Source organism: Salmo salar, chromosome ssa13, assembly GCF_905237065.1.
Source record: "Salmo salar chromosome ssa13, Ssal_v3.1, whole genome shotgun sequence".
Lineage (NCBI taxonomy): Eukaryota > Metazoa > Chordata > Actinopteri > Salmoniformes > Salmonidae > Salmo > Salmo salar.
The window spans coordinates 16,871,117-16,943,014 of record NC_059454.1 but is presented as its reverse complement, the minus strand read 5'-3'; the positions used below and the strand labels follow the sequence as shown (position 1 = coordinate 16,943,014).

Here is a 71,898-nt window from a genome sequence, read left to right as displayed (position 1 = left end):
TTTGTATCCAAATCCGGCTTTAAACTTCTCCACAACAGTATCTCGGACCTGCCTGGTGTGTTCCTTGTTCTTCATGATGCTCTCTGCGCTTTAAACGGACCTCTGAGACTATCAGTGAGCAGGTGCATTTATACGGAGACTTGATTACACACAGGTGGATTCTATTTATCATCATTAGTCATTTAGGTCAACATTGGATCATTCAGAGATCCTCACTGAACTTCTGGAGAGAGTTTGCTGCACTGAAAGTAAAGGGGCTGAATAATTTTGCACGGCCAATTTTTCTGTTTTTTATTTGTTAAAAAAGTTTGAAATATCCAATAAATTTCGTTCCACTTCATAATTGTGTCCCACTTGTTGTTGATTCTTCATAAAAAATTACAGTTTTATATATTTATGTTTGAAGCCTGAAATGTGGCAAAAGGTCGAAAAGTTCAAGGGGGCTGAATACTTTCGCAAGGCACTGTATGTGTTATTTGGCCCAGGCACAACACCTGTGTTTGTACAGAGGGTGGGAACGAACATGTCCCAGTTAAGATTACTGACAAACCTTTCATTATTTTTTTCAATGTCAACACTCAACATGTAATTCCTAATAAGTCCTTTACTTTGGTCACATGTGCCCTGACCTCATCCTTTATAAACAAGTCCTTGGAACTACCCAACTCCACAGACGCTTGCAGGTCCAGATGAAGACAATGATGAAGAAGACGATGCTTCCTCTCCAGCTGATTGTGATCGTTTGTCTGTCTTATGGACAGGCAGATGATTCCACCAATAAGCACTCCATCTCTGATTACAGCTGTGGCCCTCTCTTTAGCCATTTCTCTTGCCTGTCTGCCAAGGTGGGGAACCTGAGGAGGGAGGTTGAGGACTTGAGAAAGTCACGCAACTGTAAGTCTCTTTGGATTTTTATATATTCTTTCTTAATATAATAGTAACTAGATGCGCCATATATAAATGATATACATGCACAGAAAATGAACAATGACACAACAATGGCCAATAATGAATTATCTGATATGACTGAATAAGTTGATTTGAATTTAAAGGGGAAGTTAAGTATTTTCAAAATGAATGTTAAATGGTTACTCAACTTGAAAGATGTCTATATATGGGTGAAGACAAACTTTAATACATGGGTTGGTTTTCTTTATAACGCCACTACAAACATCAGCTAACTTTAGCCACTCACACTTAATGGAGAGTCTGGATGTTTCATCTGTAGATGCTCGACAGATAGTCATACTATCAACAAATCTGTTGATAAGCAACTGCTTGCTAAGGATAAGGTTAGGGTTAGGTTTAGAATAAGGTTAAAGGTTAAGTTTAGGGTTAGGGTAGGGGTTAAGGTTAGAGCTAGGGTTAGGGTTAGCAGATAGTTTGTTGAAATGCTACTGATATTTCTGTAAAGCATGGACTATCCAAATAAAGTGTTACTCTTTAGCCACTGCTAGTTAAACATGTATGCAGGTGATGGGGCAAAAAAACGTAAATGTCAAATCTACCGAAATCAACTCATTTATATGTTTTGTTATACTCAGCTGTGGGTGTGGCCTTCTCAGCTGCCCTGAGACCTCCTACCCAGGACAAGCAGGGCTTCGGCAACACCGGGCCCTTCCAGGCAGACACCAACCTGGTCCACACTCACGTCATCACCAACGTTGGTAACGCCTTCAGCCCCAGGACAGGTCAGCCGCTGAAATATTATTGCAATTTACATAGACAACTCCCACTGCATCTGCATTTTCACATATAATTCTTACTTTGTCTGGCTGAAACATTCCCAGATAACATATTGGCTTCATAAGAACGACATATCAATGGGTCACAAATCATCTTAAACTGTATTTCATGCTCTATAAAGGATTAATAAAGATACACTACGAATAAAGCGGGACCTTTAGGGTTGGATAACTTGCCATTATAAATGGTTTAATAATGCTTTATAAATCAGAAATTCTTATGAATTTCCTTGTCGACCCATACAGGAGCATTCACAGCACCAGTAAATGGAGTCTACTACTTCACTTTCACTTCCTATGCCTGGATAAAGGAGGCCAACATCGGAGTGGCCCTTTACAAGAACCATGAGCAGGTAGTTCTGGTCGATGAGTATCAGGACAAGGGGGACAACGAAGACTTTGCGTCCAACGGGGCCACCCTGCAGCTGGCCAAAGGAGACACGGTTTCCCTGGTCCTACCGTCTGGTTTCCAGGTGACCAGTAACGCTTTCAAAAACTTCAGCACCTTCAGTGGCTTCCTGCTCTTCCACGTTGAAGGAGGACAGTGAGAGACTGAGGGGGTCAGGGTTTAAGTTGGGAGGGTTCTCCACTTAATTTCCACACATTATATTCTCTTTTGCTGTCATTTACATGTGTGTGAGGCAATAAAAGCAATATTAAAGCAGCAATCGTTTCTTTAGTGAATTCATGGTTTGCAGCAATGACTTTGGTATTGCTCCTTTTGATCATGTTATCAATTTAGATGAATTTAATTTAGATTAGATTAAACCGGGATATGGCAGCAGGTGATTTAAATATATTTGTAGTAAATCAGATTAAGATTAGGAACCCGGATCCACCTAAAGCCCTTGTGACACTAATGATCTCCAATACACATGGAGAAGTCTCTGTCTAAATATCATGGACTATAATTTTATTAGTATTCTTGAAACAGTTACAACCAAATATTGCACATCAAACTATATTTTATAACAACAACTTTACATTGTACAAGAAATAGAACGTTGCTGTCATTGGGGTGAGACTCGTGGGTTCTTGCTGACGGAGGACAGGGCGGTATCAGCTTCAGAGCCCTCTGGTTCTGAGGCCCAGGGGTTCAGACCACACAGCAAGAAAGGAACAGCACAGTCCCGGAACTGGACAGAGATAGACAGATACACAACACACTCAGAGGAACAACATGGACCCGGTGGTGGAAAAAGTACCGTATTGTCATACTTGAGTAAAAGATAAAATACCTTAATTTAAAATGACTCAAGTAAAAGTGAAAGTCACCCAGTAAAGTAGTACTTGAGTAAAAGGATAAAAGTATTTGGTTTTGAATATACTTAAGTATCAAAAGTAAAAGTATAAATCATTTTAAAATCATTATATTGAGCAAACCGGATGACACAATTTTTTTGTTTTTAGAATATTTTTACAAATGAAGCATGTGTGTTTAGTAAATCCACCAAATCAGAGGCAGTAGGGATGACCAGGGATGTTTTCTTAATAAATGCATAAATTGGAAAACATTTCTGTCCTGCTAAGCATTCAAAATGTAACGAGTACTTTTGGGTGTCAAGGAAAATGTATGGAGTAAAGAGTACCTTATTTTCTTTAGGAATGTAGTGAAATAAAATTAAAAGTTGTCAAAAATATAAATAGTAAAATAAAGTACAGATACCCCAAAAACCTACTTAGGTAGAACTTTCAAGTATTTTTACTTTAGTACTTTACACCACTGCATGTACTACACTAGCTAGATAATACTCAGAAAACACATTAACAACATGTACTAAACTAGCTAGATAATACTCTCAGAAAACACATTAACAACATGTACTACACCAGCTAGTTAACACTCTCAGAAAACACATTAACAACATGGACTACACCAGCTAGATAATACTCTCAGAAAACACAGTAACAACATGTACTACACCAGCTAGATAATACTCTCAGAAAACACATTAACAACATGTACTACACCAGCTAGTTAACACTCTCAGAAAACACAGTAACAACATGTACTACACCAGCTAGTTAACACTCTCAGAAAACACAGTAACAACATGGACTACACCAGCTAGATAATACTCTCAGAAAACACATTAACAACATGGACTCCACTAGTTAGATAATACTCATTTTTAAACAGTACATAACAAAATGCATATTTCATCTTTCAAATTACGATTCTATGATGTATCTCTTATTTTTTTATAGAGTACACAATCATACCTATGCTCATGAATATGAAGACAACAGGGTTGTGTGTTTGTATGTATGTGTGTCTGTACTTGTTATACACAACTCTCAGCCTACGTGGATGTCAATAGGCAGCCCCCCCCCCTAACTCTCTGATTCAGAGGGGTTGGGTTAAATACGAAATACACTTTTCGGTTGAATCCATTCAGTTGTGCAACTGACTAGGTATCCTCTTTCCTTGTGTACTGTATGTGTTGTCCCTCACCTGTCTGTTCATGAACACGTATATGATGGGGTTGTAGACAGTGCTGCTCTTGGCCAGGTACATGGGCACTGTGGCAATGAGCGGGTTGATGTGGAGGCTGGGGTCAAGGATCACAGAGAGGGCGAAGGCCGCATAGGGCAACCAGCTGAGCAGGAAGGCCATCACCATGACTACCACCATACGCACAACCTGTATCTCCACGCGGGTGGTGCTGTCGCCCTCCAACACCTTCAGCTTGGACACCTGGGACACACACACAAATGAGTACACACACACACAGACAGATGTATAAACACACACACACACATCCCATGCCCACCTGGTGTAGTGTGAAGAGGATGCGAGCGTAGGAGACCATGATGATGGAGAAAGGAGTGGCGAAGCAGAGCAGGAAGTAAAGGATGATGTAAGACATGTTTCCTGGTTCCCTGCTGTACCAGTTTGGGGAGCAGGAGGTCCTAACCCCCTCCAGTTCAAAGCTGCCCCAGCCAAACAGAGGCGGGGTGTTCCATATAAACGACCACACCCAGGACAGGACCACCCCTCCGACTGCGTGCCTGTGTTACAGTGCGAATACATTACAGTTATCTCCATCACACATTCATCCTTACTTCTACGCAACTGCTATCTTTCCATCTGTATATGCACAGTTACCAGAGTTAAACGGAATACTTGACCTGGTCTGGAACATGACCGCCCCCATTGGTCGACACACCACCACATAACGGTCCACAGCTATCACGGCCACTGAACACAGACCTGCAATACCTGGGAAGACAACATCAAACATGTACACTACATGTACATGCAATAACCCAGCAAACACATCCATTCAACTGACATCAATAGGCCTAGTAGATTTGACAAATCTAACTCTGCATAGCCAGACACTAATTGAATTTATTTGGGTGAAAACATATACAACTAGATGTACAATGTATTCCCAGAGGATAGGATTTAAAAGTATTTATTAAAACACTTGTTTCCAAAGTGGTCCTCGATGGTAACTCACCAAAGAAAGCCACAGCGAAACCCTCCAGCACGCAGCCCAGCCGCCCCATGCTGAAGTAGCCCATAGCGTTGGTGACCATAGTGGGCAGTCCCCCGAACAGAGCACAGCCCAGGTCTGCCACTGCCAGGTTGACTAGGGCGTAGTTCAGAGGCTGGCGCAGCTTCCTGTGTCTCACCGTCACCACGATGACCAGGACGTTCATACAGACCCCGGCCACCGAGAACACACCAATGATCACCGCCAGGATGGTGTAGCCCGTCCTGGAGAGCAGCGCTTCACTGACCGAGCCCGGGGAGGAGGAGATGTTTCCATGGAGATTGGGGAGAAGCTGTCGGTGGTCCATTCTGTTCTGTTTGGGGCAGTGGAGTTGAGTGGTGAGAACTACCTACCTGGCCAGACACCTGTGTTATAATATCTAAGAAACACACTGGAAGGGCATAGAGTCGGCTTTTAGTCCGATGGTATTCCTAATCTATAATAGATACAGCAGTCCAGTAGCAGATCTATAATATATAAAGCAGTCCAGTAGCAGATCTATAATAGATAAAGCAGTCCAGTAGCAGATCTATAATATATAAAGCAGTCCAGTAGGAGATCTATAATAGATAAAGCAGTCCAGTAGCAGATCTATAATAGATAAAGCAGTCCAATAGCAGATCTATAATATATAAAGCAGTCCAGTAGCAGTTCTATAATAGATAAAGCAGTCCAATAGCAGATCTATAATATATAAAGCAGTCCAGTAGCAGATCTATAATATATAAAGCAGTCCAGTAGCAGATCTATAATATATAAAGCAGTCCAGTAGAAGATATATATATATATAAAGCAGTTCAATAGCAGATCTATAATATATAAAGCAGTCAAGTAGCAGATCTAGAATATATAAATCAGTCCAGTAGCAGATCTATAATATATAAAGCAGTCCAGTAGCAGATCTATAATATATAAAGCAGTCCAGTAGCAGATCTATAATAGATAAAGCAGTCAAGTAGAGGATATATATATATATATAAAGCAGTTCAATAGCAGATCTATAATAGATCCAGCAGTCCAATCGAGGCACTATAGCTGTGTAGTGTAGTAGCCAGGTAATGGCTCTATGGATTCAGAGACTCAGAATTTGGACCACTCTGTCCTTATAAAGCTACTCAGCAGAGAGAGGCTGTAGATGATAAGAGATAAGACCAACTAAATCCCTAGATCCGGATTGAGGGGTCAATAATTCAGGGGGGCTCAATTCCTGAGGGACCTCTGATTGCACTTTCCTTGATTCTGAGGGGCTAATTTCCCATGGAATCTTTTATTGCAATTTCCTTGACAGCTTTGCTGCATGATCCACTGCTAACTAGAGGAGTGGGAGAGGGTCTGCTGTTCCCAGGGACCACTTGTCAGTCAAACTGGCTTTGTCAAATCAAATCAAATTGTATTTGTCACATACACATGGTTAGCAGGTGTTAATGCGAGTGTAGCGAAATGCTTGTGCTTCTAGTTCCGACCATGCAGTAATATCTAACAATTTCACAACAACTACCTTATACACACAAGGGTAAAGGAATGAATACGAATATGTACATATAAATATATGAATGAGCGATGGCCAAACGGCATAGGCAAGATGCAGTAGATGGTATAGAGTACAGTATATACATATGAGATGAGCAATGCAGGTTATGGAAACATTTTATGAAGTGACATTGTTTAAAGTGACTAGTGATAGATTTATTTCATACATTTTTAATTATTAAAGTGGCTAGAGAGTGAGTCAGTATGTTGGCAGCAGCCACTCAATGTTAGTGATGGCTGTTTAACAGTCTGATGGCCTTGAGATAGAAGCTGTTTTTCAGGTCTCTCGGTCCCCGCTTTGATGCACATGTACTGACCTCGCCTTCTGGATGATAGCGTGGTGAACAGGCAGTGGCTCGGGTGGTTGTTGTCCTTGATGATCTTTTTGGCCTTCCTGTGACATCGGGTGGTGTAGGTGTCCTGGAGGGAAGATAGTTTGCCCTCGGTGATGCGTTGTGCAGACCTCACTACCCTCTGGAGAGCCTTGCGGTTATGGGCGGAGCAGTTGCCGTACCAGGCAGTGGTATAGCCCGACAGGATGCTCTCGATTGTGCATCTGTAAAAGTTTGTGAGTGTTTTTGGTGACAAGCCAAATTTCTTCAGCCTCCTGAGGTTGAAGAGGCGCTGTTGCGCCTTCTTCACCACGCTGTCTGTGTGGTTGGACCATTTCAGTTTGTCCATGATGTGTACGCCGAGGAACTTAAAACTTTCCACCTTCTCCACTACTGTCCCGTCGATGTGGATAGAGGGGTGCTCCCTCTGCTGTTTCCTGAAGTCCACGATCATCTCCTTTGTTTTGTTGACATTGAGTGTGAGGTTATTTTCCTGACACCACACTCCGAGGGCCCTCACCTCCTCCCTGTAGGCCGTCTCGTCGTTGTTGGTAATCAAGCCTACCACTGTAGTGTCGTCTGCAAACTTAATGATTGAGTTGGAGGCGTGCATGGCCACGCAGTCATGGGTGAACAGGAAGTACAGGAGAGGGCTGAGAACGCACCCTTGTGGGGCCCCAGTGTTGAGGATCAGCGGGGTGGAGATGTTGTTTCCTACCCTCACCACCTGGGGCGGCCCGTCAGGAAGTCCAGGACACAGTTGCACAGGGCAGGGTTGAGACCCAGGGTCTCGAGCTTAATGACGAGTTTGGAGGGTACTATGGTGTTAAATGCTGAGCTGAAGTCGATGAACAGCATTCTTACATAGGTATTCCTCTTGTCCAGATGGATGTAACACACTTTGTGTCACACACTGTCCTTATGTGACATAAGAGGAACTTTAGATAACAATGGGACATTGGGATTGACAAGATATCCTGGGGTAATCTACAGTCCTTTCTACTGACTGAACGATGTTATGTCCCTTCATGGGTGAGTGGGGTTTTATCAAGGGCTTTATGATGTCACAGTAACTGAAACAATGATAGGTTATAGACTTTTCCTAATGTTAACCTGTGGTATCCAGAAAGAGGCAAAAGGGTTCTAGGAATTGACTGTGTATGTGTGTGTGTGTGTACACAGTGTATGTGTACAGCTGACCTTTAACCCCATATTCCTAACAGATGCAAGAAGCTCCAGGTAATTCACACATGTTTATTGGATTAAAATGTGTTGCACTCTACAGACATACATTAACGGTGTTATTGACTACAAGCTAGCTAACAGAGGCACGGTCCAAGGCCACAAAACTATACGCCAAATGCCATTCAGGCATCCCAAGTTGATTGTGATACATACTGCCAGTGTTAAAACAACCAGACAAAATCTAAATGTGGTAAAATTAAAACCAACAAAGAACAGATTACATTTTCATTCAACAATAGTAACAGGTGAGTCAGACAATGATACTCTCCATCACAGTGTTTTCTCCCTCAGTGAGAATCTTAATGAAGGACATCAGTGAGTGTTACTGACTAATTTACATCATGTTAGTCCCTGATTCAGACAGAGACAGTATCCAATGATACAGACACCTTACCTGGTAACACTCTCAGAGGGTGGAGAAAACATAGATTCCTGATGTATGGAAAGACTCTCTCAGTGAAAGTGTGTGTGAATGTGTGTAGATGTGTGTTATTGACAGGGTCAGAGAATGACAGCTTTCCTCCTTCCCAGTCGAGCTGCACTCTGATCCTCTTGGGATTCTGTCTCACTGTGAAGGGAGTGAGTGGCTTATTTGGTACATGTGTGTTATAATCACCACCACCAAATAACACACCCCAGGATCCATGCCAATAACCATTGTATTCCTTCCTCTGGACAGACTCTGTGATCACACCCAGGTCCCAGCATTTATTCTTCCTAACATCAATGTCCCAGCTGTGTGTTCCTGAGTTAAAACCCTCAGAGACCAGGACCATTCTATGGCTCTCAAACCTCTCTGGGTTGTCTGGAAGCTGCTGTTCCTCATCACTGTATCTCACACTGGTCAGATCATCAGACAGGATGAGTTCTGGGTGGGCAGTGTTGGGGTCCAGAGTCAATGGAGCTGGACAGAGAGAACACAAACACACTAGATGAATTCAAATGTAGGGGTAATACGTTACTGCATATGATATATAATGCTATGTGTTGTTACATACATCACCGTTCAAAAGATTGGGGTCACTTAGAAATGTCCTTGTTTTTGAAAGAAAAGCAATTTTTTTTACCATTAAAATAACATCAAATATATCAGAAATACAGTGTAGACATTGTTAATGACTATTGTAGCTGGAAACGGCTGATTTTTAATGGAATATCTACATAGGTGTACAGAGGCCCATTATCAGCAACCATCACTCCTGTGTTCCAATGGCACGTTGTGTTAACTAATCCAAGTTTATCATTTTAAAAGGCTAATTGATCATTAGAAAACCCTTTTGCAATTATGATAGAACAGCTGAAAACTGTGGTGCTGATTAAAGAAAAGCCATATCTCAGACTGGCCAATAAAAATAAAAGATTAAGATGGGCAAAAGAACACAGACACTGGACAGAGGAACTCTGCCTAGAAGGCCAGCATCCCGGAGTCGCCTCTTCACTGTTGACGTTGTTTCTCAAACTAGACACTCTAATTTACTTGTCTTCTTGCTCAGTTGTGCACTGGGGCCTCCCACTCCTCTTTCTATTCTGGTTAGAGACAGTTTGAGCTGTTCTGTGAAGGGATACAGAATTGTACGAGATCTTCAGTTTCTTGGCAATTTCTCGCATGGCATGGCCTTCATTTCTCAGAACAAGAATCGACTGACGAGTTTCAGAAGAAAGTTCTTGATTTCTGGCCATTTTGAGCCTGTAATCGAACCCACAAATGCTGACGCTCCAGATACTCATCTAGTGTATAGAAGGCCGGTTTTATTGCTTCATTAGCACAACAGTTTTCAGCTGTGCCAACATATTTGCAAAAGGGGTTTCTAATGATCAATTAGCCTTTTAAAATGATCAACTTGGATTAGCTAGCACAATGTCCAATGGAACACAGGAGTGATGGTTGCTGATAATGGGCCTCTGTAAGATAATGGGAATCTGTACGACTATGTAGATATTCCATTAAAAATCTGCCGTTTCCAGCTACAATAGTCATTTACAACATTAACAATGTCTACACTGTATTTCTGATTTGATGTTATTTTAATGGACAAAATATTTAGGTTTTCTTTCAAAAACAAGGACATTTCTAAGTGACCCCAAACTTTTGAACGGTAGTGTATGTGCACATGATAAGCATTTCGCTACAGTCGCAATAACATCTGCTAACCATGTGTATGTGACCAATACTATTTGATTTGATTACTTATTGTAAGATCCTCTGTAAACATACAAAACAAATTTACAGTATGTACGTAATTCTAAATATCATTCACTGTCTATTTTTTCAGTATTGGAGAGTTTTAGAAGTGGTCCAAATACACAGTGTACAAAACATTAAGAACACCTTCCTAATATTTTTTGCAATCAGAACAGGCTCAATTCGTCAGGAAATGGACTCTAGAAAGTGTCGGAAGCATTCTACAGGGATGCTGGCCCATCTTAACTCCAATGCGTCCCAAAGTTCTTTCAAGCTGGCTGGATGTCCTTTGTGTGGTGGCTCATACTTGATACTCACAGGAAACTGTTGAGCATGAAATCCCCATCCGTGTTGCAGCAGTTCTTGACAAAAACCGGTGCGCCTGGCACCAACTCCCACACCACGTTCAAAGGTAATTAAATATTTTGTCTTGCCTATTCACCCTCTGAATAGCACACAATCCACGTTTCAACTGTCTCAAGGATTTAAAATCCTTCTTAAACTTGTCTCCTCCCCTTTACCTACACTGATTGAAGTGGATTTAACAAGTGACATCAATTACGAATCATGGCTTCACCTGGTCAGTCTATATCATTGAAAGAGCAGGTGTTCTTAATGTTTTGTACACTCAGTGTTTAATACCCATTATATCTAAAAGACCTACTCACTGTAGTGAAGTACTCCCTGCATCTTCTCCCAGACTCTGAACTGCAGGTTTCCCAGGTGATTTACCACGTCTATCAGCGCTCCTGAAACCCTCTCTGGATCTGGCAGTGTGCACTGGGCTCTGGAAGAACATTCTGGAGTCAGTACCTCTGTGGCCTTACTTTTGATATGACTTTTATTTTGGCGTAATATATTGAGGCACTGTTATTTTGTACCATGGGGACTTTTATTTTGAAAGCAATAGTATTCCCAGGGGCACCTGCTCGCGTCGGGAGAGAGTGGAAGAAAAAAAGACCAGAGTGAATCTTCATGACTGATTGGCTGCATCTTCTGGTCCAGGAGACATTACACTACAAGTAATAGTTTTCAGTTGTGTTTTGGAGGTGGAGATAGTGTTCAATACCTACAACATGAATTAAGGGTTACACTAGTGTGGGGTTGGATACAGAACCACAGAGAAGAGAGAGACATAATAAAGTCCCCTTACCTTTTCACTGTATCCTTGTAGTTCTGTAGGGAAACAACATAACACATTAATAGATGTATTGATCATAGCAAATCAATCTAAAACATATCAATTGATTACTACAATATTTATTTCATAATTGATAGGGCTGTTGATTTATCGGCGGTAGATAAGTCCTTACCTGCAGGAATGAGATGTCCTCAGCTCCCAGCTCGTCCTCTATGGTTCTGATTGTGTCTGAAAGTGATGATATCTCTCTGCTCATCTTCTCAATCTTCTTCTTCATCATCTGACTCTTCTGCTCCTCTTCCTCCTTCAGTGCAGCTATCCTGGTTCTCTCTTCTTGATATAGAAACTGATGAAACTTCTTAAACTCCATCTTAATCAGCCTCTCTGTGTGCTGGCCCTGGCTCTGGACACAGCAGAGAGGAATGTCAAAGATATCATCAATATCTATAATTCCACAGGGTAGTGATAAATCTTCACAGTATCATTGTATCTCAGCTTCACTCTGTAGTCTTACCTTGATGTGGTTGGCTGTTTGATCACATGTCAGTTTAACTTCTCTAAAGACCTTCAGTTTCTCCTGTAAGGGCTCCAGTGCAGTTTTGAGTTCCTCCTGGAATGAAACAACATTATAAAGAGGTGCTGTGTGTAAAAGGAGTGGATTGGAACACAGATCTGAATTCACATTGACTGTATGCACATACAAAAACATAATTAGGTGGGTGCTTATATTCTAACATATACAAGTGTGTATTAATACACATGTGAATTGGAAGGGTGGTTTGTGTTTCTCCACCTCCAGCTGTGAGGAGAGGATGGTAAAGGTCTGCCATTATCAACAGCACAATTAGGCTTAAGTGCACATCAACCGGTTTTTCACCGTGTCAGTTCATGAATTCAAACTAGCAACCTTTTAGTTACTGGCCCAAAACTCTAACCGCTAGGCTACCTGCCACCCACATAGTAGAAGTCAAATCAAATCCAACTTTATTTGTCACATGCCCCGAATACAACAAGTGTAGACTTTACCATGAAATGCTTACTTGACAAGCTCTTAACCAACAGTGCTGTTCAACAAGAGTTAAGAAAATATATAGCAAGTAGACTAAAATAAAAAGTAATAATAAAAAAGTAACACATTAAGAATAACAATAATGAGGTTATATACAGGTGGCACTGAGTCAGTGTGTGGGGGTACAGGTTAGTTGAGGTCATTTGTACATGTAGGTGGGGGTGAAGTGACTATGCATAGATATTAAACAGCGAGTAGCAGCAGTGTACAAAAAGGGGGGGGTCAATGTATATTGTCCAGTGGCGATTTTATTAATTGTAATGATAAATACATCTCCTACCTTATGATCCAGTACAGCTTCATCTATTGGGCAGCAGTCATGGGTTTTATGCTTTTTTGAAGTTTGACACACAAAACAGATGGGCTGTTTATCCTCCAGACAGAAGAGCTTGAGTTTCTCACTGTGCAGACTGCAGAGCACCTCAGCCCCTGCTGAAGCTCTCTGGCTTCTGTCCTGTAGGTAGGACTCACACAGGTTCTTTAAAACCAGGTTACAGGGGGGGAATTCCATTAATGATTTTTTTCTGCAGACTGGACATTCCCAAGATGTCTTCTGTTTCCAGTATTCCTCCAGACAGGCTTTACAGAAGCTATGGCTACACAACAGGACCACTGGATCATTGAAGATGTTATGACACACAGGACAGGAGAAATCAACCTCGGAGAGGGAAGTTTTAGAGGCCATTGCTCACTGCTTATCTCTGTTATGAAGGTTTACTTTCACTTCTGACAACTCTTTTGACTAAGGTTCACTTTTGAAAACTCATCTGAACTTAGAAATCTGTGTTTTCCTGCCGGTGTTCCTTAGTCTTCAGTTGTTGTTTTGATTCTTGGTTGTTTACAAAGAATTGTAAATAGCTGAATGTTACAGCGCTGTTCTGTTGTGAGCTTTTCTCCTTCCTGTTAAACAAGAGTAGGGTGGAGCTCTCTGCTGAGTTGTCATTTATATCAGTTTCAGTCTGTGCAGGACACTTCCACTAGATGTCAGTGTTTACTTAAATAGAACTGGATTTTATTGCTTCAAAATGCCAGGTTTATGAAATTTACCAAATAAACTGATCTAAGGTTTCTCCTCATCTGACTTGACTGTTAGCTGAATTCTGACTATCTATGACTCTGGTCAATTCAGCACCATGGACAGCAACTGTATGGAAGTGCCAAGCAGTCAACTTCAGCAGCTGAAACTTCTACATTGGATTAGCTTTTACATTCAGTCTGCCCAGTGGCGGATTTAGGTATAGGTGACATGGGCATAGTGATGCCTACCACTGTTGACCAATCTCTGTTAACACACAACTAAAATCTTTCCTAATTCGTTCAGTTGTTAGAGATTATTGTCTGACAGGTGAAAGTCTAAGATAAATAGTATTAATAATGGTTATTGTAATATTAAAAGTGATTATTGTAATATCAATAGTGATTATTGTAATATGAATAGTGATTATTGTAATATCAATAGTGGTTATTGTAATATTAATAGTGGTTATTGTAATATTTATAGTGGTTATTGTAATATTAATAGTGATAATTGTAATATTAATAGTGAATATTGTAATGTTAATAGTGATTATTGTAATATTAATAGTGAATATTGTAATATTAATAGTTATTATTGTAATATTAATAGTGAATATTGTATTATTAATAGTGGTTATTGTAATATTAATATTGATTATTGTAATATTAATAGTGAATATTGTAATGTTAATAGTGATTATTGTAATATTAATAGTGAATATTGTAATATTAATAGTTATTATTGTAATATTAATAGTGAATATTGTAATATTAATATAGATTATTTTAATAATGGTTATTCTAATATTAATAGTGGTTATTGTAATACTAATAGTGATTATTGTAATATTAATAGAGATTATTGTAATATTAATAGTGATTATTGTATTATTAATAGTGATTATTGTAATATTAATATTGATTATTGTAATATGAATAACGACTATTTTAATATTAACAGTGATTATTGTGATAGAGTATTATAATAGTGACAATTTTCTGACAGGTGAAAGTGTTTCAGCAGGAGTGTTAATGGAGGAAGGTCCGGACCGACTCTGCGGTCACACCCAGGCACCAGAATGTATTCTCCCCAGCATCAATGTCCCAGCTGTGTGCTCCTGAGTTAATGGACGAAGGTCCCCTCTACTACATCACAGTGTGTTCTCCCTCAGAAAGAATCTTAATGAAGGATATCAGTGAGTGTTACTGACTAATTTACATCATGTTAGTCCCTGATTCAGACAGAGACAGTATCCAATGATACAGACACCTTACCTGGTGACACTCTCAGAGGGTGGAGAAAACAGAGATTCCTGATGTATGGAAAGACTCTCAGTGAAAGTGTGTGTGAATGCGTGTAGATGTGTGTTATTGACAGGGTCAGAGAATGACAGCTTTCCTCCTTCCCAGTCTAGCTGCACTCTGATCCTCTGGGGATTCTGTCTCACTGTGAAGGGAGTGAGTGGCTTATTTGGTACATGTGTGTTATAATCACCACCACCAAACAACACACCCCAGGATCCATGCCAATAACCATTGTATTCCTTCCTCTGGACAGACTCTGTGATCACACCCAGGTCCCAGCCTTTATTCTTCCTAACATCAACCCCATTATCCAAACACAGATGCAAGACCCTCAAAATAATTAATCATGTTTATTGGGTGAAAATGTGTTACATTCCATAGACATGTGTTGGTGTTAACAGGCTAGTTATCTGAGTCACGGTCCAAGGCCACAACACTGTACAGCAAATGTATGCTTACCAGACTTTTCTCAAATCCTTCAATTCTGTATTAATTCCTACATCCTCAGTTGAAAAAATATATATTGTATGAAAAATTTCTCACCAATCCTGAATTCTGCCTATGATAAAAAGTATAAGAACAAATGTACCCATCTACTTCTGATATCCCCAAAATATATTTTACTAGCAACTCCTCAAACTATAAAAAGTAAACTTAGAAAGGAATCAATCAACTGTTGTTGAAAAATGAAAGGGTTCTACAGCTATCCCATCTAATCAAATCAAATCAAATCAATCAAATTTATTTTTATATAGCCCTTCGTACATCAGCTGATATCTCAAAGTGCTGTACAGAAACCCAGCCTAAAACCCCAAACAGCAAGCAAAGCATGTGAAAGAAGCACGGTGGCTAGGAAAAACTCCCTAGGAAAAACTCCCTAGAAAGGCCAAAAACCTAGGAAGAAACCTAGAGAGGAACCAGGCTATGAGGGGTGGCCAGTCCTCTTCTGGCTGTGCAGGGTGGATATTATAACAGAACATGGTCAAGATGTTAAAATGTTAAAATGTTCATAAATGACCAGCATGGTCAAATAATAATAATCATAGTAGTTGTCGAGGGTGCAACAAGCACGTCCGGTGAACAGGTCAGGGTTCCATAGCCGCAGGCAGAACAGTTGAAACTGGAGCAGCAGCACGGCCAGGTGGACTGGGGACAGCAAGGAGTCATCATACCAGGTAGTCCTGAGGCATGGTCCTAGGGCTCAGGTCCTCCGAGAGAAAGACAGAAAGAGAGAAAGAGAGAATTAGAGAGAGCATATTTAAATTCACACAGGACACCGGATAAGACAAGAGAAATACTCCAGATGTAACAGACTGACCCTAGCCCCCCGACACATAAACTACTGCAGCATAAATACTGGAGGCTGAGACAGGAGGGATCAGAAGACACTGTGGCCCCATCCGATGATACCCCGGACAGGGCCAAACAGGCAGGATATAACCCCACCCACTTTGCCAAAGCACAGCCCCCACACCACTAGAGGGATGTCTCCAACCACCAACTTACCGTCCTAAGACAAGGCCGAGTATAGCCCACAACGATCTCCGCCATGGCACAACCCAAGGGGGGGCGCCAACCCAGACAGGAAGACCACGTCAGTGACTCAACCCACTCAAGTGACGCACCCCTCGCATGGACGGCATGGAAGAACACCAGTAAGCCAGTGACTCAGCCCCTGTAAAAGGGTTAGAGGCAGAGAATCCCAGTGGAAAGAGGGGAACCGGCAAGGCAGAGACAGCAAGGGCGGTTCGTTGCTCCAGCCTTTCCGTTCACCTTCACACTCCTGGGCCAGACTATACTTAATCATAGGACCTACTGAAGAGATAAGTCTTCAGTAAAGACTTAAAGGTTGAGACTGAGTCTGCGTCTCTCACATTGGTAGGCAGACCATTCCATAAAAATTGAGCTCTATAGGAGAAAGCCCTACCTCCAGCCGTTTGCTTAGAAATTCTAGGGACAATTAGGAGGCCTGCGTCTTGTGACCATAGCATACGTGTAGGTATGTACGGCAGGACCAAATCGGAAAGATAGGTAGGAGCAAGCCCATGTAATGCTTTGTAGGTTAGCAGTAAAACCTTGAAATCAGCCCTTGCCTTAAAAGGAAGCCAGTGTAGGGAGGCTAGCACTGGAGTAATATGATCATATTTGTTGGTTCTAGTCAGGATTCTAGCAGCCGTATTTAGCACTAACTGAAGTTTATTTAGTGCTTTATCCGGGTAGCCGGAAAGTAGATTTAATGTTTGGAAGAAGACCTATAATGATCTTGATGTTATCTCATTTGAATTTATTAACTTTTTTGTGAATGTGGGTTTTTCTCTGTCAAAGAAAATCTGAGAATTGTATGTAAATCCCTTGGACAACATGAAGGGACATTTCCCTTCTCTGCTAGTAATAGGGCTTCAGTGTCTTCCTTGATGATTGAGTCTCAAACATGCTGTATATCTTCACCAAATCAATGCAAACTGGTATTGTTCCTAAAGATTTTAAAATGTTCAAAGTTCTAAATCTCGGAATGCAAGATATTTTACACATTATCACCCAATATCTGTAGTATCATGCTGTTGTAAAATACTAGAGAAACTGGTGTATCAAATCATTTTTTAACATTTAAACCACTTTATTTTATATGAACAACAAAATGTTTTTTGTGAAAACAACTCCACAGATGTGACTCTTTTGCAACTTGTGGACAAAATCTTAACAGCCCTGAACAGTAATGAATATGCTCTTGGCATCTTTCTACATTTATCAAAAGCTTTTGACATGGTTGATCATGAAATGTTACTTATTAAATTGCATTATTATGGTTTCCATGATTGTACATATGAATGGCTTTATAATTATGTTTATGACAGAAACAATTTCTATATGCAAATGATTGTTTATCTACCAGGGCCAATATATCCTGTGGTGTTCCACAGGGTTCGATCCTGGGACCGTTGTTATTTCTAATCTATATCAATGACCTTGCTGCTGTGTCTTCTACCATACTTCCAATTATTTTTGCTGATGATACCAACTTGATTTTATCACACAAGAATTTTGATTCACTAATCAATGAAGCTAACTCAGGCATGGCCAAATCTGAATGGTTCCATATAAACAAATCATCTTTAAATGTAAAATTCAACTACATTGCATTCACTTGTAGGAATTAGAAATAAATATATATATAAAAAAAGCCAGAATCTCAATTGGTGGGAATTAAATGGACCAGGTTTCATTAAATAAAAATATAAAACATTTTATTTGTCACATGCGCCGGTTACAACTGGTGTAGACTTCACCGTTAAATGTTTGCTTACGAGCCCGTCCCAATGATGCAGAGTAATAAAAGAAGAGGAATAAAATAAAATACACAAGATGGAGTTATATACAGGGAGTACCAGTACCAGATCAATGTGCAGAGGTCTGAGGTATTGGAGGTAGATATGTAGGGTAATGTGACTAGGCATCAGGATAAATAATAATAAGAGTAAAATAAAGAACAGAGTATCAGCAGCAAATTATGAGAAGAAAAAGTGTGTGTGAGTGTGTAATGAGTATATACAGTTGAAGTTGGAAGTGTACATACACTTAGGTTGGAGTCATTAAAACTCGTTATTCAACCACTCCACAAATTTCTTGTTAATACACTCTTTTTCAGTTCTTCCCACAACGTTTCTATAGGCTTGAGGTCAGGGTTTTGTGATGGACACTCCAATACCTTGACTTTGTTGTCCTTAAGCCATTTTGCCACAACTTTGGAGGTATGCTTGGGGTCATTGTCCATTTGGAAGACCCATTTGCGACCAAGCTTTAACTTCCTGACTGATATCTTGAGATGTTGCTTCAATATATCCACATAATTTTCCTTCCTCATGATGCCATATATTTTGTGAAGTGCACCAGTCCCTCCTGCAGCAAAGCACGACCACAACATGATGCTGCCACCCCCGTGCTTCACGGTTGGGATGGTGTTCTTTGACTTGCAAGCCTCCCCCTTTTTCCTCCAAATGTAACGATGGTCATTATGGCCAAGCAGTTCTATTTTTGTTTCATCAGACCAGAGGGCATTTCTCCAAAAAGTACGATCTTTGTCCCCATGTGCAGTTGCAAACCGTAGTCTGGCTTTTTTATGGTGGTTTTGGAGCAGTGGCTTCTTCACTGCTGAGCGGCCTTTCAGGTTATGTCGACATAGGACTCTTTTTACTGTGGATATAGACAGTTTTGTACCTGTTTCCTCCAGCATCTTCACAAGGCCCTTTGCTGTTGTTCTGTGATTGATTTGCACTTGATGGCTGCGTGGTCCCATGGGGTTTATACTTGCATACTATTGTTTGTACAGATGAACGTGGTACCTTCAGGTGTTTTAAAATTGCTCCCAAGGATGAACCAGACTTGTGGAGGTCGAGAATTTTTTTCTGAGGTCTTGGCTGATTTTCTTTAATTTTCCCATGATGTCAAGGAAAGAGGCACTGAGTTTTAAGGTAGGCCTTGAAATATATCCACAGTTAAACCTCCAATGGACTCAAAATATGTCAATTAGCCAATCAGAAGCTTCTAAAGCCATGATATCATTTTCTGGAATTTTCCAAGCTGTTTAAAGGCACAGTCAACTTAGTGTATGTAAACTTCTGACCCACTGGAAATATGATACAGTGAATTATAAGTGAAATTATCTGTCTGTAAACAATTGTTGGAAAAATAACTTGTATTATGCACAAAGTAGATGTCCTAACCGACTTGCCAAAACTATAGTTTGTTAACAAGACATTTGTGGAGTGGTGAAAAACAAGTTTTAATGACTCCAACCTAAGTGTATGCAAACTTCCGACTTCAACTGTATATAGTTCAGTGAGTGTGTGTATATGGTGTGTATATATAGTTCAGTGAGTGTTTTTACTGTAGGGTAAGTTCAAGACAGTGTTAAGGCTGTGTAAGGGAGGCGAAGTCAGGTCCAGGAGAGCAGAGTAGAGTAAACAGGCGCACTTTTATTCCGTTCAACAATAGGCACAAATAATGACATAAGTGCCCAAAAACACGGAACATAAACTATAAAAGAATTGCGCGTGAACATACACCATTAACAATGAACAATTACACACAAAGACATGATGGGGAACAGAGGACTAAATACATGTAGATTGATTGGAGAATGTAAACCAGGTGTGTATGGAACAAGACAAAACAAATGAACATATGAAAAATGGAGCAGCGATGGCTAGAAAGCCGGTGACATCGATCGCCGAACGCCGTCTGAACAAGGAGAGGAGCCGACTTCGGTGGAAGTCGTGACAGACAGAGTCAGTGCAGATAGTTTAGGTACCATTCATTTACTATTTAGCAGTCTGGCTATTTAACAGTCTTATGGCTTAGGGGTAGAAGCTGTCCTGGAGCCTGTTGGTCCAAGAGCAGATGCTCCAGTACCGTTTGTCAGACGGTAGCAGAGTGAACAGTCAATGGCTTGGAAGGCTGGTGGCTGGAGTCTATGGCAGTTTTTGGGCCTTCTTCTGACATCGCCTGATATAGAGGTCCTGTATGGCAGGGAGCTCTGCCACAGTGATGTACTGGGCTTCCTGCACCCCCCTCTGTAATGCTTTTTGCGGTCAAGGGTGGGGCCTGTTGCGGTCATGAAATTTTGTCAGACGGTTTTTGTCATGCAAAACACATTTAGCATCTCCAGGCATTCAAGCTGCTGATGCACGCCTTTGGAACATCTACATTTTAAAAAGTCAAATAAATCAATTGAATATACATCACACAACATCCATTATTTATTTGAGGCAGGTCTAAAGAAACATTATTATATGAAGAAAATGTATTTTAGAATAGAATATGAGTTGGCACACTGTATGTTATCTGGCTATGCACCAAATCAAATCAAATTGTATTTGTCACATGTGCTGAATACAGCAGGTGTAGACCTTACCGTGAAAATATTACTTACAAGCCCTTAACCAACAATGCAGTTGAAGAAATATAGTTAAGAAAATATTTACTAAATAACCTGATGTGGATGGGGGGCAGTATTTTCATGGCCGGATAAAAAACGTACCCGATTTAAACTGGTTACTACTCTTGCCCAGAAATGAAAATATGCACATTACTATTAGATTTGGATGGAAAACACTCTAAAGTTTCTAAAATTGTTTGAATGGTGTCTGTGAATATAACAGAACTCATATGACAGGCAAAAACCTGAGAAAAAGTCAACCAGGAAGTGTAGGATCTGAGAAATTTAGTTCTTCTTTCTCGTCCCTTTCGAAACTACATTATCTTTGCTGTTATGTTGCACTTTCTAAGGCTTCCATTGGCTGTCTAAAGCCTTCAGAAAGTGGATTGAGCCTTCTCCTGTCTCTGGGCAGAGTATAGGAGCTCAGTTACTGAGTGGTCTGCCTGAGGACAAAGAGATTGGATATGCGCGTTTGTCTGATTAGCTAGCCGTGATGGCGAGCTATGTACTCAGAATATTGAAAAATGTGCTTTCGCCGAAAAGCTATTTTACAATCTGACACAGCGATTGCATGAAGGAGTTCTGTATCTATAATTCTTAAAATAATTGTTATGTATTTTGTCAACGTTTATGATGAGTATTTTTGTAAATTTACCGGAAGTTTTTGGTGGGAATACATTTTCTGAACATCACGCGCCAATGTAAAAAGCTGTTTTTGGATATAAATATGAACTTGATTGAACAAAACATACATGTATTGTATAACATAATGTCCTAGGAGTGTCATCTGATGAAGATCATCAAAGGTTAGTGCTTCACTTAGCTGTGTTTTGGGTTTTATTGACATATATGCTTGCTTGGAAAATGGCTGTGTGGTTTTTCTTGTTTAGGCGCTGTCCTAACATAATCTAATGTTTTGCTTTCGCTGTAAAGCCTTTTTGAAATCGGATAATGTGGTTAGATTAACGAGAGTCTTATCTTTAAAATGGTGTAAAATAGTTGATTGTTTGAGAAAATTGAATTGTGGTATTTTAGTAGTTTTTGTATTTCGCGCCATGCGATCCCATTGGCTGTTGGCTAGGGGAACGCCTAGATGCAAGAGGATAAACTAAAGTAAAAACCGAAATAGTAAGTAACACAGTAAAATTAAAAATAACGAGTTTATATACAGGGGGTACTGGTACCGAGTCAATGTGCGGGGGTACAGGTTAGTTTAAGTAATTTGTAGGTAGGGGTAATGTGACTGCATAAGCAAGGAGTAGCAGCAGCGTAAGAACAAATGGGGGGGGGGGGTCAATGTAAATAGTCTGGGTGGCCATTTGATTAATTGTTCAGTGGTCTCATCGCTTGGGGTTAGAAAGAACAGTCTATGACTTGGGTGACTGGAGTCTTCGACAATTTTTTGGGCCTTCCTCCGACACCTAGTATATAGCTCCAGGATGGCAGGAAGCTTGGCCCCAGTGATGCACTGGGCCGTACGCACTACCCTCTGTTGCGCCTAATGGTCGGATGCAGAGCAGTTGCCATACCAGGCAGTGATGCTCTCGATGGTGGGAGCAATCGGTCAGGATGCTCTCGATGGTGCAGCTGTAGAACTTTTTGAGAATCTTTTCAGTCTCCAGAGGGGGAGAAGGTGTTGTCGTGCCCTCTTCACGACTGTCTTGGTGTGTTTGGACTATGATATTTTGTTGGTAATGTGGACACCAAGGAACTTGAAACTCTAGACCCGCTCCACTACAGTCCCGTCGATGCCATGGGCTGTAGGGTTGTTCATTAAGCAGACAAGATATGCCAACACAATCTCACACTCAATCATATACTTATAAGGCCTGTGTCATTATTTTATGTTGTATGATTTTAAAGTAAGAATAATAGAATTGAAAATATAAAGGATATTTTTCCCATTCTGGAGCTAGAGTGCGCATGTGAAGTAGCTCTGTTGAGCGTAAAAGTGATATATAGGCTGCATGATGCTACTATAGGCTCTTGAGGATTTGAGAAAGTCGCAAAAAGCTTGTGCTCTGTTCCTTGCCTCAGGCTGCATGATGCTACTATAGGCTTTTGAGGATTTGAGAAAGCTTGTGCTTTGTTCCTTGCCTCAGGCTGCATGATGCTACTATAGGCTTTTGAGGATTTGAGAAAGCTTGTGCTTTGTTCCTTGCCTCAGGCTGCATGATGCTACTATAGGCTTTTGAGGATTTGAGAAAGCTTGTGCTTTGTTCCTTGCCTCAGGCTGCATGATGCTACTATAGGCTTTTGAGGATTTGAGAAAGCTTGTGCTCTGTTCCTTGCCTCATGCTGTATACACTGTTCTCTCCAGCTCTTATCAAGTGATCATTATTTACAATATTCTCAATTTAATCTTGTCTTTACTAATATGTAACATTTGTTTAGATTAGGAATGGCCCATTATCAAATGGGCAGGAACAGGGGCAAGAGGAAAAATACATGTCACCCGTATGCAGTCCAATAGCTAATGGAGGCCACTTTTATTTCACTGTGAACGGTTATTTCACTGTGCAACATGTGATATTCCGCCCAAACTCCAACCCCGTTCCTGCAGCTACCCGGTGCTTCATTTGGGGAACCAAGTGAAATCTGTTCAGGAACATTGATAGTAACACGTATTCACAACGAAACATATTTAATTACACTGTTGACAGCCCCTCTTTCTGTGTGCTGGAGAAAGGAATGAAGAAGAGAGGGGAGGAGATGGAAACGCAAGGTGGTGAGATATTCGGTAGTTAATTATGACAATATAAAAACACCCCAATTAGTAGGCTATTCAAAATCATTATAATGTAGGATAACTCTACCAATTATGTTCCAAAGATATCTGAAATCAGAATATTAATGTTTTTCCGCCTTGTGTAATAAGTGGTAGGCTATGTATTGTATAACGGCACAATCATTATTTTAATTCAGGTTGTTTTTTTCTGGCTTTTACAGTATATAGGCCTCTGGTTATGCAAAGCTCTGACATGTATATGGGATGTTTTGAATGAATCATCACCTTGAAAAGCGCTGTCCATTTAGTTGTGTAAGGCTTTGAAACAACATCCACAATGAGCATGTTTTTCATTCAGTTTCAACCTGTTGTTGAACTTCTGTCGTGTCTTTGGCTATGCCGGATTAAGTGATATGACATGCTAACTTATAAAATGATTTCTCTGTAATGAATATTATCTGATTAAGCTAATCATGTAAATGTAATTAACTAGAAAGTCGGGGCACCACGGAAGAACGTTTATAGAGCTGTTATCTTCCGAATAAACTCTTAAAATACTTAGTAATATTTTACATCGATAGCAGTCAATATTAACCCTTATCTTATTTTCAGTCTCATAATGAAAGTTGTAAATTCTTGGCTATCTTCACGAACCCTGGCTAACAAGTTGAATCAGCAATACAAAATTGGGTTTAATTATTTATTTACTAAATACCTAACTAATCACACATAATTACAAATACACAGAATACAATGATGTCATACAGAATTCACCCCTGGTGAACGGAACCTGTATGAAAGCTGGTTACACAAAGGAAAGGGGGTTGGGCTTAAATGAAAGAGCGGGAAGATTTAGGAACACAGAAACAGCAGCTATGCTATCGTAAATACATTATCTTATGCATTCTAAATTATCGCCCATTTGGAAAAGGAAAATGCAATAAATATTTACTCTGAGCTGCGCTTCGGTAGATTGGTCGTAGATGCTGGCCGGGTTGGCCAACAGATCTCCCTGTTTTCGGAAGAATGTCAATGGTGGTCAATTGGATACGTGGTGGTATCTTCGTCTGGTTGTTAGACTGGATCCGTCGTCCGTCCTTTCCTAGCCCACGTTAGCAGCGGCCGCTGCTAACTCAACGGCTAGGAAGTATCACTTCTGTAGTGAATAAGCTCAAAGTTCATACCAGTTCATACCATAGCTCACGCCGAGGTTGGCTTAGTTCTGTACTTGACATGTGTGTCCTTCTAACGTAGAGGCTGCAGACCTCCCGTACTGGAACAACCTGGTTATCTTTTCGTCAAAGGCTTATATAGTGGAGAGGGGGAGGGATGTGTTTCATCGTTTATAACCCCTGTCTCTTCACAGGGGTGGGCCACTGATCAAGCAGGGCACTTTCCTTATGAAAACCCAATTCTCTCATTTGGAAGCTAAAATTACATTTAATCTCCTAACAAACAATTCCAATATCAAACATTTCAATTGCATAACAATTCCATGTGACTTTCATAACTAGAGGGTGTATACTTTCTCAGATACAGTTTATGTCGTCCTGTCATCAATCATAATGTCCCAGATAACAACGAACTGACATACATACTCATTACGTTATCAAGCATATTTCCAACTGGTTTTATTACCAAAATATGGTTCCTTTCCCCATTTGTTTGATGTTCCCAGACTCTCTATATTTAACAGGACAGCAGTCCTTCAGTAGGGTCAGTAAGAGAGGGGAAGGGAGAAAGGTATTTATGGGGGGGGTCATAAACCTTACCCACAGGCCAACGTCATGACACTTCTTTCTTTAAATTGATCAATCACAGTCAGAGCTTTAAATGTTTTGATGATAAGTGTTTGATGTGGTTTTTGATCGCATTTGCATTGATGTCAGAGTGGTTAGAGGGACAATAGAGCCCTGAGTACCATGCCATTAACGACCTGATGATCGTTAGCAAGTTGGGTACTACTAACACATGTCCAGAGTGCATAAGAGGAGATTACTACGACTCAACAGTCATATAGAATTTTTTACTGTGGTTATGACTCATGATTGCCTGTGTGTAATGCGATCACTGCGACAGCTTTAGTCGAGAGCCGTGCATTTGCCATACCAAGCGGCGATACAGCCAGTCAAGATGCTCTTGATGGTGCAGCTGTAGAACTTTTTGATAATCCGAGGGCCCATGCCAAATCTTTTCAGCCTCTTGAGGGGAAGAGGCGCTGCCGTGCCCTCTTCACAACTGTGCGGATGTGTGTGGACCATGTTAAATACTTAGTGATGTGGACGCCAAGGAACTTGAAGTTCTTGACCCTCTCCACAACAGCCCCGTAGATGTGGATGGACGGGTGCTGTCCTCTCTTTCTGCTAGTCCATGATCAGATCCATCTTACTGACTGTGCCGTCCCATTAGCTTTTAGGTGTCGTGGCAATGAGGTGACGTGCTCGAATTCCCCTTCTGCAGAACATTTCCGGACCTCAAAGCAGGAGAATTGGGGTCCATTATCTGAGATGACCCTATCCGGCCATAGCGGGCTAACTGAGCCTTGCAACGTTTGATCGTTGTCTCTGCTGAGAGGTTTGAGAGGAGGTCAATCTCCCAGAAGTCTGAGTAATGATTGACTACCAGAAGATAGTCTTTGCCACTGTGCTGGAAGAGATCTAGACTTACTTTCTGCCAGGGGCGCATGGGTAGCTCGTGGGATATCATTGTCTCTCTCTGTTGCTCAATGGCGTATTCATTGCAGATTGTGCATTTATTGATATAGTCTTTTATTTCACTCTGCATTCCTGGCCAATACAGTGTGTCACGTGCTTGTCTGTAACAGGCCTCACGTCCAACGTAACTTGAGTGCACATGCGCCAGCATCTCAGGGCGCAGAGACCGGGGAATAACGACTCGTGAATATTACTTCGTTTTGGACACTGAACTCCTCTTTGACTGGCCAAAGCATTTTTATTTATTTTTTTCCTTGCAGTCTGGCCAGCCAATCAGAATCACAGACCTCAATGCCTGGAGGTGCTCGTCCCTGTCTGTGTGCTGTATGATTTGTATAATGCGCTGGTCAGTAACATTGAGGTAGTCTGCCTGGTTGATGTGTTCAGCATCCACTTGCTCTGTTTGTAAGCTGCACACTGCGTGTTGTTCATGCATGGAGCATGTGTGTGATACTGATGCAGTAGCCCTGCTGAGCGTGTCACTCAAATACATCTCCGTCCCTGGCTTATACACCACCTTGAGGTTGTAGCTTTGTAGAGCCAGTAGCATGCTCAGCAGTCATTTTGGGGCGTTCAGGAGAGGCTTGCTGAATATAGCAATAAGAGATTGGGATCTGTATGTGCGGTAATGTTTATTTATTTATAATTTTAAAAAAAGTGTTGTTGTGCCCGTACATATAGTGTTGCAAGCGTTGGCATGCAACCACAATGCTGAGGCACTCCTCTATCTGGGCATAGTTCGGCTCTGTTGGAGTGATTGCCCTAGAGGTGAATACCACAGGCTGGCCCTCCTGCATGAGGCAACAGCCAAGTCCATACTGGCTCGAGTCACTCTGAATGGTGACAGGTTTTGACACATCGTTGTATCGCAGTACAGGTGTCCGAGTGACCAGCTGCTTTTCTCCCCCTCACGACAGCGTTGTGTTTTCAGAGCCAATGCCAGATGGCGTCCTTTTCCATGACGGGGGGGTCTCAGGATCCAGTGGAGGACAAGATGTGCCCATGAATGTGGAAAGAGGCACTTTGAACTGAAGCTTTTTTTTAGCATTAGCTTGACCTGTCTGCATCTGTCCATCAGGGCCAGCAGCGTGGCATCATGGTGCATTTTACCCTCGTTTCTCTTGCTTTTCATGCAGACCCTTGCGAAGTGAATAGCTGTACCACAGAATTTGCACATTTTCCAATAGGCTGGGCAGTGCTCTTTTCCACGTCCATGAGATAGGCCACAATATCTGCACATATTGGGGCTGTCTATTGCAGAGTTGGCTGTAGCATTAGCTGTGGGAAAGGGGAATTTCTTTACTGGCTGCCTAAATGTAGCATTGACATTGTCCATATGTTGCTTTTCTATCTCTATGGACCTTATCCGTATATCAGTAAGCTCTGCTGCACGGCATGTCTCCACTGCCAAGACCAGCGTCAGGTCACGTTCTCTCGGCAAACGTCTGCAGGTGCCCTCATCAGTTATGCCAAGCACTATCTTATCTCTGATCAGTTCATCTCTTAAAGCACCGTATTCACATGTAGCTGCCTTTTCCCTTAGCCTAGTGACAAAGCTGTCAATGGACTCCCCGTCCTCCTGTTTGCAACAGCTGAAAACATAACGCTTGTGGGTAACATTCTTTGCTTGCTTAAAGTAATGTTCAAGTGCATCAAGAATAGCTGTTGCGTTACCTTGCTGAGCTGCTGTTAGGTTCAGGTTGTGTTTGTATAAATGTCGGCATTCAGCTCCCATTATAGTCCTCAACGTGGCAGCCACAACACCATCATCCTTTTCCAGAAGTCCCGTGGCTAGTGCGTAGTCCTCCCATTCACCACTAAACGTATCCCAGTTCGTGCTCCAATCTCCGCTGAGCTTCATAAGGGCGGGAGGGGGAATGTTCGCTGCCATGTCTATCCGATGCTAACAACACTGAATCTAACTGCTAACTAGTAAACTCACTGTAGCTAAGGTGAATTCTGGCAAAATTGTACTCATGGAAGCATTTTTTTGTAAACGAGAACTGTTCGCTCTAATTTGCAGAAATCATGGATAGTTATCCCGATATTGACACCATGTTTGGATGTTAAATGACGAGACAGTCATTGATGCGAGTTACCAGTCTTGTTCAGTTGCAATACATCAAAGTATATCAAGCACACCGGTAAAAACAATGGTGTTGTATTAATTAACATTTACCAACAGATGGCATCATCGTGCCATCTTACACCCATAACAACGTTTCAGTAAGACATAATATTGCAGCTTTTCAAGTCTCTCTGATAAGAGACTCTCTCTCGAGTGACTGGACATTTGCCAATAGAACAGAGGGGAGCACCATTCGCTTTTCTCTTCAATTCAATGGAGGTTTGTGACTGTCGATCTGATGTCCAGAAGTGCATGGCGGTCAAATGTGATAAAGTATGAACTTTCTGTACAAAAAAGTAAAGGTTAACATGATAAAAGTCACTAAATAGCAAAGTTGGGTTGGAACTTGTAAAATGTCACCATTCTCCGTCATCACCATCTTTGTCATTCCACTACATCCCTAGGTGTTGTAGTTGATGAAAAGTTGCCCTGGAAAGATCATATTCACTTTGTCTGCATCAAAGTGGTGAAGTCTGTTGCTATCATCAGAAAGATTAGTGGTTTGGTTCATCAGGCTTGCTTCCTAACACTACACTACAGCTTCATTTACCTATATCTCATTTACTGTAATACAATGAGTATCATTATCTGGCAGGTGAGAGTTTTACAGAAAGTATTGGTAGGTATTGATAGGACCGTTTCATCCTCATCAAACCTCTCTGGTTGTCTGGAAGCTGCTGTTTCTCATCACTGTATCTAACACTGGTCAGATCATCAGATAGGATGAGTTCTGGGTGGGCAGTGTTGGGGTCCAGAGTCACTGGAGCTGGACAGAGAGAACACAAACACACTAGGTGAATTCAAATGAAGGGGGAATACATTATGATATATGATGCTATGTACTGTATGATATGTGTTCTATATGTGCACATTACTTATTGGAAGATCTGAAAACTTACAAAGCTAGTGTACAGTATGTAAGTAATTCTAAATATCACTGTTTATTTTTTGTAGTATTGGAGAGTTATAGTAGTGGTCCAATATATATATACTCTACAAGGTCTCGAAAGCATTCCACAGGAATACTGGCCCTTCTTCACTATTCAGACCCCTTTACTTTTTCAACATTTTGTTATGTTACAGCCTCTTAAAATTGATCAAATTCCCTCATCAATCTACACACAATACCACATAATCACAAATCAGACATTTTTGTATAAAAAAAAGAAATATATAATTTACATAAGTATTCAAACCCTTTACTCAGTACTTTGTTGAAGAACCTTTGGAAGCGATACAACCTTGAGCCTTCTTTTTCTGTATGAAGCTAAAAGCTTAGCATTGCAGTATTTGGGGAGTTTCTCCCATTCTTCTCCGCGGATCCTCTCAAGCTCTGTCAGGTTGGATAGGATCGTTGCTGCACAGCTATTTTCAGGTCTCTCCAGAGATGTTCAATAAGTACGGGCTCTGGCTGGCCACTCAAGGACATTCAGGTCCTGAGTGCTCTGGAGCAGGTTTTCATCAAGATCTCTCTGTACTTTGCTCTGCTCTTCTTTGCCTCGATCCTGACTAGTCTCCCAGGCCATGCTGCTGAAAAACATCCCCACAGCATGATGCTGCCACCAGCATGCTTTTCTGTAGGGATGGTGCCAGGTTTCCTCCAGACGTGACGCTTGCTTCAATCTTGGTTTCATCAGACTGCAGAATCCTGTTTCTCTATGTCTGAGAGTCTTTAGGTGCCTTTTGGCAAACTCCAAATGGGCTGTCATGTGCCTTTTACTGAGGAGTGGCTTACATCTGGCCACTCTATGATAAAGGCCTGATTGGTGGAGTGCTGCAGAAATGGTTGTCATTCGGGAAGGTTCTCCCATCTCCACAGAGGAACTCTAGAGCTCTGTCAGATTGACCATCGGGTTCTTGGTCAACTCCCTGACCAAGGCCCTTCTCCCCGATTTCTCAGTTTGGTGGGGCGGCCAGCTCTAGGAAGAGTCTTGGTGGTTTCAAAATTCTTTCATGATGGAGGCCAGAGTGTTGTTGAGGACCTTTAAAACTGCAGACATTTTTTGGTACCCTTCCCCAAGATCTGTGCCTCGACACTATCCTGTCTCGGAGCTCTACAGACAATTGCTTCGACTTCATGGCTTGGTTTTTGCTCTGACATGCACTGTCAGTGTTTGGACCTTATATAAACAGGTGGGTACCTTTCCAAATCATGTCCAATCAATTATATTTACTACAGGTTGACTCCAATCAAGTTGTAGAAACATCTCAAGGATGATCAATGGAAACAGGATGCACCTGAGCTCAATTTTGAGTCTCATAGCAAAGGGTCTGAAAACATATGTAAATAAGGTATTTCTGTTTTTTATTCCTTATAAATTTACAAACATTACAATGGCAAAGTCACAATAATCACAAGAATGGCTTCAGATCAAAGTCTACGTTGAGACCGAAGGGAGAAAGGGTCTTTAAATTAAAGATCCAGGCAGCCTCTCGTTTTAACAATAAATTGTCGAGGTCTTCTCCTCTCCTAGGGAGGGTGACATGTTCGATGCCAATAAAACGTAAGGAAGAAATTGAATGGTTTGCTTCCAAGAAGTGGGCCGCAACTGGGTAAGTCCAGTTTTTGCACCTAATGGTGCTACGATGCTCCGAGATTCGTACTTTTAATTTGCGCATTGTTTTACCCACATAATTGTTTTACCACAAGGACAAGTTCTAAGATAAATAACATACTCCGAGTCCTTTTAGAAGCAAGAGTTATTTTATGCCTCCAGCCAATCGCAATCACTCTATTGAGACATATTGCAGACTTGTTGAAAAAGATGTTGTTCATCTCCTTAAGAACAAACAGGAGTCCAAATCTTTCCATAATTTACCTAGGGATGAAAAACAAGCTTTGCTTGATTTACAATCTGATACGTCAGTCCTTATTCGTCCTGCTGATAAGGGTGGGTCGGTTGTACTCATGGATAGGACAGCTTATGTAAATGAGTGTCATAGACAGCTGCTCGACAACACCTTTTACAAGAAACTCAGAAGTGACCCTACTTCCCTATTTCAGAATACTATCTTTACTGTCCTAGATGGGTATTTAAGTTCTGGTCAGATAACCAAAAAATAACATGACTTTCTGGCTATTCAACACCCTAAAATTGCCACTTTCTATACTTTGCCGAAATTACATAAGAATGTTACAAAACCTCCAGGGCACCCTATTGTAGCGGGCATTGATGCAGTAACGGCCCCTCTATCTACTTTTGTTGACTTTTTTATTAGACCACTCGCAGAACAGCTCCCCTCCTTTGTAAAGGACACCAGCAGTATGATCTCTATCATTGAATCTCTTAATCCTCTTCCTGAGAATACCTTGTTAGTTACTTCTGATGTTGAGTCGTTATACACAAATATTCCACAGGAGGGCGGTATTGAAGCTATGGAACATTTTCTCCTGCAACGTGACCCTAATGAACTACCTTACATTGTCTGCATTATAACATTGTCTGAAATAGTACTCACACATAACTATTTCATGTTTGTAAATGATTTCTTTATTCAGACGAAGTGTACTGCTATGGGATCCCCCATGGCTCCTAACTATGCTAATTTGTATGTGGGTTACATGGAGAAACAGTCTATTTTCAATCCTCTCAAAAATCTTTTCTTGCCTAACATCATTATTTGGAAACGGTATATTGATGATATTTTTGTTCTATGGAGGGGTGATGCAGAACAGCTCCAGGCATTCCATGCTTTTCTTAACTCCTGTTCTGTGACATCTGAGATTTACTATGCAATCTGATACACGTCAAATCAGTTTTCTTGATCTTCTGATCTTGTGTGAAAATAATGTTCTATACACTGATCTTTACAGGAAACCTACTGATCGTAACAGTTTGTTGAGGGCTGACAGTTGTCACCCACTTCCCTTGAAAAATAGTTTGCCCTACAGCCAATTCTGTCGAATCATAATAATTTGCAAAAAAAACAATCTGATTTCGACAGAAATATGCCTGAGACGCACAGAAAGTTCAAGGAGAGGGGGTACAAAAATGATCAGATTAATATTGCCATTGAGAAAATTCAAAATAAAACGAGACATGACCTTTTTCAAGGTCAGTCTCGCAAAAAGACGCATTCTTGCATTCTAACTACCCGCTATTCAAAGTGCTCTGAACAAACTAAGGGAATCGTTCACAAACATTGGCACATTCTAAGATCTGATGACAGTATCAGTAATGTGTTTTCATACCTTCCCTTCGTCGTATTCTCGCGGGGCAGAAATCTCAGAGACCAATTGATACACTCTGATTTACCACCCCAAGATATTCCTGAACAATGTCTATTTGCACCACTACTGGATGGAAATTACAAGTGTAATGGCAGTGCTCAATGCAATGGCACTTATAAATGTAGATCCTTCAAACATCCTCAAACAGGGAAATCGATCCCAATCAAAGGTATTATTACGTGCTCCACTAAGGCAGTTATTTATCTTATAACTTGTCCTTGTGGTAAAAATTATGTGGGTAAAACAAAGCGTGAATTAAAAGTACGTATCTCAGAGCATCGTAGCACCATTAGGTGCAAAAACTTGACTTACCCAGTTGCGGCCCACTTTTTGGAAGCAAACCACTCAATTTCGTCTCTGCGTTATATTGGCATCGAACATGTCACCCTCCCTAGGAGAGGAGAAGACCTTGACAATTTATTGTTAAAACGAGAGGCTGCCTGGATCTTTAACTTAAAGACCCTTTCTCCCTTCGGTCTCAACGTAGACTTTGATCTGAAGCCATTCTTGTGATTATTGTGACTTTGCCATTGTAATTGTTTGTAAGCTTGTGTAGTCTAAAATGAATCTATGATCGTATGCTATCCATTTGTTTTTTTGTATGTTCTTTGTATGCCATTTTTATATTTCAGAGTTAACCAATGATATTAGGCCACACTTGGCCATGATTACAGACACCTGTGTGTCTTTTGACACTATATAAACGAGTCATCTCACAGTGTTTGTGATCATACCCTGATGAAGACAGCTTGGCTGTCGAAACGTTGGACATTACATTTTTGCATCTGAGCTCCTAGGGTGTGCGGCTCTCCCTTATTTTCAAGTTTTCTACTCCGCTAGCCAGCACCTCGCTTTAATAGGTGTGCGTTTCTTTTTCTTCTAAGATAAATAACTGCCTTAGCTAATTCATGGAATTGCTCCGCTGTCACCTTGAACCCCTGGTCGTGGTGTTCCACTAGAGATCAGAAACCCTCCATCAGGTTCTGGGAGGGAGACAGCGTGACGGAGCTGGTCCAAGTCTGCTAGGTCAGTCATGGCCAGTTCGTACTATAACAGCACAAGGCGAGACCCAGATGCAGACATGGGAGGCAGATGGTTTGAGCGCTGATATTTATTATAGTCCAAGGGGTAGGCAAAAGGCAGGTCGGGGACAGGCAAGAGTTCATAACCAGGTCAGAGTCCAAAACGGTACAGGGCGGCAGGCAGGCTCGAGGTCAGGAGCAGGCAGAGTGGTCAGGCAGGCGGGCTCAGAGTCAGGACAGGCAAGGGTCAGAACCTGGAGGACGAGAAAAACAGAGACTGGGAAAAACAGGAGCTAGGAGACTTGGCAAACAAGACGAACTGGCACAGACATACACAGGTTGATGGGCGATGTGTATTTATACACAGTTATAAATACACATGGGATAATGGGGAAGATGGGCGACACATGAAAACACTACAGCCGAAATGGGAGCCACTTAGACAAACTACAAAATTCTAGCTCATTTTTCCAAAAACAAGCCTTGAACGCTTTCTAAAGACTGACATCTAGTGGAAGCCCTAGGAACTGCAATCTGGGAGGACTTCGCCTCATAATTAACATGACAGCCATTGGAAACAGTGGTAGGCTGAATTGTAATTTTTTTTAATGGTTTGTCCTCGGGGTTTCGCCTGCCAATTCAGTTCTGTTATACTCACAGACATTATTTTAACCGTTTTAGAAACTTTAGAGTGTTTTCTGTCCAAATCTACCAATTCTGTGCATATCCTAGCTTCTGGGCCTGAGTAACAGGCAGTTTACTTTGGGCACACTTTTCATCCGGACTTCAAAATACTGCCCCCTAGCCCAAAGAGGTTTAAGCCATGCAACGGTGATTTGTCTGACTTCCCTGACTTCCCAGTGTCACCTCAGGCCAGTGAGACATAGACTCACTCCCACCTCATTGTCCAGGACTATGTCTTACCGCCCACCAGCTGTACAGTCAAAAGCCTTGCAAGTTAAAGGACTTTGTTACTTAGAATGATTAGGCTCAGCCCTTCTACTGTTTTTTTCTGTCAGGTTGACAAGGTGTTCTCAAGTTGTTATGTACAGAACCAAAGAGAAGAGAGAGACATAATAAAGTCCCCTTACCTTTTCACTGTATCCTTGTAGTTCTGTAGGGAAACAACATAACACATTAATAGACCTATTGATCATAGCAAATCAATGTAAAACATATCAATTGATTACTAAAATGTTTATTCATAATTGACAGGGCAGTTGATTTATCAGAGGTAGATTAGTCCTTACCTGCAGGAATGAGATGTCCTCAGCTCCCAGCTCTTCCTCTATGGTTGTGTCAGAAAGTGATGATAACTCTCTGCTCATCTCCTCAATCTTCTTCTTCATCATCTGACTCTTCTGCTCCTCTTCCTCCTTCAGTGCAGCTATCCTGGCTCTCTCTTCCTCATGTAGAAACTGATGAAACTTCCTCTCTGGGACATCTGGGACGCTAGCGTCCCACCCGCGGTACACACTATCAACAGCCAGTGAAATAGCAGGGCGGCAAATTCAAAACAACAAAAATCTCATAATTCAAATTTCTCAAACACACAAGTATTATACACCATTTTAAAAATATGATGCCCCTTAATCCAACCACAGTGTCTGATTTCAAAAAGGCTTTACGGCGAAAGCATAACATTAGATTATGTTAGGACAGCGCCTAAACAAGAAAAACCACACAGCCATTTTCCAATCAAGGAGAGGCGTCACAAAATCCAGAAATACAGCTAAAATGAATCACTAACCTTTGATGATCTTCATCAGATGACACTCCCAGGACTCAATGTTACAAAATACATGTATGTTTTGTTCGATAAAGTTCATATTTATGTCCATAAACCCCATTTTACATTGGCGTGTGATGTTCAGCAAATGTATTCCCACCAAAACTCCTGGTGAATGAGCACATCAATTTACAAAAATACTCATCATAAACGTTAATAAAATTTACAACAGTTATTGAAAGAATTATAGATACACTTCTCCTTAATGCAACCTCTGTGTCAGATTTTAAAATAGCTTTACGGCGAAAGCATATTTTTAAATATTCTGAGTACAGAGCTCAGACATCAAAGCAAGCTATACAGTTACCCGCCAAGTTCTGGAGTCAACTAAACTCAGAATTAGTACTATAAATCTTCCCTTACCTTTGCTGATCTTTGTCGGAATGCACTCCCAGGACTCCCACTTCCACAATAAATGTTATTTTTGTTCGAAAAACTCCATATTTATGTCCAAATACCTCCGTTTTGTTCGCGCATTCAGATCACTAATCCAAAGGCATAACGCGAGAGCGCAAAACCAGAGACGAAAAGTCAAATAGTTCCATTACCGTTGTTAGAAACATGTCAAACGATGTTTACAATCAATCCTTAGGGTCTTTTTAACATAAAACTTTGATAATATTCCAACCGGACAATTCATTACAGAGGAAAAAGAAGGAGCGGTGCGCCAGTGTATTCGCGCAGTAAACAACTCACTGGTCCCAGGCAGTCCACTGATTGACTGAGCTCATATTCTCTGCCCAGTAACAGTAGAAGCATGAAACAAGTTTCTAAAGACTGTTGACAGCCAATGGAAGCCTTAGGAAGTGCAAAACGACCCCACAGACACTGTAGTTTGAATAGGGATTAGATAGAAAAACTACAAGTCACTTCCTGGTTGGATTTTTTTCTCAGGTTTTTGCCTGCCATATGAGTTCTGTTATACTCACAGACATCATTCAAACAGTTTTAGATACTTCAGAGTGTTTTCTATCCAAATCTACTAATGTGCATATCCTACCTTCTGGGCCCGAGAAGCAGGCAGTTAAATTTGGGCACGTATTCATCTGAATTTCTGAATACTGCCCCCTGTCACCAAGAAGTTAAACCCCATCTTAATCAGCCTCTCTGTGTGCTGGGCCTGACTCTGGACACAGTAGAGAGGAATGTCAAAGATATCATCAATATCCATAATTCCACAGGGTTATATGTACATGCTGTAAGTCAAGTAGTGTTAAATACATCTCCTACCTTATGATCCAGTACAGCTTCATCTATTGGGCAGCAGTCATGGCTTTTATGCTTTTTTGAAGTTTGACACACAAAACAGATGGGCTGTTTATCCTCCAGACAGAAGAGCTTGAATTTCTCACAGTGCAGACTGCAGAGCACCTCAGCCCCTGCTTAAGCTCTCTGGCTTCTATCCTGTAGGTAGGACTCACACAGGTTCTTTAAAACCAGGTTACAGGGAATTGCATTGATTTCTTTCTGTAGATTGGACATTTCCGAGATACCTTCTCTTTACAGTATTTCTCCAGACAGGCATTACAGAAGATGTGGCTACACAACAGGACTACAGGATCCTTGAAGATGTCACAGCACACATGACAGGAGAAATCAACCTCGGAGAGAGAAGCTTTAGAGGCCTTGTCTCACTGCTTATCTCTCTGTTCTGGCTTTTGAACAGAAGGTTTACTTTCACTTTTGACAACTCTTTTGATGAAGGTTTACTTTTGAAAACTCTTCTAAACTTAGAAATCTGTGTTTTCCTGCCGGTGTTCCTTAGTCTTCAGTTGTTGTTTTGATTCTTGATTGTTTACAAAGATTATTGGTCTTTCTATAAGACAGTTATCAATTGAGCTGAATGCTGAATTTACATTGTGGAGCTTTGCTCCATCTTGTTTAACAGGAGTAGGGTGGAGCCCTCTCTGCTGAGTTGTCATTAATATCAGTTTGAGTCTGTGCAGGAAACTTCACTAGATGTGAAACTATGCAGTATTTCGTTTTTTTATGTGTTATTTCTTACAATGCTACACCAGAAAATCTTAGGTTTTATTACATACAGTTGGGAGGAACTATTAGATATAAGAGCAACGTCAACTCACCAACATTACGACCAGGAATACGACTTTGCCGAAGCGGATCCTCTGTTTGGCCTACCACCCAGGACAATGGATCAGATCCCAGCCAGCGACCCAAAACAACGACGCCGTAAAAGGGGAAGACGGAGTGGTCTTCTGATCAGGCTCTGTAGACGGGCACATCGCGCACCGCTCCCAAGAATACTATTCGCCAATGTCCAGTCTCTTGACAACAAGGTAGACGAAATCCGAGCAAGAGCTGCCTTCCAGAGAGACATCAGAGACTGTAACGTTCTTTGTTTCACGGAAACATGGCTCACTCGAGACACACTATCTGAGTCGGTACAGCCACCTGGTTTCTTCACACATCGCGTCGACAGAAACAAGCATCTCTCTGGTAAGAAGAAGGGCGGGGGTGTATGCCTTATGATTAACGAGACGGGGTGTGATCATAACAACATACAGGAACTCAAGTCCATTTGTTCACCTGACTTAGAATTCCTCACAATTAAATGTCGACCGCATTATCTACCAAGAGAATTCTCTTCGATCATAATCACAGTCGTGTATATTCCGCCCAAGCAGACACATCGACGGCCCTGAAATAACTTCATCAGACTCTATGTAAACTGGAAACCACATATCCTGAGGCCGCATTTATTGTAGCTGGGGATTTTAACAAGGCTAATCTGAAAACAAGGCCCCCCAAATTCTATCAGCATATCGATTGTGCTACCAGGGCAGGCAAAACCCTTGACCACTGTTATTCTAACTTCTGCGATGCATATACGGCCCTCCCCCGCCCTCCCTTTGGAAAAGCTGACCACGACTCCATTTTGTTGCTTCCAGCATATAGACAGAAACTATAACAGGAAGCACCCGCGCTAAGGTCTGTTCAACGCTGGTCCGACCAATCGGATTCCATGCTTCAAGATTGCTTCAATCATGTGGACTGGGACATGTTCCGCATAACGTCGAACAACAACATTGATGAATACGCTGATTCGGTGAGAGAGTTTATTAGCAAGTGCATCGGTGATGTTGTACCCACAGCGTCAATTAAAACATTCCCCAACAAGAAACCGCCGATTGATGGCAGCATTCGTGCAAAACTGAAAGCTCGAACCACTGCTTTTAATCAGGGCAAGGTGACCGGAAACATGACCGAATACAAACAGTGTAGCTATTCCCTCCGCAAGGCAATCAAACAACCTAAGCCTCAGTATAGAGACAAAGTGGAGTCGCAATTTAGCGGTTCAGACACGAGAGGTATGTGGCAGGGTCTACAGTCAATCACGGACTACAAAAGGAAAACAAGCCCCATCGCGGACCACGATGCCTTGCTCCCAGACAGACTAAACAACTTTTTTGCTCGCTTTGAGGACAATACAGTGCCACTGACACGGCCCGCTACCAAAACCTGCAGGCTCTCCTTCACTGCAGCCGACGTGAGTAAAACATTTAAACGTGTTAACCCTCGCAAGGCTGCAGGCCCAGACGGCATCCCTGGCCGCATCCTCAGAGTATGCGCAGACCAGCTGGCTGGTGTGTTTACAGACATATTCAATCAACCCTTATCCCAGTCTGCTGTTCCCACATGCTTCAAGAGGGCCACCATTGTTCCTGTTCCCAAGAAAGCTAAGGTAACTGAGCTAAATAACTACCGCCCTGTAGCACTCACTTCCGTCATCATGAAGTGCTTTGAGAGACTAGTCAAGGACCATATCACCTCCACCCTACCTGACACCCTAGACCCACTCCAGCTTGCTTACCGCCGCAATAGGTCCACAGACGACGCAATCGCCATCACGCTGCACACTGCCCTAACCCATCTGGACAAGATGAATACCTATGTAAGAATGCTGTTCATCGATTACAGCTCAGCATTTAACACCATAGTACCCTCCAAACTCGTCATTAAGCTCGAGACCCTGGGTTTCAACCCCGCCCTGTGCAACTGGGTCCTGGACTTCCTGACGGGCCGCCCCCAGGTGGTGAGGGTAGGTAACAACATCTCCACCCCGCTGACCCTCAACACTGGGGCCCCACAAGGGTGCGTTCTCAGCCCTCTCCTGTACTCCCTGTTCACCCACGACTGCGTGGCCATGCACGCCTCCAACTCAATCATCAAGTTTGCAGACAACACTACAGTGGTAGGCTTGATTACCAACAACGACGAGACGGCCTACAGGGAGGAGGTGAGGGCCCTCGGAGTGTGGTGTCAGGAAAATAACCTCACACTCAATGTCAACAAAACAAAGGAGATGATCGTGGACTTCAGGAAGCAGCAGAGGGAGCAGCCCCCTATCCACATCGACGGGACAGTAGTGGAGAGGGTGGAAAGTTTTAAGTTCCTCGGCGTACACATCACGGACAAACTGAAAGGGTCCACCCACACAGACAGCGTGGTGAAGAAGGCACAGCAGCGCCTCTTCAACCTCAGGAGGCTGAAGAAATTCGGCTTGTCTCCAAAATCACTCACAAACTTTTACAGATGCACAATCGAGAGCATCATGTCGGGCTGTATCACCGCCTGGTACGGCAGCTGCTCCACCCATAACCGTAAACAGCCATCACTAACATTGAGTGGCTGCTGCCAACATACTGACTCAACTCTAGCCACTTAATAATGGAAAAATTGATGTAATCAATTTATCAGTAGCCACTTTATACATTCTTACTTACCCTACATTACTCATCCCATATGTATATACTGTACTCTACACCATCTACTGCATCTTGCCATCTTGATGTAATGTATCACTAGCCACTTTAAACAATGCCACTTTATATAATGTTTACATACCCTACATTACTCATCTCATATGTATATACTGTACTCTACACCATCTACTGCATCTTTTCTATGCCGTTCGGCCATCGCTCATTCATTTACTTTTATGTACATATTCTTATTCATTCCTTTACACTTTTGTGTATAAGGTAGTTGTGAAATTGTTACGTTATATTACTTGTTAAATATTAATGCATGGTCAGAACTAGAAGCACAAGCATTTCGCTACACTCGCATTAACATCTGCTAACCATGTGTATGTGACAAATACATTTGATTTTGATTTGATGTCAGTGTTTACTTAAATATAACTGGAATTTATTGCTTCAAAATGCCAGGTGTATGAAATTTACTAAATAAACTGATCTAAGGTTTCTCCTCATCTGACTTGACTGTTAGCTGAATTCTGACTATCTATGTCTCTGGTCAATTCAGCACCATGGACAGCAACTGTATGTAAGTGCCAAGCAGTCAACTTCAGCAGCTGAAACTCCTACATTGGATTCACATTTACATTCAGTCTGCCAAGAGCAAGATGGTTAATCCACCCCAACAAACCAAGTCCCCAAACAAGAGCCCACAATATGTGTGTATGTGTGTGTGTCTGTCTGTGTGCAAATTATATTTAACCCCATAAACACAGTTGGAAGAAGTTCCAAATAATTTATTATGTTTATTGGGTGAAAATGTGTTGCATTCCAAAGACATACGTTACACGTGTTGGTGTTAACAAGCTAGTTAACGGAGTCTTGGTCCACAGCCACAACACTGTACAGCAAAATATTTTCAGGGAGCCCAAGTGTATTGGGATACATGCCAGTGTTAAAACAACCAGACAACATCTAAATGTGTTAAAAAGAAACCCAAAAAACCAACAGGTGACATTTCTATTCTATAATAGTAACAGGTGACATTTCTATTCTATAATAGTAACAGATTACATTTCTATTCTATAATAGTAACAGATTACATTTCTATTCTATAATAGTAACAGGTGACATTTCTATTCTATAATAGTAACAGGTGACATTTCTATTCTATAATAGTAACAGATGACATTTCTATTCTATAATAGTAACAAATTACATTTCTATTATATAATAGTAACAGGTGACATTTCTATTCTATAATAGTAACAGGTGACATTTCTATTCTATAATAGTAACAGGTGAGTCAGACAATGATACTCTCCATCACAGTGTTTTCTCCCTCAGTGAGAATCTTAATGAAGGACATCAGTGAGTGTTAATGACTCATTTACATCATGTTAGTCCCCAGGATCCATGCCAATAACCACTGTCGCCCTTCCTCTGGACAGACTCTGTGGTCACACCCAGGTCCCAGAATGTATTCTCCCCAACATCAATGTCCCAGCTGTGTGTTCCTGAGTTAAAACCCTCAGAACCCAGGACTTTTCCATCCTCATCAAATCTCTCTGGGTTGTCTGGAAGCTGCTGTTCATTTTTACTGTATCTCACACTGGTCAGATCACCAGACAGGATTAGATGTGGTTGGGCAGTGTTGGGGTCCAAAGTCACTGGAGCTGGGTAGAGAGAACACAAACCCACCAGATTAATTCAAATTTAGGGGGAATACATTACTGTATATGATATGTTGTACGTTTTGTGTTATTTATATGTCTACATTACTTATTGGAAGATCCTCTGTAAACGTACAAAGCAAATGTACACTATGTAAGTAATTCTAAATATCATTCACTCTATTTTTTCAGTATTGGAGAGTTTTAGTGGTGGTCCAATATACAGAGTGTACAAAACAGTAAGAACACCTTCCTAATACTCATTTTTGATACTCACGGGAAACTGCTGAGCGTGAAAAGCCCAGCAGAGTTGCAGTTCTAGACACCATACCCCGTTCAAATGCACTTAAATATTTTGTCTTGCCTATTCGACCTCTGAACGGCAAAAATAAACATTCTATGTCTCACCTATCTCAAAGTTGAAAAATCCCTTCTTTAACCTGCCTTCTCCCCTTTATCTACACTGATTGAAGTGGATTTAACAAATTACATCAATAAGCGATCATAGCTTTCACCTGGATTCACCTCGTCAGTCTATATCATGGAAAGAGCAGGTGATCTTAATGTTTTCTACTCTCAGTATTTAATACCCATTATACAGTGCCTTCTGAAAGTATTCAGACCCCTTGACTATTTCCACATTTTGTTACGTTATAGCCTCATTCTGAAATTGATGGAATAAAACAATTTAATCAATCTACACACAATACCCCATAATGATGAAGCAAAAAAAGGTTTTTAGACATTGCTAATTTATTTAAAAATAAAAACAGAAATATCTCATTAATATAAGTATTCAGACCCTTTTCTCAGTACTTTGTTGAAGCACATTTGGAAGTGATTACAGCCTCAAGTCTTCTTGGGTATGACTCCACAAGCTTGGCACACCTGTATTTGGGGAGTTTCTCCCATTCTTCTCTACAGATCCTCTCAAGCTCTGTCAGGTTGGATGGGGAGTGTTGCTGCACAGCTATTTTCAGGACTCTCCAGAGATGTTCGATCGGGTTCAAGTCTGTGCTCTGGCTGGGCCATCTTTGCCTCGATCCTGACTAGTCTCCCAGTCCCTGCTGCTGAAAAACACCCCCACAGCATAATGCTGCCACCACCATGCTTCAAAGTGGGGATGGTGCCAGGTTTCCTCCAAATGTGACGCTTGGCATTCAGACCAAAGAGTTCAATCTTGGTTTCATCAGACCAGAGAATCTTGAGTTTGAGTTTATTTGTATTTTTACAGGGACAGCGCACATTAATCAACGTTTCAGTAAAAGTGCCGGTTTTAGCCATCCGGCTAATTTTCAACTGCAGTCCCTGGGCAGGTTAGTAAAAACAATTCCAATACAGACAATAATTGAGCAGTGAGCACACGCAGAGCAACATAGGACAAGCAAGACATAGCATGCAGACAGAGCAACATAGCACAAAAAGCAACAAGACAAAATCCATAAAAGCAACAAAGTGTTTCCACACCTCACAAGGTACAGACAGCAGACACCATGGAAAGCGAAAAGACACAGCTAGGGATTATGTTCACAAATCTGATTGGCCTTTAGCCATGTCTTCATGTTTTTTGTGAAGTGTGATGCAGATATGTGTGTCTGATGGCAGTGTATTCCAGACATGGAAAGCTCTCATGGAGAAAGCAGATTGACTGAAGGTGCTTTTCCTTAAGGGAACTATACAGTCACCTCTCATGGCAGACCTTGTGGATCTGCTGCCATATGTTAGGGTTTTCTGTTTAACAAAAGTTGTGAGTGGAGGGGAAGCCAGGCCATTTAGGATCTTGAATACAAGACATGCGTCGGTGTATCGCACAAGATTTTCCCAATTCAGGAGCTCATGCTTTCTGAGGATGTAACAGTGATGATGGCTATTGGGCTTCCTATCAAGCACTTTGAGAGCCTGTTTGTAGACAGACTGAATGGGTTTTAATGTTATACAGCATGTCACGTCCTGACCATAGTAAGATGTTATTTTCTATGGTAGAGTAGGTCAGGGCGTGACAGGGGTTGTTTTTCTATGTTTTGTATTTCTATGTTCAGGTTCTAGTTTTGTATTTCTATGTTGGGTTTGTTTGGGATGATCACCAATTAGAGGCAGCTGGTCCTCGTTGTCTCTAATTGGAGATCGTACTTAAGTAGGTTTTTTTTTTCCACCTGGGTTTGTGGGAGATTAGTTGTGAGTAGTGTCTGTTTCACCTCTGCGTCACGGTTTGTTGTTTTTTGTCATTCAAGTTTTTTTATGTATTGCATAGTTTCACAGTATAAATAAAATGTAGAACGACACACACGCTGCACTTTGGTCCGCTTATTCCTACGACAGCCGTGACACAGCAAGCTTAGGACCAACTAGTCAAGCAGTATGTTAAGTGGGGGAGTATCATAGATTTGAAGTACAGTTTTGCTTCCTCTGTAGTCAACATTTTTATATAAATCGGAAAATAGCTAGGTTGAATTTGATTATTTGAATTACCTTTTTCACCTGCTTTTTAAAAAAGAGGTTGGAATTCAAGTATGATGCCAAAGTAATTCAGATACCACCTGGAGCTTCTCCCCTGACACAAACATCTGGCTCAGTAGCATCTATTGCCCTCTTTGTGAAGAACATGCAGATAGTTTTTTTTTCACATTGAGATGCAAAGACGAGTCACTAAGCCACTTTGTAACCTGGACCATTACAGTAGTGAGTTCTTGTGCAGCTTGTTGTTTGCTCTTTGCATGCACATATATCACTGTATCATCTGCATACATTTGAACTTCAGACCCAGTACAGACAGAAGGCAGATCATTAATGTACAGGCTGAACAGGAGGGGTCCCAGTATTGACCCTTGGGGCATACCCACATCATAGCTGAGAGTGGGCGACAGCTCATTGCTCACTCTGACACACTGAGTTCTGCCTTTAAGGTATGATTTCATCCATCTCAAGGCATCGTGGCATGTCTTCCCTGTGGCTCAGTTGGTAGAGCATGGTGTTTGCAACGCCAGCATGGTGTGTGCAACGCCAGGGTTGTGGGTTTGATTCCCACTGGGGGCCAGTATAAAAAAAAAATATATATATATAAAATAAAATAAATGCATGAAATGTATCCATTCACTACTGTAAGTCCCTCTGGATAAGAGTGTCTGCTAAATGACTAAAATGTAAATCTATCAGGGGAAAAGTTGAACTTTGACAATTTTGTGATGAGAACCTCATGGTTAACAGTATCAAAAGCCTTCCTTAGGTCCAGAAACACAGCCCCAACAATGCCACATTTGTCCATCTTGGACTTCACATTTTCCAAAAGAAAGCAGTTGGCCGTTTCTGTGGAGTGTTCTGCTCTGAAGCCAAACTGCATGGAGTGTAATGTGAAGGGGCTGTTGTTGAGGTGGGCAATCAGTTGTTCTGCTACACATTTTTCAACAACCTTCGACACCACAGGTAGTATACTAATGGGCCTGTAGCTGCTCAGGTCAGCAGGGTCACCCGATTTAAAGATGGCCGTTATTATGGCCGACTTCCATACCCTTGGAAACACCCCCTGACCATCTTGTTTCTCAAAGTCTGATAGTCTTTAGGTGCCTTTTGGCAAACTCCAAGCGTGCTGTCATTTGCCTTTTACTGAGGAGTGGCTTCCGTCTGGCCACTCTACCATAAATATCTGATTGGTGGAGTGCTGCAGAGATGGTTATCCTTCTGGAAGGTTTTCCCATCTCCACAGAGGAACTCCAGAGCTCTGTCAGAGTGACCATCGGGTTCTTGGTCATCTCCATTTCTCAGTTTGGCCAGGTGGCCAGCTCTAGGAACAGTATTGGTGGTTCCAAAATTCTTCCATTTAAGAATGATGGAGACCACTGTGTTCTTCGGGACTGTAGTGGCTTCCTTAGCAATTGACCATAGCCACTGCCCAAGCAGTGTTATTTCGGATGCATACAGTCCACATTCAAAGTTCCCAAACAGTAAAAAACATTCAATGAGACCACAGTACAATGAACGGGCATATATTTACACAGACGTACATGGAGCTCTATGTTCTGTCTTTTATACAAATATGTCTAAATTGGCTCTAACCTTCCCTGGATCTGTGCCTCGACACAATCCTGCCTCAGAGCTCTGCAGACAATTCCTTCGACCTCATGGCTTGGTTTTTGCTCTGACATAAACTGTCAACTGTGGGACCTTATATAGACAGCTGTGTGCCTTTCCTAACCATGTCCAATCAGTTGGAAACAGGATGCACATGAACTCAATTTCGAGTCTCATAGTATTTTGAGTCTCACTTATTAAAATTTGCTAAATTTAGCAACATTTTCTAAAAACCTGTTTTCACTTTGTCGTTATGGAGTATTGTGTTTAGATTGCTGAGAAAAAAAGTCATATTCAATCAATTTATAATAAAGCTGTAACGTAACAAAATGTGGAAAAAGTAAATGGGTCTTAATAATTTCCAAAGGCACTGTATAGTGTAGTTTGAAGTGGAATGCCAACATAGATACTGTATTAGGTCAAAGTTGTGCTCTGGAAAACCTTGGTAGATCATGGTGGATTCGGCATTGTGGCACTCGTGAATAGGCATTGTGGCGCTTCAGACCAATGCCTATTCTCACTTAAAATGTTGTTTTTTGTTTTTAATTTCCATGTTTTTTACAGGTGATTATGCAACATTATTATACAACATTATAATTAATCAATAAGGCCCAAAGGGGTGTGGTATATAGCCAATATACCACAGCTAAAGGCTCTTCATCATCCAAACCTTGTTCAGCATTATCTACTCCAAATATGTCATGATTCCACTATTTGTACCATTTTTAATAGCTTTCACTAGGGAACTTTGAAGCAGAACCGCAAATTCCACTATTATGTCTAATCCTTATTGTGGCTATTTTCACACAGGTGTGCAAGGCAGAGTTGAACATTTCCAACACATGGCAGAGCTGTTAGTTTGGAACCATTAATCAGCACAAGTGTATTCAAATGCCAAGAAGACAGGAGAAGGAGTGTCCACAGATCGATTTATAAGCAAAAATGTCGGTCGGAAACGGTACCAGAACCACGCAGGTCCTCTATTTTATTTATTTTTTACTTCATCTTTATTTAACCAGGTAGGCTAGTTGAGAACAAGTTCTCATTTACAACTGTGACCTGGCCAAGATAAAGCAAAGCAGCGCGACACAAACAACAACACAGAGTTACACATACAGTCAATAATACAATAGAGAAAGTATATATACAGTGTGTGCAAATGAGGTAGGATAAGGGGGGTGAGGCAATAAATAGGCCATAGTGGCGAAATTATTACAGTATGGCAAATTAAACACTGGGATGATAGATGTGCATATGATGAGTGTGCAAGTAGCGATACTGGGGTGCAAAGGAGCAAAATAAATAACAATATGGTGATGAGGTAGTTGGATGGGCTATTTATCGATGGGCTATGTACAGGTGCAGTGATCTATGAACTGCTCTGACAGCTGGTGCTTAAAGCTAGTGAGGGAGATATTAGTCTCCAGCTTCAGTGATTTTTGCAGTTCGTTCCAGTCATTGGCAGCAGAAAACTGGAAGGATAGGTGGCCGAAGGAGGAATTGGCTTTGGGGGTGACCAGTGAAATATACCTGCTGGAGCGCGTGCTGCGGGTGGGTGCTGCTATGGTGACCAGTGAGCTGAGATAAGGCGGGGCTTTACCTAGCAACGACTTATAGATGACCTGTAGCCAGTGGATTTGGCGACGGATATGAAGCAAGGGCCAGCCAACGAGAGCATACAGGTCGCAGTGGTGGGTAGTATATGGGGCTTTGGTGAAAAAACGGATGGCACTGTGATAGACTGCATCCAATTTGCTGAGTAGAGTGTTGGAGGCTATTTTGTAAATGACATTGCCGAAGTCAAGGATTGGTAGGATAGTCAGTTTAACTAGGGTATGTTTGGCAGCATGAGTGAAGGATGCTTTGTTGCGAAATAGGAAGCCGATTCTAGATTTAATTTTGGATTGGAGATGCTTAATGTGAGTCTGGAAGGAGAGTTACAGTCTAACCAGACACCTAGGTATTTGTAGTTGTCCACATATTCTAAGTCAGAACCGTCCAGAGTAGTGATGCTGGAAGGGTGGGTAGGTGTGGGCAGCGATCGGTTGAAGAGCATGCATTTAGTTTTGCTTGCATTTAAGAACAGTTGGAGGCCACGGAAGGAGAGTTGTATGGCATTGAAGCTCGTCTGGAGGTTAGTTAACACAGTGTCCGAAGAAGGGCCATAAGTATACAGAATGGTGACGTCTGCGTAGCGGTGGATCAGAGAATCACCAGCAGCAAGAGCGACGTCATTGATGTATACAGAGAAAAGAGTCGGCCCGAGGCTTCAACCCTGTGGCACCCCCATATAGACTGCCAGAGGTCCTGACAACAGGCCCTCCGATTTGACACACTGAACTCTGTCTGAGAAGTAGTTGGTAAACCAGACGAGGCAGTCATTTGAGAAACCATGCTGTTGAGTCTGCCAATAAGAATGTGGTGATTGACAGAGTCGAAAGCCTTGGCCAGGTCAATGAATACAGCTGCACAGTAATGTCTCTTATCGATGGCGGTTAACATGTCGTTTAGGATCTTGAGCGTGGCTCTAAATAGGGGACTTTACATCTAAGAGGTTTAAAGAGGGATGTTTCTGAGTTCATCAAAACTTGTCACATCTGTCAATTAACTGGTAAACCTAATCAAGCTATTAAGCCGGTACCACTGTTTCCTATTCCTGTACTCAGCCAACCTTTTGAGTATCTGATTATTGACTGTTGGTCCTCTGCCTCGTTCTAAAAAGGGTAGTAGTTACCTGTTCACTGTGATGTGTCAGACCACTAGGTTTCCTGCTGCCTATCCTCTCTGGTCTATCACAACTAAGTCTGTGCTAAAAGCTTTGACTCAGTTTCTCTCACTGTTTGGAATCCCTAAGGTCATTCAGAGTGATCAAGGATCTAATTCCACCTCTAATCTGTTTGGCCAGGTTCTCCAACAGCTCCATATTAAACACAATTTGTCTAGCGCCTATCATTCGCAAAGTCAAGGAGCGCTGGAATGTTTCCATCAAACACTTAAGTCTTTGTTGAGAGCTTATTGTACTGAGATGGCTAAGGATTGGGAGGAGGGCTTGCCTTGGTTGCTGTTAGCTGCTAGGGAGGTTTCACAGGAGAGCATGGGTTTCAGTCCAAATGACCTTGTGTTTGTACATGGTAGTTGTTTGTAAGTCGCTCTGGATAAGAACGTCTGCTAAATGACGTAAACGTAAATGTAAAAATGGACATAGAGTGCGTGGACTTCTATCTGTTCTCCAGGATGACTGGTAGTCTCCCGAGCCCCCTCATTCCCTGTTATCTTATGTGTGTGATTTCCGGGGACGCCTGTATGCCGCTGGTGAAATGGCTAAAGAGAAGCTATCATCTTCACAGGAGAGGATGAAGGGCACATTTGATCGGTGAACTGAGCCTCGTCACTTTAGTCCAGGTGACCAGGTTCTTGCTCTGCAGCCAATTGTTGGTTCTCCTTTTCAAGTCAAGTTTCAAGGTTCATAAACGGTTGTGCGCCAGTGCACTGAGCAAAACGATCTAGTTGCCACTCCAGAATGGAGAAAAGCACACCAAATATGCCATGTAAATTTGTTAAAACCCTATTATGCACGTTCCTGAGGCTGAACAGTGGGAGTCTACAGAGGACGGTAAACCTGTTCTTTTGGCCGCTACCGTTATTCCGCTGAGTTCTTGTCAATCTAGGTCTGTGCATGAGGAGGAAGATATTCCTGGTGCTGACGATTGCATACTGCAGGGTAGATTGAAAAATTCAGACACTAGATATTTTAGACAGCCTTCTCGCTCATCTACCTGTTGATGGGTGGAAAAAGATGGTTGGTCTTATTAGTAGATTTCCAGGGTTGTTTTCTAATACACGTACAAACTTAATAGAACACGATATTGACATTGGCTATGCTGACCCCATTCGTCAGCGGTTCTATAGTTTCTCCAGAGAAACTGCGTTGTTTGGATGCTGAGTTCAGGTACATGCTGGAGAGTAAGATGGCAGAGCCGCCTTTCTCCAGTTGGGCTTCTCCCTGTATCTTGGCCAGTTAACCGGATGGGACAAGCAGATTTTTTACGGACTACCGTAAGGTAAACAGTGTCACTAAGCCAGATTAATTTCCTCTTCCTCGGATGGAGGACTGCGTTGATCAAGTCGGAGCAGCTAAGTTTGTGCAAATTTGACCTGTTAAAGGGCTATTGGCAGGGTGCCACTGACGAGTAGGGCACGTGAAATCGCTGCCTTTGTTACACCCTCTGGTCTGTATTCAGTTATGAGTTTCGGCCTGCGTAATGCACCTGCCACTTTTCAGCGACTTATGAACAGGGTTGTCTCCGGTCTGGCCGGGTGCACTGTTTATCTGGATGATGTAGTGATATATGCAGATACTTGGGAGGAACATCTGTCCCGTATTCAAGCCTTGTTTGACTGCCTAGCTGCGGGTCACCTCCCAATCAATCTGGCAAAATGTGAGTTTGCTCAGGCGACCGTTTGGTATTGTTCTGTCGCTCCTGTCTGTTCTCTTCTGGTCTCGTTTTCTTCTTTCCTCTTAAAGGCTGCTTCCTGTCTGCAAAGGTTGCTGAGGTCTGGGGAGGACGAGGTTGGAAGGGGCAAGTGGAAGTGTGAACACGTAACCCCCTCATCAATTTGGGACGCAGGCTGGGTCAATTTGTTTGTGTCACTGGTATGGTGTTCCGGGGTCCTTGTTGGTCCCCGGTTTTATTGGGGGGGGGGGGTGACGACCCTTCCACTCTGTCTGCCAAATTGTTCTTGTTTTCCTTAATAGGATGTCGTGGGCAGAGCCGGGAGGGACGTCAGCTAAATGGGACACACCTGGGCTCGGGTGTGTCCCAGGATAAATGCACCTCTTCCCCATTCATTGAGGAGACTCTCTCCATGCAGACCCTGAGATTTTGGTGGTGGCATTTTTGTGGCTGTTTTTGATTGTTTGCGTTGGCACCTTTCAACACCCCTAATTATCACATTTATGCACGCAACCACTCATATACACTACTGATTACTGACTACACACACCATTGTTAATTGTTTTTAGTTTACTTTGGGTAATAAATATATTTTGTTATTCCTTATCGCCGTGTTGTCTCCCTTTGTTACAAACTTTGAGCCGGTTCGTGACAGTCAGGAATTGTGAAACTGAGTTTAAATATATTTGGCTAAGATGTATGAAAACTTCTGACTTCAACTGTACATGCATACAAACAGGCCATATTATGTATTGTTCATGTCAAGTAATCTATAATTTAAGTTGCTTGGTGACACATTTCTTATTAGATATGAGAAGAATAAACCTTATTGTTGCACCATATCCCTGGATCTCATTGAATGTTTTTTGCTGTTTGGGAACTTCGAATGTGGACTGTATGCAGCCGAAACAACACCGCTTCAGGCTTGGGCAGTGGTTATGGTCAATTGATAAGGAAGCCACTACAGTCCCGAAGAACACAGTGGTCTCCATCATTCTTAAATGGTAGAATTTTGGAACCACCAATACTCTTCCTAGAGCTGGCCACCCGGCCAATCTGAGCGATGGAGATGACCAAGAACCCGATGGTCACTCTGACAGAGCTCTAGAGTACTCCATCAATATGGTCTTTTATGGTAGAGTGGCCAGACAGAAGCCACTCAGTAAAAGGCACATGACAGCCTGCTTGGAGTTTGCCAAAAGGCACCTACAGACTCTCAGACCTTGAGAAACAAGATTCTCTGGTCTGATGAAACCAAGATTGAACTCTTTGGCCTGAATGCCAAGTGTCATGTCTGGAGGAAACCTGGAACCATTCCCACGGTGAAGCATGGTGGTGGTAGCATCATGCTGTGTGGGTGTTTATCAGGGGCAGGGTCTGGGAGACTAGTCAGGATCGAGGCAAAGATGGCCCAGCCAGAGCACAGACTTGAACCCGATCGAACATCTTTGGAGTCCTGAAAATTGCTGTCCAGCAACACTCCCCATCCAATCTGACAGAGCTTGAAGAATGGGAGAAACTCCACAAATACAGGTGTGTCAAGCTTGTAGCGTCATACCCAAGAAGACTTGACGCTGTAATCATTTCCAAAGGTGCTTCAACAAAGTACTGAATTAAGGGTCTGAATGTAAACGCCATATTTCAAATTATTTGCAATCAAATAGTCAATTTCTAAAAACCTGTTTTTGCTTAGTCATTATGGGGTATTGTGTGTAGATTGACAGGAAATAAAACAATTTTAATCAATTTTAGAACGAGGCTGTAAAGTAACAAAATGTGGAACAAGTCAAGGGGTCTGAATACTTTCCGAATACACTGTATATACAAAAGTATGTGGACACGCCTTCAAATTAGCGGATTGGAGTATTTCAGGCACAGCCGTTGCTGTCAGGTGTATAAAATTGAGCACACAGCAATGCAATCTCCATAGACAAACATTGGTGGTAGAATGGACTTACTGAAGTGCTCAGTGACATTCAACGTGGCACCGTCATACTGTACACCTTACGTGGTAACACCCTCAGAGGGTGGAGACAATAATTCCCAATGAATGGAAAGACTCTCAGTGAAAGTGTGTGTGAATGATATGCTGGGGTAGTCTACAGACAAATTATAGATGTTATGCTGAGACGTATATGTTAGTTCTTCCCCGTCCTCAGTGATTCTCTCCACAGAACAAAGAGACAAGATGTCATTTATAACCCCCAACCCTAGCCTGTGGTTGACCAACTAAAATTCCTTGCAGTAATATTGGGCCAATGGCCAAATAACAAGTATCCCATTTCAGGTTCATTGAATAGACCATTCAAACCAATGAAAACTTGATACATGTAGCTATGAGTCCAGGACTGAAATTCCTACACAGATTCTAAACAGATGTTGAACTGAAAAACAACTATTTCCATTGATTGTTACTTCCCTATTGATCTCTAGTCCTCTGCGTGGTGTATTATCTTAAAATACTTACAGTACAAAACCACAGAGAAGAGAGAGACATGATAAAGTCCCCTTGCCTTTTCACTGTATCCATGTAGTTCTGTAGAGAAACAACATAACACATGAATAGATGTATTGATCATAGCAAATCAATGTAAATATATAAATTGATTACTACAATACTTATTTCATAATTGATAGGGCTGTTGATTTATCAGCGGTAGATTAGTCCTTACCTGCAGGAATGAGATGTCCTCAGCTCCCAGCTCTTCCTCTATGTCTGAAAGTGATGATATCTCTCTGCTCATCTTCTCAATCTTCTTCTTCATCATCTGACTCTTCTGCTCCTCTTCCTCCTTCAGTGCAGCTATCCTGGCTCTCTTTTCTTGATATAGAAACTGATGAAACTTCTTAAACCCCATCTTAATCAGCCTCTCTGTGTGCTGGCCCTGGCTCTGGACACAGCAGAGAATGTCAAAGATATCATCAATATCTATAATTCCACAGGGTAGTGATAAATCTTCACAGTATCATTGTATCTCAGCTTCACTCTGTATTCTTACCTTGATGTGCTCTGCTGTTAGATCACAGGTCAGTTTAACTTCTCCTAAGAGCTTCTTGAGTAAGGGCTTCAGTGAAGTATTATGTTTGTCCTGGAATTAAATAAAATATAAAGAGAGATATTTTGTGTAACGGAATGGATTGTTACAGCCTGAATTAAATATGGATTAAATTGAGATTTGTTTGGCACTGTTGTACACAAAATACTCCATAATATCAAAGTGGAATTATATTTTTCAAAATGTACATTACATTTGCCTCGAATCAAATCAAATCAAATGTATTTATATAGCCCTTCATACATCAGCTGATATCTCAAAGTGCTGTACAGAAACCCAGCCTAAAACCCCAAACAGCAAGCAATGCAGGTGTAGAAGCACAGTGGCTAGGAAAAACTCCCTACAAAGGCCAAAACCTAGGAGGAAACCTAGAGAGGAACCAGGCTTCGAGGGGTGGCCAGTCCTCTTCTGGCCATGCCGGGTGGAGATTATAACAGAACATGGCCTCGATGTTCAAATGTTCATAAATGACCAGCATGGTCAAATAATAATAATCACAGTAGTTGTCGAGGGTACAACAGGTCAGCACCTCATGAGTAAATGTCAGTTGGCTTTTCATAGCCGATCATTGAGAGCATCTCTACCGCGCCTGCTGTCTCTAGAGAGTTGAAAACAGCAGGTTTGGGACAGGTAGCACGTCCGGTGAACAGGTCAGGGTTCCATAGCCACAGGCAAAACAGTTAAAACTGGAGCAGCAGCATGGCCAGGTGGACTGGGGACAGCAAGGAGTCATCAGGCCAGGTAGTCCTGAGGCTCAGGTCCTCCAAGAGACAGAGAGAGAGAGAAAGAAAGAGAGAATTAGAGAGAGCATACTTAAATTCACACAGGACACCAGATAAGACAGGAGAAATACTCCAGATATAACAGACTGACACTAGCCCCCCGACACATAAACTACTGCAGCATAAATACTGGAGGCTGAGACAGGAGGGGTCAGGAGACACTGTGGCCCCATCTGATGATACCCCCAGACAGGGCCAAACAGGCAGGATATAACCCCACCCACTTTGCCAAAGCACAGCCCCCACACCACTAGAGGGATATCTTCAACCACCAACTTACCATCCTGAGACAAGGCCGAGTATAGCCCACAAAGATCTCCGCCACGGCACAACCCAAGGGGGGGCGCCAACCCAGACAGGAAGACCACGTCAGTGACTCAACCCACTCAAGTGATGCACCCCTCCTAGGGACGGCATGGAAGAGCACCAGTAAGCCAGTGACTCAGCCCCTGTAATAGGGTTAGAGGCAGAGAATCCCAGTGGAGAGAGGGGAACCGGCCAGGCAGAGACAGCAAGGGCGGTTCGTTGCTCGAGTGCCTTTCCGTTCACTTTCACACTCCTGGGCCAGACTACACTCAATCATAGGACCTACTGAAGAGATGAGTGTTCAATAAAGACTTAAAGGTTGAGACCGAGTCTGCGTCTCTCACATGGGTAGGCAGACCATTCCATAAAAATGGAGCTCTATAGGAGAAAGCCCTGCCTTCAGCTGTTTGCTTCAAAATTCTAGGGACAATTAGGAGGCCTGCGTCTTGTGACCATAGCGTACGTATAGGTATGTATGGCAGGACCAAATCGGAAAGATAGGTAGGAGCAAGCCCATGTAATGCTTTGTAGGATAGCAGTAAAACCTTGAAATCAGCCCTTGCCTTAACAGGAAGCCAGTGTAGGGAGGCTAGCACTGGAGTAATATGATCATTTTTTGGGGTTCTAGTCAGGATTCTAGCAGCCGTATTTATCCGGGTAGCCGGAAAGTAGAGCATTGCATTAGTCTAACCTAGAAGTGACTTAAGCATGGATTAATATTTCTGCATCATTTTTGGGCAGAAAATTTCGGATTTGTGCAATGTTACGTAGATGGAAAAAAGCTGTCCTTGAAACAGATTTGATATGTTCGTCAAAAGAGAGATCAGGGTCCAGAGTAACGCCGAGGTCCTTCACAGTTTTATTTGAGACGACTGTTCAACCATCAAGATTAATTGTCAGATTCAACAGAAGATCTCTTTGTTTCTTGGGACCTAGAGCAAGCATCTCTGTTTTGTCCGAGTTTAAAAGTAGAAAGTTTGCAGCCATCCACTTCCTTATGTCTGAAACACAGGCTTCCAGCGAGGGCAATCGAGTCAAAAATTATTCAACCATTTTGTTATGGCAAGCCTAAATAGCTTCAGGAGTAAACATTTGCTGAACAAGTCACACAATAAATTGCATGGAGTCACTCTGTGTTTAATAATAGTGTTTAAAATGAATTTTTTAATGACAACCTCATTTCTGTACCACACATACAATTATCTGTAAGGTCCCTCAGTCGAGCAGTGAATTTCAAACACAGATTCAACCACAAAGACCAGGGAGGTTTTCCAATGCCTTGCAAAGAAGGGCACCTATTGGCAGATGGGTAAAAACAAACAGCAGACATTGAATATCTCTTTGAGCATGGTGTCAGTCACTACAGTCACTACAAAGATCCCGGCATCTTTCCTAAGTCAGTTGCCGGAGAAAAAGGAAACCACTCAGGGATTTCACCCTGAGAACAATGCTGACTTCAAATCAGTTGCAGAGTTTAATAGTTGTGATAAGAGAAACTTAGGATGTATCAACAACATTGTAGTTACTCCCATATCCGTGGGAATTAAGGGTGCTGAGGGTGCTGCAGCAACCCTTGAAAATTCTGAATTAAAAAAAGATTAATAAAAATACTGAACTGGGCCTGTACTAGTATTAGAGCACCGATATAGGCGTCTGTAGCGATATAGACCTATACAGACGTCTGTAACTTTTAAAATACAGAATCATCCCCATATGACGCATCTTGCATCGTATGATGCTTTGTTTTGCAATATGATGGAAACTGCATCATACCAGGGTGTTATTTTCCTTTAAGGGTTGGAAAGGTTTTCAGGATAAAAAATAAATGGAATGGAGCTAAGCACAGGCACAATCCTAGATGGCGTAGCAGTTCAGACGTCCTTTACCCTCCTCTTGTAGTGTCCCGTGTATATATATATTTACATATTTTTCTTCGCATTATCTTTTTACATTTTTTCTTCTAAAACTCAACCTCAAAGCACTCTCCTGTAACCCGCCTCACCAATTTAAAAAAGAAAGTATTATTTACCTCAAATCTGAAATCCACAACAGAAGCTAGCCAGAGGTTAGCCATTTTCACTGGCTAACGTTGGAGTTCAGCTAGCCACGGTTAGCTGTCCTCAGCTATCCATTAGCTCGAAAAGCTATCACCAGTTTTTGTACAGCGCGACTTCAGACCAAAGCACACCGGACCTATTCTCTCTCCTTTCCCCGATTTCTACCGCAGGCTCTGGACATTTACACCTGGATCTTGCAGCTAACTAGCTGCTACCTGAGTGACTATTGGCAACGTCGGTCCCGGAATTAACACACATTATCCCGGAGCTAGCCAGCTGAAGAGTTCCATCAGCCACTCGTGGGCTTTTCCTGAGCTAGCCAGCTGAAGTGTCTCCTGGGCTACAATCACCTATCCTGACCCGCTTTACTACCGATGCGGAGCCCCATCGGGCCTTCACGACTGGACCACCGACGTTATCTGCCCGAGGGAGTTATCCAACTGGCCCCTCCGTTGCGACGTAACCTGATCGCCCATCTGCGGCCCACTAATCGTTAATCGTTAGCTGTCTTATCGGCTGCAATCTGAATAGGTCTATTTGGACACTTTTCTTGGGCCACTATAACTAACTATTTTGCCAACTTGGACTGGTCCCCCCTTCCACACGGAACCCCACTAACCCACAGACGGAAACGCACGAGGTGGCTAAAAACAGACCTCCGTTCATCTTCCACTAGCTTGCTACCTATGGCCCAGCTAGCTGTCTGAATCTCACTGGACCCTTTGATCACTCGGCTAAGCATGCCTCTCCTCAATGTCAATATGCAATGTCCATTGCTGTTCTGGTTAGTGTTTATTGGCTTATTTCACTGTAGAGCCTCTAGCCCTGCTCATTATACCTTAACCAACCTCTCAGTTCCTCCACCCACACATGCTATGACATCTTCTGGTTTCAATGATGTTTCTAGATACAATATCTCTCTCATCATCACTAAATGCCTCGGTTTACCTCCTCTGTATTCACATCCCACCATACCTTTGTCTGTACATTACACATTGAAGCTATTTTATCGCCCCCAGAAACCTGCTCCTTTTTCTCTCTATTCTGGACGTCACAGACGACCAATTCTTATAGCTTTTAGCCGTACCCTTATACTCATTCTTCTCTGCTCCTCTGGGGATGTAGAGGTTAATCCAGGCCCTGCAGTGCCTGGCTCCACTCCTAATCCCCAGGCGCTCTCTTTTGATGACTTCTGTAACCGTAATAGCCTTGGTTTCATGCATGTTAACATTAGAAGCCTCCTCCCTAAGTTTGTTTTATTCACTGCTTTAGCACACTCTGCCAACCCGGATGTCCTAGCTGTGTCTGAATCTTGGCTTAGGAAGTCCACCAAAAACTCTGAAATCTTCATCCCTAACTACAACGTTTTCAGACAAGATAGAACGACCAAAGGGGGCGGTGTTGCAATCTACTGCAGAGATAGCCTGCAGAGCTCTGTCCTGCTATCCAGGTCTGTACCCAAACAATTTGAACTTCTACTTTTAAAAATCCAACTCTCCAAAAACAAGTCTCTCACCGTCGCCGCCTGCTATAGACCCCCCTCAGCCCCTAGCTGTGCTCTGGACACCATATGTGAACTGATTGCCCCCCATCTATCTTCAGAGCTCGTGCTACTAGGTGACCTAAACTGGGACATGCTTAACACCCCAGTCATCCTACAATCCAAGCTTGATGCCCTCAATCTCACACAAATTATTAATGAACCCACCAGGTACAACCCCAAAGCCGCAAACACTGGCACCCTCATAGATATCATCCTAACCAACGTGCCCTCTAAATACACCTCTGCTGTTTTCAACCAAGATCTCAGCGATCACTGCCTCATTGCCTGCACCCGTAATGGTTCAGAGGTCAAACGACCTCCACTCATCACTGTCAAACGCTCCCTGAAACATTTCAACGAGCAAGCCTTTCTAATCGACCTTGCCCTGGTATCCTGGTATCCCGTCAGTAGAGGATGCCTGGTTATTTTTTTTAAATGCCTTCCTCACCATCTTAAATAAGCATGCCCCTTTCAAGAAATTTAGAACCAGGAACAGATATAGCCCTTGGTTCTCCCCAGACCTGACTGCCTTTAACCAACACAAAAATATCCTGTGGCGTTCTGCATTAGCATCGAACTGCCCCCGCGATATGCAACTTTTCAGAGAAGTTAGAAACCAATACACACAGGCAGTTAGAAACGCCAAGGCTAGCTTTTTCAAACAGAAATTTGCTTCCTGCAACTCAAACTCTAAAAAGTTCTGGGACACTGTAAAGTCCATGGAGAATAAGAACACCTCCTCCCAACTGCCCACTGCACTGAGGATAGGAAACTCTGTCACCACCGATAAGCCCACTATAATTGAGAATTTCAATAAGCATTTTTCTACGGCTGGCCATGCTTTCCACCTAACTACCCCTACTGCATTCAACAGCACTGCACCCCCCACAGCTACTCGCCCAAGCCTCCCCAATTTCTCCTTCTCCCAAATCCATTCAGCTGATGTTCTGAAAGAGCTGCAAAATCTGGAGCCCTACAAATCAGCTGGGCTCGACAATCTGGACCCTTTCTTTCTAAAATTATCTGCCGAAATTATTGCAACCCCTATTACTAGCCTGTTCAACCTCTCTTTCGTGTCGTCTGAGATTCCCATAGATTGGAAAGCAGCTGCTGTCATACCCCTCTTCAAAGGATGTGACACTCTTGACCCAAATTGCTACAGACCTATATCCATCCTACCCTGCCTTTCTAAGGTCTTCGAAAGCCAAGTCAACAAACAGATTACCGACCATTTCGAATCCCACCGCACCCTCCCCGCTATGCAATCTGGTTTCAGAGCTGGTCATGGGTGCACCTCAGCCACGCTCAAGGTCCTAAACGACATCGTAACCGCCATCGATAAGAAACAATACTGTGCTGCCGTATTCATTGACCTGGCCAAAGCTTTTGACTCTGTTAACCTGTTGGGTCTAGGGGGCAGCATTTGCACGTCTGGATAAAAAAAATTTACCCGATTTAATCTGGTTACTAATCCTACCCAGTAACTACAATATGCATATACTTATTATATATGGATAGAAAACACTCTAAAGTTTCCAAAACTGTTTGAATGGTGTCTGTGAGTATAACAGAACTCATTTGGCAGGCAAAACCCTGAGACATTTTCTGACAGGAAGTGGATACCTGATGTGTTGTATTGACTTTAAACCTATCCCATTGAAAAACACAGGGGTTTAGGAATATTTTGGCACTTCCTATTGCTTCCACTAGATGTCACCAGCCTTTACAAAGTGTTTTGAGTCTTCTGGAGGGAGATCTGACCGAACAAGAGCCATGGAACGATGATGGCCCATTAGACACCTTGCGCGCGAGTTGATGTTGGGTACCCTCGTTCCAATACGTTATAAAAGAGTATGCATTCGTCCACCTTGAATATTATTCATGTTCTGGTTAAAAAAGGCCCTAATGATTTATGCTATACAACGTTTGACATGTTTGAACGAACGGAAATATATTTTTTCCCCTCGTTCATGACGAGAAGTCCGGCTGGCTTACATCATGTGCTAACGAGACGGAGATTTTTGGACATAAATGATGAGCTTTTTTGAACAAAACTACATTCGTTATGGACCTGTGATACCTGGAAGTGACATCTGATGAAGAGAATCAAAGGTAATGGATTATTTACATAGTATTTTCGATTTTAGATCTCCCCAACATGACGTCTAGTCTGTATCGCAACGCGTATTTTTCTGGGCGCAGTGCTCAGATTATTGCAAAGTGTGATTTCCCAGTAAGGTTATTTTTAAATCTGGCAAGTTGATTGCGTTCAAAAGATGTAAATCTATAATTCTTTAAATGACAATATAATATTTTACCAATGTTTTCTAATTTTAATTATTTAATTTGTGACGCTGACTTGACTGCCGGTTATTGGAGGGAAACGATTTCCTCAACATCAATGCCATAGTAAAACGCTGTTTTTGGATATAAATATCAACTTGATAGAACTAAAAATGCATGCATTGTCTAACATAATGTCCTAGGAGTGTCATCTGATGGAGATTGTAAAAGGTTAGTGCATCATTTTAGCTGGTTTTATGGTTTTGGTGACCCTGTCTTTGACTTGACAAAACATTACACACAACTCTTGTAAATGTACTGTCCTAACATACTCTAAATTTATGCTTTCGCCGTAAAACCTTTTTGAAATCGTAAAACGTGGTTAGATTAAGGAGATGTTTATCTTTCAAATGGTGTAACATAGTTGTATTTTTGAAAAATTTGAATTTTGACATTTATTTGGATTCAAATTTGCCGCTCTTGAAATGCACCTGCTGTTGATGGAGTGCACCACGGGTGGCACGCTAGCGTCCCACCTAGCCCCAAGAGGTTAATCACCACATCCTCATCGGCAGACTCAGTAGCCTTGGTTTCTCAAACGATTGCGTCGCCTGGTTCACCAACTACTTCTCTGATAGAGTTCAGTGAGTCAAATCGGAGGGCCTGCTGTCCGGACCTCTAGCAGTCTCTATGGGGGTACCACAGGGTTCAATTCTTGGGCCAACTCTTTTCTCTGTATACATCAATGATGTCGCTCTTGCTGCTGGTGAATCTCTGATCCACCTCTACGCAGACGACACCATTCTGCATACTTCTGGCCCTTCTTTGGACACTGTGTTAACAACCCTCCAGACGAGCTTCAATGCCATACAATTCTCCTTCCGTGGTCTCCAACTGCTCCTAAATACAAGTAAAACTAAATGCATGCTCTTCAACCGATCGCTGCCTGCACCTGCCCGCCTGTCCAGCATCACTTCTCTGGACGGTTCTGACTTAGAATTTGTGGACAACTACAAATACCTAGGTGTCTGGTTAGACTGTAAACTCTCCTTCCAGACTCACATCAATCATCTCCAATCCAAAGTTAAATCTAGAATTGGCTTCCTATTTCGCAACAAAGCATCCTTCACTCATGCTGCCAAACATACCCTCGTAAAACTGACCATCCTACCAATCCTCGACTTCGGCGATGTCATTTACAAAATAGCCTCCAATACCCTACTCAACAAGCTGGATGCAGTCTATCACAGTGCCATCCGTTTTGTCACCAAAGCCCCATATACTACCCACCACTGCGACCTGTACGCTCTCGTTGGCTGGCCTTCGCTTCATAATCGTTGCCAAACACATTGGCTCCAGGTCATCTACAAGACCCTGCTAGGTAAAGTCCCCCCTTATCTCCGCTCACTGGTCACCATAGCAGCACCCACCTGTAGCACGCGCTCCAGCAGGTATATCTCTCTGGTCACCCCTAAAGCCAACTCCTCCTTTGGTCGTCTCTCCTTCCAGTTCTCTGCTGCCAATGACTGGAATGAACTACAAAAATCTCTGAAACTGGAAACACTTATCTCCCTCACTAGCTTTAAGCACCAGCTATCAGAGCAGCTCCCAGATCACTGCACCTGTACATAGCCCATCTATAATTTAGCCCAAACTACTACCTCTTCCCCTACTGTATTTATTTATTTAATTTATTATTTTGCTCCTTTGCACCATATTATTTATATTTTAACTTTGAACTTTCTTCAAATTATAATTCTACCATTCCAGTGTTTTACTTGCTATAATTTGGCATCCTTTCACTCCCTCCTCTCTACATTCTCCTCTTCTGTCTCTGCTGCTAAAAACACTTTCTACCACTCTAAATTCCAAGCATCTGCCTCTAACCCTAGGAAGCTCTTTGCTACCTTCTCCTCCCTCCTGAATCCTCCCCCCCCTTCCCCCCCTCCTCCCTCTCTGCGGATGACTTCGTCAACCATTTTGAAAAGAAGGTTGACGATATCCGATCCTCGTTTGCTAAGTCCTGCTCACACTGCCCTGGTCCTGCTCACACTGCCCTACCCTGTGCTTTGACCTCTTTCTCCCCTCTCTCTCCAGATGAAATCTCGCATCTTGTGACGGACGGCCGCCCAACAACCTGCCCACTTGACCCTATCCCCTCCTCTCTTCTCCAGACCATTTTCGAAGACCTTCTCCCCTTCCTCACCTCGCTCATCAACTCATCCTTGACTGCTGGCTACGTCCCTTCCGTCTTCAAGAGAGCGAGAGTTGCACCCCTTCTGAAAAAACCTACACTCGATCCCTCCGATGTCAACAACTACAGACCAGTATCCCTTCTTTCTTTTCTCTCCAAAACTCTTGAACGTGCCGTCCTTGGCCAGCTCTCCTGCTATCTCTCTCAGAATGACCTTCTTGATCCTAATCAGTCAGGTTTCAAGACTGGGCATTCAACTGAGACTGCTCTTCTCTGTGTCACGGAGGCTCTCCGCACTGCTAAAGCTAACTCTCTCTCTTCTGCTCTCATCCTTCTAGACCTATCTGCTGCCTTTGATACTGTGAACCATCAGATCCTCCTCTCCACCCTCTCCGAGTTGGGCATCTCCGGCGCAGCCCACGCTTGGATTGCGTCCTACCTGACAGGTCGCTCCTACCAGGTGGCGTGGCGAGAATCTGTCTCCGCACCATGCGCTCTCACCACTGGTGTCCCCCAGGGCTCTGTTCTAGGCCCTCTCCTATTCTCGCTATACACCAAGTCACTTGGCTCTGTCATATCCTCACATGGTCTCTCCTATCATTGCTATGCAGACGACACACAATTAATCTTCTCCTTTCCCCCTTCTGATAACCAGGCGGCGAATCGCATCTCTGCATGTCTGTCAGACATATCAGTGTGGATGATGGATCACCAGCTCAAGCTGAACCTCGGCAAGACGGAGCTGCTCTTCCTCCCGGGGAAGGACTGCCCGTTCCATGATCTCGCCATTACGGTTGACAACTCCCTTGTGTCCTCCTCCCAGAGTGCTAAGAACCTTGGCGTGATCCTGGACAACACCCTGTCGTTCTCCACTAACATCAAGGCGGTGACCCGATCCTGTAGGTTCATGCTCTACAACATTCGCAGAGTACGACCCTGCCTCACACAGGATGCGGCGCAGGTCCTAATCCAGGCACTTGTCATCTCCCGTCTGGATTACTGCAACTCGCTGTTGGCTGGGCTCCCTGCCTGTGCCATTAAACCCCTACAACTCATCCAGAACGCCGCAGCCCGTCTGGTGTTCAACCTTCCCAAGTTCTCTCACGTCACCCCGCTCCTCCGCTCTCTCCACTGGCTTCCAGTTGAAGCTCGCATCCGCTACAAGACCATGGTGATTGCCTACGGAGCTGTGAAGGGAACGGCACCTCCATACCTTCAGGCTCTGATCAGGCCCTACACCCAAACAAGGGCACTGCGTTCATCCACCTCTGGCCTGCTGGCCCCCCTACCTCTGAGGAAGCACAGTTCCCGCTCAGTCCAGTAAAAACTGTTCGCTGCTCTGGCACCCCAATGGTGGAACAAGCTCCCTCACGACGCCAGGACAGCGGAGTCAATCACCACCTTCCGGAGACACCTGAAACCCCACCTCTTTAAGGAATACCTAGGATAGGATAAAGTAATCCTTCTAACCCCCCCCTAAAAGATTTAGATGCACTATTGTAAAGTGGTTGTTCCACTGGATATCATAAGGTGAATGCACCAATTTGTAAGTCGCTCTGGATAAGAGTGTCTGCTAAATGACTTAAATGTAAATGTAAATGCACTTTATTTACTTTGCCACCATGGCCTTTTTTGCCTTTACCTCCCTTATCTCACATCATTTGCTCACATTGTATATAGTCTTATTTTTGTCTACTATATCATTGATTGTATGTTGTTTTACTCCATGTGTAACTCTGTGTTTTTGTATGTTGTCGAACTGCTTTGCTTTATCTTGGCCAGGTCACAATTGTAAATGAGAACTTGTTCTCAACTTGCCTACCTGGTTAAATAAAGGTGAAATAAATAAAATAAATAAAATCCTAGAGGAAAACCTGGTTCAGTCTGCTTTCCACCAGACACTGAGAGTTGAATTCACCTTTCAGCAAGACAATAACCTAAAATACAAGGTCAAATCTACACTGGAGTTGCCTACCAAGAAGATAGTGAATGTTCCTGAGTGGCCAAGTTACAGTTTTGACTTAAATCTACTTGAAAATCTATGGCAAGATTTTAAAATGGTTGTCTAGCGATGATCAACAACCGACTTGACAGAGATTTAAGAATTTGGAAAATAATCTTGGGCAAATGTTGATTAATCCAGGTGTGGAAAGCTCTTAGATGTACACAAATAGACTCAACTGTCATCGCTGCCAAATGTGCTTCTACAAAGTATTGACTCAGGGGTGTGAATATTTATGTCAAATAGATATTTTTAAAACATTTCTAAAAACATGTTTTCACTGTCATTATGGGGTATTGTGTGCAGATGGGTGAGAAATATAATTATTTTAATCCGTTGTGAATTCAGGCTGCAACAATAAAAAATGTGGAGTCAAGGGTTATGAATCATTTCTGATGTCACTGTATGTGTACAGCTAACCTTAACCCCGTAATCCTAACACAGATGGAAGCAGCTCCAGGTATTTCAAACATGTTTATTGGATTAAAATGTGTTGTACTCAACAGACATACATTAAAGGTGTTGCGGTCTACAAGCTAGCTAACGGAGGCATGGTCCAAGGCCACATCTCAACAAAATGAGTCAAACATCATTCAGGAAGTCCATCATTTTTGGTATACATAATGCAGGTGAAAAATTTACCAGTGACAAAATCTAAATTTAATTAAAAACAATACAAGAAAAAACATGTGACATTTTCATTATATTAATACAATGAGCGTTGTTATCAGACAGGTCAGACAGCTCCCAGTGATGATTGTGTGACAGGTGTTACAGTAGGATTAGGTCTGCTACTCTATCATCTCATTTCCTCTCTACTACATCACAGTGTGTCCTCCCTCAGAAAGAATCTTAATGAAGGACATCAGTGAGTGTTACTGACTCATTTACATCATGTTAGTCCCTGATTCAGACAGAGACAGTATCCACTGATACAGACACCTTACCTGGTAACACTCTCAGAGGGTGGAGAAAACAGAGATTCCTGATGTATGGAAAGACTCTCTCAGTGAAAGTGTGTGTGAATGTGTGTAGATGTGTGTTATTGACAGGGTCAGAGAATGACAGCTTTCCTCCTTCCCAGTCTAGCTGCACTCTGATCCTCTTGGGATTCTGTCTCACTGTGAAGGGAGTGAGTGGCTTATTTGGTACATGTGTGTTATAATCACCACCACCAAACAACACACCCCAGGATCCATGCCAATAACCATTGTATCCCTTCCTCTGGACAGACTCTGTGATCACACCCAGGTCCCAGCCTTTATTCTTCCTAATATCAATGTCCCAGCTGTGTGTTCCTGAGTTAAAACCCTCAGAGACCAGGACCATTCTATGGCTCTCAAACCTCTCTGGGTTGTCTGGAAGCTGCTGTTCCTCATCACTGTATCTCACACTGGTCAGATCATCAGACAGGATGAGTTCTGGGTGGGCAGTGTTGGGGTCCAGAGTCAATGGAGCTGGACAGAGAGAACACAAACACACTAGATGAATTCAAATGTAGGGGTAATACGTTACTGCATATGATATATAATGCTATGTGTTGTTACATACATCACCGTTCAAAAGATTGGGGTCACTTAGAAATGTCCTTGTTTTTGAAAGAAAAGCTTTTTTTTTACCATTAAAATAACATCAAATTGATCAGAAATACAGTGTAGACATTGTTAATGTTGTAAATGACTATTGTAGCTGGAAACGGCTGATTTTTAATGGAATATCTACATAGTCGTACAGAGGCCCATTATCAGCAACCATCACTCCTGTGTTCCAACAGCACGTTGTGTTAGCTAATCCAAGTTTATAATTTTAAAAGGCTAATTAATCATTAGAAACCTCTTTTGCAATTATGTTAGCACAGCTGAAAACTGTGGTGCTGATTAAAGAAAAGCCATATCTCAGACTGGCCAATAAAAATAAAAGATTAAGATGGGCAAAAGAACACAGACACTGGACAGAGGAACTCTGCCTAGAAGGCCAGCATCCCGGAGTCGCCTCTTCACTCTTGACGTTGTTTCTCAAACTACACACTCTAATTTACTTGTCCTCTTGCTCAGTTGTGCACCGGGGCCTCCCACTCTTCTTTCTATTCTGGTTAGAGACAGTTTGTGCTGTTCTGTGAAGGGAGTAGTACACAGAATTGTACGAGATCTTCAGTTTCTTGCCAATTTCTCACATGGCATAGCCTTCATTTCTCAGAACAAGAATAGACTGATAAGTTTCAGAAGAAAGTTCTTTGTTTCTGGACATTTTGAGACTGTAATCGAACCCACAAATGCTGACGCTCCAGATACTCAACTAGTATATAGAAGGCCAGTTTAATTGCTTCTTTAATCAGGACAACAGTTTTCAGCTGTGCCAACATATTTGCAAAAGGGTTTTCTAATAATCAATTAGCCTTTTAAAATTGTAAACTTGAATTAGCTAGCACAATGTCCAATGGAACACAGGAGTGATGGTTGCTGATAATGGGCCTCTGTATGATAATGGGAATCTGTACGACTATGTAGATATTCCATAAAAAATCTGCCGTTTCCAGCTACAATAGTAATTTACAACATTACCAATGTCTTCACTGTATTTCTGATTTGATGATATTTTAATGGACAAATGTTTTGCTTTTTTTTGAAAAACAAGGACATTTCTAAGTGACCCCAAACTTTTGAACGGTAGTGTATGTGCACATGATAAGCATTTCGCTACAGTCGCAATAACATCTGCTAACCATGTGTATGTGACTAATACTATTTGATTTGATTACTTATTGTAAGATCCTCTGTAAACGAACAAAACAAATGTACAGTATGTACGTAATTCTAAATATCATTCACTGTCTATTTTTTCAGTATTGGAGAGTTTTAGAAGTGGTCCAATATACACAGTGTACAAAACATTAAGAACACCTTCCTAATATTTTTTGCAATCAGAACAGGCTCAATTCGTCAGGACATGGACTCTAGAAAATGTCGGAAGCATTCTACAGGGATGCTGGCCCATCTTGACTCCAATGCTTCCAAAAGTTCTTTCAAGCTGGCTGGATGTCCTTTGGGTGGTGGCTCATACTTGATACTCACAGGAAACTGTTGAGCTTGAAATCCCCATCCGTGTTGCAGCAGTTCTTGACAAAAACCGGTGTGCCTGGCACCAACTACCACACCACGTTCAAAGGTAATTAAATATTTTGTCTTGCCTATTCACCCTCTGAATGGCACACAATCCACGTTTCAACTGTCTCAAGGATTTAAAATCCTTCTTAAACTTGTCTCCTCCCCTTTACCTACACTGATTGAAGTGGATTTAACAAGTGACATCAATTACGAATCATGGCTTCACCTGGTCAGTCTATATCATTGAAAGAGCAGGTATTCTTAATGTTTTGTACACTCAGTGTTTAATACCCATTATATCTAAAAGACCTACTCACTGTAGTGAACTACTCCCAGCATCTTCTCCCAGACTCTGAACTGCAGGTTTCCCAGGTGCTTTGCCACGTCTATCAGCGCTCCTGAAACCCTCTCTGGATCTGGCAGTGTGCACTGGGCTCTGGAAGAACATTCTGGAGTCAGTACCTCTGTGGCCTTACTTTTGATATGACTTTTATTTTGGCGTAATATATTGAGGCACTGTTATTTTGTACCATGGGGACTTTTATTTTGAAAGCAATAGTATTCCCAAGGGGCACCTGCTCGTGTTGGGAGAGGGTGGAAGAAAAAAAGACCAGAGTGAATCTTCATGACTGATTGGCTGCATCTTCTGGTCCAGGAGACATTACACTACAAGTAATAGTTTTCAGTTGTGTTTTGGTGGTGGCGATAGTGTTCAATACCTACAACATGAATTAAGGGTTACACTAGTGTGGGGTTGGATACAGAACCACAGAGAAGAGAGAGACATAATAAAGTCCCCTTACCTTTTCACTGTATCCTTGTAGTTCTGTAGGGAAACAACATAACACATGAATAGATGTATTGATCATAGCAAATCAATGTAAATATATAAATTGATTACTACAATACTTATTTCATAATTGATAGGGCTGTTGATTTATCAGCGGTAGATTAGTCCTTACCTGCAGGAATGAGATGTCCTCAGCTCCCAGCTCTTCCTCTATGGTTCTGATTGTGTCTGAAAGTGATGACATCTCTCTGCTCATCTTCTCAATCTTCTTCTTCATCATCTGACTCTTCTGCTCCTCTTCCTCCTTCAGTGCAGCTATCCTGGTTCTCTCTTCTTGATATAGAAACTGATGAAACTTCTTAAACCCCATCTTAATCAGCCTCTCTGTGTGCTGGCCCTGGCTCTGGACACAGCAGAGAGGAATGTCAAAGATATCATCAATATCTATAATTCCACAGGTTAGTGATAAATCTTCACAGTATCATTGTATCTCAGCTTCACTCTGTATTCTTACCTTGATGTGGTTGGCTGTTTGATCACATGTCAGTTTAACTTCTCTAAAGACCTTCAGTTTCTCCTGTAAGGGCTCCAGTGCAGTTTTGAGTTCCTCCTGGAATGAAACAACATTATAAAGAGATGCTGTGTGTAAGAGGAGTGGATTGGAACACAGATCTGAATTCACATTGACTGTATGCACATACAAAAACATAATTAGGTGGGTGCTTATATTCTAACATATACAAGTGTGTATTAATACACATGTGAATTGGAAGGGTGGTTTGTGTTTCTCCACCTCCAGCTGTGAGGAGAGGATGGTAAAGGTCTGCCATTATCAACAGCACAATTAGGCTTAAGTGCACATCAACCGGTTTTTCACCGTGTCAGTTCAGGAATTCAAACTAGCAACCTTTTAGTTACTGGCCCAAAACTCTAACCGCTAGGCTACCTGCCACCCACATAGTGGAAGTCAAATCAAATCCAACTTTATTTGTCACATGCCCCGAATACAACAAGTGTAGACTTTACCATGAAATGCTTACTTGACAAGCTCTTAACCAACAGTGCTGTTCAACAAGAGTTAAGAAAATATATAGCAAGTAGACTAAAATAAAAAGTAATAATAAAAAAGTAACACATTAAGAATAACAATAATGAGGTTATATACAGGTGGCACTGAGTCAGTGTGTGGGGGTACAGGTTAGTTGAGGTCATTTGTACATGTAGGTGGGGGTGAAGTGACTATGCATAGATATTAAACAGCGAGTAGCAGCAGTGTACAAAAGGGGGGGGGGTCAATGTATATTGTCCAGTGGCGATTTTATTAATTGTAATGATAAATACATCTCCTACCTTATGATCCAGTACAGCTTCATCTATTGGGCAGCAGTCATGGGTTTTATGCTTTTTTGAAGTTTGACACACAAAACAGATGGGCTGTTTATCCTCCAGACAGAAGAGCTTGAGTTTCTCACTGTGCAGACTGCAGAGCACCTCAGCCCCTGCTGAAGCTCTCTGGCTTCTGTCCTGTAGGTAGGACTCACACAGGTTCTTTAAAACCAGGTTACAGGGGGGGAATTCCATTAATGATTTTTTTCTGCAGACTGGACATTCCCAAGATGTCTTCTGTTTCCAGTATTCCTCCAGACAGGCTTTACAGAAGCTATGGCTACACAACAGGACCACTGGATCATTGAAGATGTTATGACACACAGGACAGGAGAAATCAACCTCGGAGAGGGAAGTTTTAGAGGCCATTGCTCACTGCTTATCTCTGTTATGAAGGTTTACTTTCACTTCTGACAACTCTTTTGACTAAGGTTCACTTTTGAAAACTCATCTGAACTTAGAAATCTGTGTTTTCCTGCCGGTGTTCCTTAGTCTTCAGTTGTTGTTTTGATTCTTGGTTGTTTACAAAGAATTGTAAATAGCTGAATGTTACAGCGCTGTTCTGTTGTGAGCTTTTCTCCTTCCTGTTAAACAAGAGTAGGGTGGAGCTCTCTGCTGAGTTGTCATTTATATCAGTTTCAGTCTGTGCAGGACACTTCCACTAGATGTCAGTGTTTACTTAAATAGAACTGGATTTTATTGCTTCAAAATGCCAGGTTTATGAAATTTACCAAATAAACTGATCTAAGGTTTCTCCTCATCTGACTTGACTGTTAGCTGAATTCTGACTATCTATGACTCTGGTCAATTCAGCACCATGGACAGCAACTGTATGGAAGTGCCAAGCAGTCAACTTCAGCAGCTGAAACTTCTACATTGGATTAGCTTTTACATTCAGTCTGCCCAGTGGCGGATTTAGGTATAGGTGACATGGGCATAGTGATGCCTACCACTGTTTGACCAATCTCTGTTAACACACAACTAAAATCTTTCCTAATTCGTTCAGTTGTTAGAGATTATTGTCTGACAGGTGAAAGTCTAAGATAAATAGTATTAATAATGGTTATTGTAATATTAATAGTGGTTATTGTAATATTAAAAGTGATTATTGTAATATGAATAGTGATTATTGTAATATCAATAGTGGTTATTGTAATATTAATAGTGGTTATTGTAATATTTATAGTGGTTATTGTAATATTAATAGTGATAATTGTAATATTAATAGTGAATATTGTAATGTTAATAGTGATTATTGTAATATTAATAGTGAATATTGTAATATTAATAGTTATTATTGTAATATTAATAGTGAATATTGTATTATTAATAGTGATTATTGTAATATTAATATTGATTATTGTAATATTAATAGTGAATATTGTAATGTTAATAGTGATTATTGTAATATTACTAGTGAATATTGTAATATTAATAGTTATTATTGTAATATTAATAGTGAATATTGTAATATTAATATAGATTATTTTAATAATGGTTATTCTAATATTAATAGTGGTTATTGTAATACTAATAGTGATTATTGTAATATTAATAGAGATTATTGTAATATTAATAGTGATTATTGTATTATTAATAGTGATTATTGTAATATTAATATTGATTATTGTAATATGAATAACGACTATTTTAATATTAACAGTGATTATTGTGATAGAGTATTATAATAGTGACAATTTTCTGACAGGTGAAAGTGTTTCAGCAGGAGTGTTAATGGAGGAAGGTCCGGACCGACTCTGCGGTCACACCCAGGCACCAGAATGTATTCTCCTCAGCATCAATGTCCCAGCTGTGTGCTCCTGAGTTAATGGACGAAGGTCCCCTCTACTACATCACAGTGTGTTC

General features: G+C 41.9%; 4 protein-coding genes across 4 annotated transcripts; 1 reads left to right on the top strand and 3 right to left on the bottom strand.

Annotated features, from left to right (window-relative positions):
- Positions 1–651: 651 nt before the first annotated feature.
- LOC106566537 (complement C1q tumor necrosis factor-related protein 3-like) lies at positions 652–2,413 on the top strand. Its single transcript, XM_014134640.2, has 3 exons — positions 652–894; positions 1,545–1,691; positions 1,992–2,413. The coding sequence occupies exons 1-3, from the start codon at positions 690–692 to the stop codon at positions 2,291–2,293; spliced, it is 654 nt and encodes a 217-aa protein (XP_013990115.2). The 5' UTR covers positions 652–689; the 3' UTR covers positions 2,294–2,413.
- Positions 2,414–2,755: 342 nt separating this feature from the next.
- On the bottom strand, positions 2,756–7,131 carry parapinopsina (parapinopsin a). Its single transcript, XM_014134631.2, has 6 exons — positions 7,096–7,131; positions 5,213–5,561; positions 4,878–4,968; positions 4,520–4,757; positions 4,201–4,443; positions 2,756–2,881 (listed from the first exon to the last, which is right to left on the bottom strand). The coding sequence occupies exons 2-6, from the start codon at positions 5,553–5,555 to the stop codon at positions 2,756–2,758; spliced, it is 1,041 nt and encodes a 346-aa protein (XP_013990106.1). The 5' UTR covers positions 5,556–5,561; positions 7,096–7,131.
- Positions 7,132–8,350: 1,219 nt separating this feature from the next.
- On the bottom strand, positions 8,351–13,678 carry LOC106566531 (zinc-binding protein A33). Its single transcript, XM_045692992.1, has 6 exons — positions 13,028–13,678; positions 12,193–12,288; positions 11,851–12,081; positions 11,691–11,713; positions 11,206–11,324; positions 8,351–9,259 (listed from the first exon to the last, which is right to left on the bottom strand). Exons 1-6 carry the CDS (start codon positions 13,430–13,432, stop codon positions 8,712–8,714), a joined length of 1,422 nt encoding a protein of 473 aa, XP_045548948.1. The 5' UTR covers positions 13,433–13,678; the 3' UTR covers positions 8,351–8,711.
- A 51,535-nt stretch (positions 13,679–65,213) lies between these two features.
- LOC123726195 (E3 ubiquitin-protein ligase TRIM35) lies at positions 65,214–70,646 on the bottom strand. The gene is made up of 6 exons (XM_045692991.1): positions 69,997–70,646; positions 69,161–69,256; positions 68,819–69,049; positions 68,660–68,682; positions 68,174–68,292; positions 65,214–66,209 (listed from the first exon to the last, which is right to left on the bottom strand). The coding sequence occupies exons 1-6, from the start codon at positions 70,399–70,401 to the stop codon at positions 65,662–65,664; spliced, it is 1,422 nt and encodes a 473-aa protein (XP_045548947.1). The 5' UTR covers positions 70,402–70,646; the 3' UTR covers positions 65,214–65,661.
- Positions 70,647–71,898: the final 1,252 nt, after the last annotated feature.

Bases quoted from the DNA above. Each gene is read 5' to 3' on its own strand.
- parapinopsina (XM_014134631.2), bottom strand. From the start codon at position 5,555: ATGGACCACCGACAGCTTCTCCCCAATCTCCATGGAAACATCTCCTCC. The intron at 4,758-4,877 runs GTCAAGTATTCC...ACTGTAACACAG, and splicing joins GCGGTCATGTTCCAGACCAG to GCACGCAGTCGGAGGGGTGG. The intron at 4,444-4,519 runs GTGGGCATGGGA...TGTGTGTCCCAG, and splicing joins TCCTCTTCACACTACACCAG to GTGTCCAAGCTGAAGGTGTT.
- LOC106566531 (XM_045692992.1), bottom strand. From the start codon at position 13,432: ATGGCCTCTAAAACTTCCCTCTCCGAGGTTGATTTCTCCTGTCCTGTG. The intron at 11,714-11,850 runs GTAAGGACTTAT...GTTTCCCTACAG, and splicing joins AGGACATCTCATTCCTGCAG to AACTACAAGGATACAGTGAA. The intron at 11,325-11,690 runs GTAAGGGGACTT...ATGTTCTTCCAG, and splicing joins TACAAGGATACAGTGAAAAG to AGCCCAGTGCACACTGCCAG.
- LOC123726195 (XM_045692991.1), bottom strand. From the start codon at position 70,401: ATGGCCTCTAAAACTTCCCTCTCCGAGGTTGATTTCTCCTGTCCTGTG. The intron at 69,050-69,160 runs GTAAGAATACAG...TGCTGTGTCCAG, and splicing joins AAACAGCCAACCACATCAAG to AGCCAGGGCCAGCACACAGA. The intron at 66,210-68,173 runs GTGAGTAGGTCT...CTCTCTGTCCAG, and splicing joins GCTGGGAGTAGTTCACTACA to CTCCATTGACTCTGGACCCC.
- LOC106566537 (XM_014134640.2), top strand. From the start codon at position 690: ATGAAGACAATGATGAAGAAGACGATGCTTCCTCTCCAGCTGATTGTG. The intron at 895-1,544 runs GTAAGTCTCTTT...TGTTATACTCAG, and splicing joins CTTGAGAAAGTCACGCAACT to CTGTGGGTGTGGCCTTCTCA. The intron at 1,692-1,991 runs GTCAGCCGCTGA...CGACCCATACAG, and splicing joins CGCCTTCAGCCCCAGGACAG to GAGCATTCACAGCACCAGTA.